Source organism: Nerophis ophidion, linkage group LG27 (assembly GCF_033978795.1).
Source record: "Nerophis ophidion isolate RoL-2023_Sa linkage group LG27, RoL_Noph_v1.0, whole genome shotgun sequence".
Lineage (NCBI taxonomy): Eukaryota > Metazoa > Chordata > Actinopteri > Syngnathiformes > Syngnathidae > Nerophis > Nerophis ophidion.
The window spans coordinates 21,483,093-21,555,181 of NC_084637.1; the positions used below are offsets into that span (position 1 = coordinate 21,483,093).

The 72,089-nt window shown below is 35.3% G+C and overlaps 1 protein-coding gene and 1 non-coding gene across 2 annotated transcripts; one reads left to right on the top strand and one right to left on the bottom strand.

Annotated features, from left to right (window-relative positions):
- The first annotated feature begins 3,050 nt into the window (after positions 1-3,050).
- On the top strand, positions 3,051-38,936 carry gata5 (GATA binding protein 5). Its single transcript, XM_061889481.1, has 7 exons — positions 3,051-3,311; positions 3,411-4,044; positions 16,900-17,069; positions 23,042-23,170; positions 31,558-31,642; positions 31,745-31,836; positions 38,490-38,936. The coding sequence occupies exons 2-7, from the start codon at positions 3,459-3,461 to the stop codon at positions 38,604-38,606; spliced, it is 1,179 nt and encodes a 392-aa protein (XP_061745465.1). The 5' UTR covers positions 3,051-3,311; positions 3,411-3,458; the 3' UTR covers positions 38,607-38,936.
- An 11,957-nt stretch (positions 38,937-50,893) lies between these two features.
- trnas-gcu (transfer RNA serine (anticodon GCU)) lies at positions 50,894-50,979 on the bottom strand. The gene has a single exon. It is a non-coding gene; the product is annotated as a tRNA-Ser (tRNA).
- Between the last annotated feature and the right edge of the window lie 21,110 nt (positions 50,980-72,089).

A 72,089-nucleotide genomic window follows, 5' to 3' on the forward strand; every position in this document is an offset into this window, starting at 1 on the left:
TGTTTTTAGTTGTAATAAATCATTATTTTTTACCTGTACGCTGTGTCTGAGCCCGATCTGCATCCAGGAAGAGCAACACTCGCATCACGATGCCCGCCAAGCGTCACATAAACTTTCATATTAGGGTAGCGGCCGCAAAATAACGTTTTGCTGGCCGCGTGTCTGAGACCCCTGATTTACACCTATTTCAAATGGAAATGTTCGGATCCATTGGGGTTTGATGGAAAAACGCATCATAAAATAAAAGGTTTACAGTACATGGAAAATGTCCATTATAAACGGGAGTCAATGGGGGGCAAAAGAGTCCCGGGGAACTCCGATGTATACTCACGCAATATCTCACGCTAAAAATCACCTGGCTAAGAACGGACAATGCAGATTTTGAGATGGAGTACTGTGGGCATATTTCATCCGGCGAACCTTTGAAATAAACATTCTGCTGCATGATTTGTCACCTTCAAAGTCAATAAAAGGACCCCAAAAGGTCCCAGGTGTCCCGAAGAGGATGAATATAACAACATATAGATTCCAGGCCTAAGCATGCACATTACTTCATTTACAATGGTTATCTCTGGGAAATGATTTATTTATAATGATTCACATTTATTTAAATATGAAAAGTAAAAATATAAATATACATTTGCTATATATAAAATATGAATACTTTTATTGACTCTTTATGATGTCTGGTGTATTTATATGGTGTGTGGTAACATTTAGCATTTGTTGGGCCTTCAAAACTGCATTTTTTTTCTTTTCTCTTTTATTTGAATACAAAATCCGATTTAAAATGCTTGTTTTATTGTTCATACTTTAACACACACACACACACACACACGCACACACACACACACACACACACACACACATACACACACACACACAGGCCTCTTCAGACAGAAAAACGGCAGGCCCAAAGTTTATTGTCATTTTACGAGGGTTTAAAGTCATTATTTGTTTAGGCCAACTTAGAACTATCTCTCAACTATATATATATATATATATATATATATATATATATATATATATATATATATATATATATATATATATATATATATATAGGTGTGGGAAAAATCACAAGACTACTTCATTTCTACAGAACTGTTTCATGAGGGGTTCCCTCAATCATCAGGAGAAAAAAAAAAAAAGAAAAAAAAAAATCTCCTGATGATTGAGGGAACCCCTCATGAAACAGTTCTGTAGAGATGAAGTAGTCTTGTGATTTTTCCCACACCTACATATTGCGCTCTACCACGGTATCGAGCACTATTCTCTGGATAATCCAGTCGACATATATATATATATATATATATATATATATATATATATATATATATATATATATATATATATATACACACATCTATATATGACATTAAATTATAACTGTGTGTGGATTAAGTCCAGTTATTTATAAAAATCAATATCATTGTGTTTCCTTTGTGTCATTCTACTTTCTTAAAGGTACAAACGCGCCATTAAAATATGCTTTAATTATTAATCTTGAAAACAAAAAAAAGTATTCCATATATAAGTAACGGAAATGTTACTTAGTTAAAGTTTATACAGCAAATTAGTAGTAATGAATAAACAAATAGTGTGTTAAATTTTTATATACAATAATAATTTATAATAATGATCATGTTTAGTCAAATATGTTGAATTAAATACTACTTATCTTATCAAAGTATAATGAATAAATTAAATGATAATAATAGTTACTCATTTAAACAGTTATAATCCCAGTTATTTTGATTATAAGTTTATGTAGGCTTGTTTTTTGTTTTTTTAAATAGCACACTTTTAAATCTGCATTTAAAAATGTTAAATGGCATTATAATAAAATTACGATTAAAATCAAAAATCAAAGAGATATCCGGCTTTTATTCACATTTGCTCATGTTATAAACCTGCGTCATATATACACCACCACTGTCAAAACGAATAATTTGGTTGAAATGGTTGAAATGCATTAGAGAATAAGAACGTTTTTCTTTTTTTATTTTATTGACATCCAGCATCAGACATTTCCATCCACTAAATCATATTCACATACATCACATAGCCGTTGTCTGCCATAAATGACAAAAGTATTTTTTGTTTATATACCCATCATACCACCCAACCCCCCCAAAAGAAGAAGAAGAAACAGAGAAAACAAAAACAAGGTAGTATCTACACATACATCAATTGAATAAGCAAAAAATAAATAACACATTGATAATAATAATAATAGACAGAAATAAAATATATACAGCTACTTATGTGTATATTTTTGGTACCAACATTTCTACAAATGTGTCTTATTTGTTTTTCTTACTGTGTAATCGTATAAAAAAATATATGGGCTTATTTTTTATTTGTATATATTTACAATATTTAAAAAATATTGTAAAAATGTTCTTATATATACATATAAGAACGTTTTTTCAAATATTGTAAATATATAAAAATAAAAAAATAGGCCTATAATTTTTTTATTATTATTTTTGTATTATTCTTTTATATATTTACAATATTTGAAAAAATATTTTTTTCAAATATTGTAAATGTATAAAAATAAAACAATTTGCCCATATATCTTTTTTTTTGTTTACAGAAAAAGTATACATATAAGAACGTTTTTTCAAATATTGTAAATATAAAAAAATATAAAAATAAGCCCATATTTTTTATTTATTTATTTATTTATTTTACAATTACACTGTAAGAAAAACACATAAGACAAATTTGTAGAATTGTTGGTACCAAAAACTGGCGATTAATCGTACTGTGACTGTGTCTTTGTTTAAATGGACACACTGGACCGTTTCATTCGACTTTGCTGCGTTATAATCGAATAAATAAATAAAAATACTCTATATCGATAATGATGCAGAAGCATTTCTCTTGCAGGTGCAAGAGAAATGCCGCAGCCACGCGGGCCCTCCTCCTCCTCCTCCTCCTCCTCCTCCTCCTCCTCCTCCTCCTCCTCCCCCTTCTCCTCCTCCTCCTCATCCTCCTCCTAGGTCACGTGGTCCTCCCCGGTATACAAAGTTTCCCGTGGATGGACGAGGGTCCGCACACGCACGCTCCTATCAGCGATTATCGGCGAAGCTCCCACGTTATCTCCGATATCCGCGCTAGGAAGGTGAGGCGGGAGGGTGCGCGCGCACATAGCACGGCTTTAAACCTGGACTATTTTTTTTTTTTTTTTTTTTTAAAGGACTGAAAAACTTGTATTTTCTCCGTTTTTGGAGGTTTTGGAGGTTCTGAGCTTCTTGTCGGGTGACTTTTAAGAGCTGGTGTTTGCGCATCTGCCTTATCTGGTGAGATCAATAACTCCTTCCTTGCCGCGCGTGTTTTATTCGTGTGCGTGATGGCAAAGACAACTTTTTTTTAAACATGCATGTTGTGTCTTCTTCCAGGATGCAGGAGCGCCCTAAAAACGTGTTTTTATCCACTCCGACTGAAAGATGTACCAAAGCCTCACCTTGTCCTCCAGCCAGTCCACTTACACGCACGACACGGGGAATTACATGCCCCCCTCGGCCAGTTCCCCGGTCTACGTGCCCACGGCGAGAGTCCCCGCCATGCTGCCCTACCTGCAGACCTGCGAGGCGCCTCACCAGCCTCACGGCCTCGGTGCGCACCACCATCACCACCACCTCCACCATCTCCACCACGGCTGGGCGCAGGGCGCTGGCAGCACCGACGCCGCGTCATTTGCCGGCCCCGCCAGCCCTCACCCTCCGCACGGCTTCTCCTACTCTCACAGCCCGCCTTCCCCGCAACAGCAGCAGCCGCCGCCGACTCTGAGCGCCAGCGCGGGCCGAGACGCGGCCTACCAGGGCCCGCTCGTGCTCGGAAACGGCGCCCGGGCTGCGGAGCAGCTCGGCGGCGCTCTGGTTCGCTCGATGACCGGTGGGTCTTACGCCGGACCGTACGCCTACATGAGCCCGGAGATGGCGACCTCCTCCTGGACTCCGGGACCCTTCGAGAGCGGGGTGATGAGCCTGCAAGGCCGCCAAGGAGGCATGACTGCGCGGCTTTCAAGTCTGGGTAGGCACCCGACTTTCCGCACCGATAATGAATATTCATTGGTCAATATGATTTAGAAATATTATAACAATAATTATAAACACGATTTAATGTAAGTGAAATGGCTTTATTTTTCATTTATTAATCAAAAATACAAAAGTGATAGCATGTTATTGACATATGTCTCAGTATGTTCAATATATATATATATATATATATATACATATATATATATATATATATATATATATATATATATATATATATATATATATATATATATATATATATATATATATATATATGTATATATATATATATATATTCATATATATATATATATATATATATATATATATATATATATATATATATATATATATATATATATATATATACACACATATATATATACACCGCCTTCCCCCCGATTGTAGCCCCAGCTACAATATATATATATATATATATATATATATATATATATATATATATATATATATAAATCACAGTACAATAACTGCACTTTTTTGAAAAAAAAATATGACAGTAGCACCCATTACATTTTGTAATATTTGTTATTTTTAACATTTTTTGCCCTTCTCCTGTTACCAAAATATTACGTACGGCTCTCACTATATGAAGAAATACATTCAATTTAAATCTGTATATAATGTAATATTAAATATGTAAATTATTAAATAATACATTTAAAAAAAAACTAATATTTTGGTGAAGGCCTAAAAAGTCTCTTGCAAAATTGCATTATTATGTAAACATTTTTTTTCCGATTTGATATCACAGTTGGTTCATTTTTTTGTAGTTTTTTCACATAAATTAGTATTCTATTGACGACACTGCTGAAAAAAACCTGGAGATGTGACTTTAAATGTGGTCAAACTGTTCGTTTTTTTTTTTTTACTGATTTATCATTTTTGATAGTGACTTTTTAAATTTAAACCTGAAATGAATATTATTCCTCACACTTCTGCTGATTTATATGCAACCCGACAAGTCAAAAGCCATGATTGAATCAAAGTCTTTCAAAACAATTCAGACCAAGACAATACACATTCTTGCAGAAAAGTAAAAAAAACAAAAAAAAGGACAAACAATCAATTAAAATGTTAATCTAATCCCGGGAGCAACAGAGGAGTTTGGATTGAAGGCCTCAATACACACAAGAGCGCCATTGTCCCGCAGCCCGACCATCAGGGACACTTATCACCTGCACTGTGATCCAGCACTCACCTCAAACGTCTCCTGAATGAAATACTGGACTCGTGTTGTCATTCTTGTTTGTGTTCATTTCACGCTTACCAAATACGGCACTAAAATACAAAATACTTCTAGTTACTTATAGCCTGTTGGATAAAATACTAAGTAAGGTTTGCATGAATAGATACAAACACCAAAACAAACACTTTCAGGGGAAAAAAACACATATATTACAATTCCATGGCTACCCGTTTAGTCACCTTTAAACGGGCAAAGTTAATCCATCCATCTATTTTCTACCGCTCATCAAGTGCAATTAAGTACTTGTGACAAGGCTAATCCAAATGTAATAAAATGATAGCTTGTCCGAATTAAGTCATTGGAGATGCAAAATTGTTGCAATTACACTGCTACCTCTTTAGTCAAATTTAATTTAAAAACCGTATGGCAAAAAATAATATATATATATCTATATATAAATATATATATATATATATATATATATATATATATATATATATATATATATATATAGATATATATATATATATATTTTAATTGGTAGAAAATGTGACTAATCCCAATGTTTCTATATATATATATATATATATATATATATATATATATATATATATATAGAAACATTGGGATTAGTCACATTTTCTACCAATTAAAATATATATATATATCTATCTATATATATATATATATATATATATATATATATATTAAAGAAATGAAAACTTCCAAACAAAAAGTTTAAAAGGGATTGAACGCATGAGTTGCAATTTGACAGCTACCCGTTTAGTCGCCTGGTCAGTTTAAGCTCACTTTTGGGCAAAGTTTATCATCAAATGCATTTAAGTACGCATGACAAAGCTAAACAAATTACAAACCCCGTTTCCATATGAGTTTGGAAATTGTGTTAGATGTAAATATAAACGGAATACAATGATTTGCAAATCATTTTTAACCCATATTCAGTTGAATATGCTATAAAGACAACATATTTGATGTTCAAACTGATACATTTTTTTTTTTGCAAATAATCATTAACTTTAGAATTTGATGCCAGCAACACGTGACAAAGAAGTTGGGAAAGGTGGCAATAAATACTGATAAAGTTGAGGAATGCTCATCAAACACTTATATGGAACATCCCACAGGTGTGCAGTCTAATTGGGAACAGTTGGGTGCCATGATTGGGTATAAAAACAGCTTCCATGAAATGCTCAGTAATTCACAAACAAGGATGGGGCGAGGGTCACCACTTTGTAAGCACATTGTCGAACAGTTTTAGAACAATATTTCTCAACAAGCTATTGCAAGGAATTTAGGGATTTTACCATCTACGTCCGTAAAATCTTAAAAAATGTCAGAGAATCTGGAGAAATCACTGCACGTAAGCGATGATATTACGGACGTTTGATCCCTCAGGCGGTACTGCATCAAAAACCGACATCAGTGTGTAAAGGATATCACCACGTAGGCTCAGGAACACTTCATAAAACCACTGTCAGTAACTACAGTTGGTCGCTACATCTGTAAGTGCAAGTTAAAACTCTATTATGCAAAGCCAAACCCATTTATCAACAATATCCTGAAACGCTGCCGGCTTGGCTGGGCCCGAGCTCACCAAAGATGGACTGATGCAAAGTGGAAAGGTGTTTTGTGGTCTAAAGAGTCCACATTTCAAATTATATTTGGAAACAGAGGATGTGGTGTCCTCCGGAACAAAGAAGAAAATAACCATTCGGATTGTTATAGGCGCAAAGTTCAAAAGCCAGGATCTGTGATGGTATGGGGGTGCATTAGTGCCCAAGGCATGGGTAACTTACACATCTGTGAAGGCACCATTAATGTTGAACGGTCCATACAGGTTTTGGAGCAACATATGTTGTCATCCAAGCAACGTTATCATGGACGCCCCTGCTTATTTCAGCAAGACAACTGTTACAACACTGTGGCTTCGTAAAAAACGAGTGTGGGTACTTTCCCGGCCCGCCCGCAGTCCAGACCTGTCTCCCATCGAAAATGCATGGCACATTATGAAGCGTAAAATACGACATTGGAGACCCCGGACTGTTGAACGATTGAAGCTCTACATAAAACAAGAATGGGAAAGAATTCTATTTGCAAAGCTTCAACATTTAGTTTCCTCAGTTCCCAAACATTTATTGAGTGTTTTTAAAAGAAAAGGTGATGTAACACAGTGGTGAACATGTCCTTTCCCAACTACTTTGGCATGTGTTGCATCCATTAAATTCTAAGTTAATTATTATTTGCAAAAAAAAATAGAAATAAAGTTTATGAGTTTGAACATCAAATATCTTGTCTTAGTAGTGCACTCAATTGAATATGGGTCGAAAAGGATTTGCAAATCATTGTATTCCGTTTATATTTACATCTAACACAATTTCCCAATTCATAAGGAAACGGGGTTGGTATGAGAAAATAATAATTTGTCTAAATTAAGTCATAAGAGATGCACAATTGTTGCAATTCCATTGCTACCCTTTTAGTCACATGTTTATCTAAAGCTCATATGACAAAAAATAAATACAAAATAAAACAAATATGTACACTAGACAACAATGCCTCTGATAAAAAAAAATAGTAACATGATTAATTGAGGTAAGTATAAATTGATTAAAAGAAACAACAATTTCCAAAACAAAAATGTTTAAAAGGGAGTGAATGCATGAATTGCGTTTCGACAGCTACCCATTTAGTCGTCTGGTCAACTTAAGCTCACTATCAGGCAAAGTTTGTCATCAGATGCATTTAAGTACTTGTGAGAAGGTTAATAAAATAAAAAAGATAACTTGTCCAAATTAAGTCATCGGAGACGCAAAATTGTTGCAATTCCACTGCTACCCCTTTAGTCATATATAAAGTTCATATGACAAAAAAAACAAATACAACTAATTATGTACACTAGAAAACAATGCATCTGATAAAAATAGTAACATGATAAATTGAATTAAGTATAAATTGATTAAAAAAAAAATACATAAACGTTTAAAAGAGATTGAATTCGACAGCTACCCGTTTACTTGCCTGGTCAGTTTAAGCTCACTATTGGGAAACTTTTATCATCAAATGCTTTCAAGTACTCGTGATAAGGATAAAACAATTATAATGAAACGATAACTTGTCTAAATTAAGTCATAAGAGATGCAAAATTGTTGCAATTCCACTGCTACCCCTTTAGTCATATGTTCATTTAAAGCTCATATGGCAAAAAAATAAAAACAAAGCGAAAAATCTACACTTCACAACAATGCCTCTGATAGAAATAGTAACATGATTAATTGAGGTAAGTGTAAATTGATGAAAATAAACAAAAACTTCCAAACAAAAAGTTTAAAAGAGATTGAACACCTGAATTGGAATTCGACAGCTACCCATTTAGTCGCCTGGTCAGTTTAAACTCACTATTGGCAAAGTTTATCATCAAATGTATTTATTTAAGTACATGTGACAAGGCTTAAAACATTTTTCATAAAATATCTTAAGGACATTAGGTCCTTGGAACTGCAAAATTGGTGCAATTCCACTGCTACCCCTTTAGTCGTCTCTTCGTTTAAAACTCATGTGGCAATAAACCAAATATATACACTAAACTAAAATGCCTCTGACAAATATGGTTAAGTGATTAATCTAGGTAAGTCATAAAATAAAAAACACCAAAACAAAAAGTTTAAGAGATTGAATGCATGAATTGGAATTTGACAGCTACCCGTTTACTCCTGTTGTCAGTTTAAGCTCACTATTGGGCAAAATTTATCATTAAATGCATTTATTTATGGTTGACAAGGCTAAAATATTTCTAATAAAATTGTAACTTGACTAAATTAAGTCATTGAAACTGCAAAATTGTTGCAATTCCACTTCTACCCCTTTAGTCGTCTGTTCATTTAAAACTCATGTGGCAATAAACAAAATATGTACACTAGACTAAAATGACACTGATAAAAAACAATAATGTGACTGAATGAGATACGATAAATGAGATACACTAAAACAAACAATTTGTAAGGGAAAAAGTGTTTTAATTGGAATTGGAATTCGACAGCTACCCGTTTAGTCGCCTTGTCAGTTTAAGCTCACTATTGCGTAAAAGTTATCATCCAATGGAAAAACCCCACTAAAACAAACAGTTTAGAAGGCAAGAAAGGACAGAAAGCATAAATTGGAATTTTACAGCTGCCCTTTTAGTCCCCTATTCAGTTAAAGCTCACTATTCAGCAAAGTGTACCATCAAATGCATTCAGGTTCTCGTACTAAGGCTAAGCTCCTTCTAATAACAAGAAAACTTGATGCATTAAATGATACATCAATTACAATTCTACCGCTGCCCCTTCAGTCGTCTTTCAGTTAAAGCTGATAGTGCCAAAAAACAATTGTCTGATATATTGAAGAACTTGTGCCGACACAGAATTTTTTTTTAGGGGAATAGAGACTTTGCCAAACGAGTTAAGAACGGACTGATGAAAGCAGTTTAGAAAAGATAAACACATACACTTCAATTCGACAGCTACCCGTTTAATCGCCTATTCAGGTGAAGCTATGTGAAGTGTATCATTAAATTCCTTTAAGTACAGGTACAAAAGCTAAAATACTCCAAACAAAATGGTAATTTCCATAAATTAGGTCATTTAATCTAATAACATACTCAAATTATTGCTACCCCTTTGGTCGTCTGTGTAGTCAAATCTCATATGACAAAAACAATATCTGAAATAGACTGTTAAAATAGTAACGTGACTAAATTGGGTCACACAAATGGAAAAAAACACCCGCCAAAAAAAGGTAAGAAGGGATAGAACGCATACATTGCAATTCAACAGCTACCTGTTTAGTCGCCTTGTCAGTTTAAACTCACTATTATGTGAATGTTATCATCAAATGCATTTAAATACTCATGCTAAGGCTAAAATATTTCTATAAAATAATAACTTGACTAAATTAGGTTACTGGAACTTCCATATTGTTGCAATTCTACTGCTACCCCTTTCGTCCACGCATATGTTCGAATTTTATAGCTGCCCGTTTAGTCGCCTATTTAGTTTACGATTCAGAAAAGTTTAGCATCAAATGCATTTAAAGACATTTGCCAAGTCTGAAGTCTTTCTAATAAAATCATAACTTCACTGTAATTGAACCTAATAAAATACATCAAATGCAATCCTACTGCTACCCTTCAGTCAAAACTCATATGGCAAAAAATGTTTTTTGTGAACTAGAATGATAAAAATAATAACGTGACTAAATGAGGTCAGTATAAATTGATAAAAACACCCGCCAAAAAAAAGTTTGGAAGTTTAGAAGGGATAGAACACATACAATGCAATTCGACAGCTACCTGTTTAGTCACCTTGTCAGTGTAAACTCACTATTGTGTGAACGTTATCATCAAATGCATTTAAGTACTCATGCCAAAGCTACAGTCCTTCTAATAAAAACATAATTTCATTGTTATGGAACCTGATACAATACAACAATTGCAGTCCTACGCTACCCTTTTAGTCATCTTTTCAGTTAAAGTTCAAAAAAAGAATAAATATGATATAATGAAGTAGTTGGATTAACACTGAAATGCTTTTGATGAAATAAGGGGTTTACCAAATGATTTAACAACAGATTGATAAAAACAGTTTAAAGGGAATAAAACACATACTTTGCAATTTGACAGCTCCCCGTTTAGTCGCCTGTTCAGTAAAGCTCACTACTCGGCTACTTTACCTACCTTCCGACTAGATAAGAATGACATCCATCCCACTGTCTGATCCACAACAAAGGAATTGATTTAAACTTACCTTGTGACTAGAAGAGTCTGGCAAATACCCAACTATCAGATTCACTACAAAATAATTGTATTTTACCCAACATACGACAAGATAGGTATGACATCCATCCAACTGTCTGGTGCATAGTAAAGACATTTGTTCAAACTTACCTGTTGACAAGATAGGTATGAGATCTAGCTAACTATCTGATCCATACTATAGAAATTGCATTGTATCTACCCTCCCACAAGATAGGTATGACATATATCCAACTATCTGATCTATAATAAATACACTGTGACAAAAAAGGTATGACATTTGTTCAACTATGTGATTTAGAATAAACACATTGTGATTAGTTGGGTGTGACATATATCCAACTCTCTACTTGAAAAATAAATTGTATTTTACCTACCCTCCGACTAGATAGGTAAGACATCCATCCAACTGTCTGGTGTGTAGTAAATACGTTGTTTTAAACCTATACCTTATGACTAGATAGGTATGAGGTCAAGCTAAATATCTGATCTATACTATAGAAATTGCATTGTATCTACCCTCCAACTAGATAGGTATGACATTTATCCAAATATCTGATCTATAATAAATACACTGTGAAAAAAAAGGTAGGACATTTGTTTAACTATGTGATTTAGAATAAATACATTTTGATTGGTTAGTTGGGACATCTATCCAACTCTCTGATAGGTGTAAAATAAATTGTATTCTACCTACCTTCCGACTAGATAGGTATGACACCCATCCAACCACCTGATACATAATAAATATGTTGTGACAAGAAATCAAAACATATCCAACTATCTGATTCAGATGAAATCCATTGTGACTAGATAGGTGTGAAATCTAGCTAATTCTATGATACTTGTTTTTTTTATTGTATTGTGGCCAAACAGGTATTTTTTTTTGTTTCATCTGACCACAGAACTTTCCTCCAGAAGGTCTTATATTTGTCCATGTGATGTCAGATAGAACAAAAATGTAGCTGTTTGGCCACAATATAGAAAATGCATTTTACCTACCCTCCGACGAGATTGGTATGACGTCTATCCAACTATTTAATGAATAATAAATACATTGTGACTAGATAGGTATGACGTCTATCCAACTATCTGATCTATAATAAATACATTGTGACTATATAGGTATGACATGTATCCAACTATCTGATCTATAATAAATACATTGTGACTAGAAAGGTATGACATCTATCCAACTGTCTGATCAATAATTAATCAATTGTGACTAAATAGGTATGACACCTATCCAACAATATGATCTATAATAAATACATTGTGACTAGATAGGTGTGACATCTATCCAACTGTCTGATCTATAATTAATCAATTGTGACTAAATAGGTATGACACCTATCCAACAATATGATTTATAATAAATACATTGTGACTAGATAGGTGTGACATCTATCCAACAATATGATTTATAATAAATACATTGTGACTAGATAGGTGTGACATCTATCCAACAATCTGATCTATAGTAAATACATTGTGACTAGATAGGTGTGACATCTATTCAACTATCTGATCTATAATAAATACATTGTGACTAGATAGGTGTGACATCAATCCAACAATCTGATTTATAATAAATAAATTGTGACTAGATAGGTGTGACATCTATCCAACTGTCTGATCTATAATTAATCAATTGTGACTAAATAGGTATGACACCTATCCAACAATATGATTTATAATAAATACATTGTGACTAGATAGGTGTGACATCTATCCAACTGTCTGATCTATAATTAATCAATTGTGACTAGATAGGTGTGACATCTATTCAACTATCTGATCTATAATAAATACATTGTGACTAGATAGGTGTGACATCAATCCAACAATCTGATTTATAATAAATAAATTGTGACTAGATAGGTGTGACATCTATCCAACTGTCTGATCTATTATTAATCAATTGTGACTAAATAGGTATGACACCTATCCAACAATCTGATCTATAATAAATACATTGTGACTAGATAGGAGTGACATCTATCGAACTATCTGATCTATAGTAAATACATTGTTACTAAATAGGTGTGACATCAATCCAACAATCTGATCTATAATAAATCAATTGTGACTAGGTAGGTGTGACATCTATCCAACTGTCTGATCTATAATAAATACATTGTGACTAGATAGGTGTGACATCTATCCAACAATCTGATCTATAGTAAATACATTGTGACTAGATAGGTGTGACATCTATCAAACTATTTGATCTATAATAAATACATTGTGACTAGATAGGTGTGACATCAATCCAACAATCTGATCTATAATAAATACTTTGTGACTAGATAGGTGTGACATCTATCCAACAGTCTGATCTATAATTAATCAATTGTGACTAAATAGGTATGACACCTATCCAACAATAGGATCTATAATAAATACATTGTGACTAGATAGGTTTGACATCTATCGAACTGTCTGATCTATAATTAATCAATTGTGACTAAATAGGTATGACACCTATCCAACAATCTGATCTATAATAAATACATTGTGACTAGATAGGTGTGACATCCATCCCACTATCTGATCTATAATAAATACATTGTGACTAAAGAGGTATGTCACCTATCCAACTATCTGATTTATAATAAATACATTGTGACTAAAGAGGTAGGACATCTATCCAGCTATCTGTTCTGTGATTAATTGTGACTAGATAGGTATGACATCTATCCAACTAGCTGATCTATAATAAATACACCGTGACTAGATAGGTATGACATCTATCCAACTATCTGATCTATGATTAATTGTGACTAGATAGGTATGACATATCTGATCCATAATGAGGACATATTATAAAGCCTATACCTTCTTACTAAATAGGTGTACGACTTCTTTCTACCTATCTGACCTATAATCAAATGTGACTAGATAGGTATGACATCTGATCAATAATGATGACGTATTATTAACCCGATACCTTCCGGCTAAGCAGGTGTATGACTTGTATCCAACTATGGAATTCATAGTAAAAAAAAACTGTTAATGTTTTAAATATTTGACCCACCTTCCAACTAGATGGGTATGCACGTGCACATAAATACACACTATTAAAAGGATGCACGTGCACCTCCGCTATGGGAATGTTGGCACAATTTAGTGCCAGGAGTCCGCGGCATGTCACATGTGAGACGGATTGAAGAAGACCTCTGGATCTTTCTCGGGTGATAACAGCCTGACCCCTGCACCCCCCCGACTAGTCGGCCTTCTCGCTGCAGGTTTTGATCTTTAGCCATCACATGACTCAGGAAAGGACGGGTTGTTGCTTTCAATTCAAGCCCAGCTTTTGGTGACGGACTGGACCCTAACCTGACCTTTGTTGGTCCTTCACCGACCCGACAACTTCTCCTTTCGCAAACCCGAGGCCTCCGCTGCCCAACACAGCAGGGAGAGGAGAGGGAGAGGCGGCAGGCGCACACTGTAGGACATGATCCCCTAAAACAACACAACAAATGAAGATTGTGAGCTGCATTGATTTCCAGTGTTGGGTTAGTTACTAAAAAACAGTAATTAGTTACAGTTACTAGTTACTTTATTTCAAACTTAACTGAGTTACTAACTCAGTTACTTACTGAGTTACTGTGAAAAGTACCTATGTAGTTACTTTTTTTTTTTTTTAAAGGCCATTTCACTGGAGAATAATAATCTGTCGATCAATTTGACATTTATTTGCATCACTGAACTCTGCTAAGCAATGTGGTCTACATGCAACACACAAAGACAAAAGATATGTTTCAAAGGGCCAATATATTTTGGGCCAGAACAAATTGACAAAACTATTTTAAATAGCTGCAAAACAACATATATAAGTAACAAACAGCATAATAACAAATTGTCACAACATAACTGTAAACCTGGCTTCACCCAAGCAAGGCACACATGACATGATTATATTTTTTTCTCTCAAGGAATTATGAAATAAAATCATGTCTTCAGTGAAGCCCAGAACACTCTACGCCAGGGGTCACCAACCTTTTTGAAACCAAGAGCTATTTCTTGGGTACTGATCAATGCGAAGGGCTACCAGTTTCATACACACTTAAATAAACTGCCAGAAATAGCCAATTTGCTCAATTTACCTTTAAAAAAAAAAAAAAAAAAAAAAAAAAAAATATATATATATATGAAATGGGTATTTCTGTCTGTCATTCACCCCCCAGATAGTATGCGTCTGCCTTGAATTACTGCCGGGTCAAACTAGCTTCCCAAAATAATTAGCTCATGCTTAGTATTACCGCCTGGTCAAACTGGTGACGTCACGAGTGACACTTCCCCTGTCATCATTTTCAAAATGGAGCAGGCTGATTTTAGTACCGTTAATTTGAAATCCCATAAAGGGAAGAACATTAAGAGCTATTCAGTAGGATTTAAGGTTCAAGCTTATATCACACTTAAATTTTTACTGCACACCTTCGGTAAGTGCCGGAGTGAGAAGAGGTTTTAAAATAATTAGCGCCCCGCCGGCAAATCAAGGAAATACGGTATCCTCAGTTTCTAGCCGATACTATATAAAAAATAATGTAAAATAATGCAACAACGCATCATGTAGTAACGGTGACTGAGTTACTGAATATGAAAAATAACGCGTTACTATTATTTGTTACCGCCGAAAATAAGAGTGTTACAGCAACGCGTTACTTTGTAACACATTAGTGCCAACACTGTTGATTTCACAAAAATACTCTTCAGTTAAACTAGTCATCCATTTTCTATACCGCTTATCATCTGTTGGTTCACATGTGAGCTGGAGCCTATTCCAGCTGACTTCAAGTGAGAGGTGGGGTTAACTTTATTTTAGTTATTTTACTTTGTTTTTTTATTTTTGTTTTATATTATGTTGCTGTATTTTATTTTTATTATATTTTATCTTATTTTCTTTTCTTGTGTTTTATTTTATTTCATTTAATTATAATATATTTTATTTTATTTTATCTTATTTTATTATTATTATTATTATTATACATTTTTATTTTATTTAAAAATTATAATAATTAGATTTTAATTTTCCAGATGGAGTTGTCGGACAATAAAATAATCAAATTGAATTAGCATTTGTCAGAAAACGTTTTATTTATTTTATTGGATTTTATTCATCCACATGCATTGGTATGAAGAAACAATGATTTTATTTAATAATCCCACAGTATCAGATATAAATAATGTATTTAGATTTTTTTTAAATGTCCACACATATCCTTTTTTAGAAGAACATTTTTATAAAATCTTAGATTAATTGAATTAATCTGTGTCAGAAATGTTTCATTTTAAATAAATCTATTTATATGAATGTTATCCATGCAAATGCAACAATAATTCAATTGAAAGTAATTCATACTTTATTTTTTTTATTTTTTATTTGTATTTGTTGATTTATTTGTTTAATTTGGTTACATTTTATTTTGTTTTGTTATATACCATTTCATGTAATCTTGTTTTCCCACACTTGCATCAGTATCGGAAAAAAAACTAAACAGTTATATTTAAAGATGTATACAGTATATATATATATATATATATATATATATATATATATATATATTTCTACGTCAGAAGATCATTTAAATGCATTTTAACTTTACTGAATTAATCCACCTCCAAAAAAATAAATACATTAAAAAAATAAATATATATATATATATATATATATATATATATATATATATATATATATATATATATATATATATATATATACCATTTTTAAAAGTATCCTGTGGTCGAATCGTAAATAAAAAATTGTATCAATTCAATTTATTAGTATAATTTATTTGTATTTTAAAGTGTTCCATCTCTGCATTCAGACCTGGTGGAGGACATGGCCGCCGAGGGCAGGGAATGCGTCAACTGCGGCTCCATTTCCACGCCGCTATGGCGCCGTGACGGTACTGGACACTACCTGTGCAACGCCTGCGGTCTCTACCACAAGATGAACGGCATCAACAGGCCGCTCATCAAACCACAGAAAAGGCTGGTAATAAAATATTTTTTTCTTTCAAAATAAAAGTCAGTTTACGCAGGTATGTTTGTGCAGTATGACAATTTCCACAATTCAACATAAGGGATTTAAATACTTACCAAGTATCACTATTATTATTAGTAGTAGTAGTAGTACTAGTAGTGTTAGTAATAATACCGTTGCTATTAATAATAATATTATTATTATTGTCATTGTTGTATTATTATCATTAATTATTATCATTATCATTAGTAATAATAGTAATAATTGATTAATTGATTCCAATTTGCAGATTTATTATAATCAAAATTAATACTTTTACAGATGTATAAGTATTGAAAATGAATATACTGAGACAATTTAGGGTTAATAATTTTTTTTTCTTTCAATATTGTTTTAAGAAAAAAATATGCCAGGCCTAAACACTTTGATGGGGGCAATATGTACCTTGGTTTGACCAAAAACAAAATTTAAAAAATAATATTTTATATATATGTTTTTAGTTTAATTAATGTTAAATTTATTAAAATATAGATATATATATCTATATTTTGAAATTTTTCATTCGATTGAGTTTAATTTGTTCCATTTAACATTTTGTGGGTGGCAATACGTATATTGGTTTGAGTAAAAATAAAAAAATATATATCAATACATTTTAATTTTTTTAATATATATTTTTCATTTAATTAATTTTGTGTGTGTTTTTAAAAGTTTTTATTTGACATTTTTTGCTCCAATTTATTCGATTTGTTTCATTTAATTTGTAATTTTTTTTAATTATTATTACAAAATTTATAGAATACAGTTTTGCAAAATGTGTTATTGCATTATTTTTGTGTGTGTCAATATTATTAATGAAAAGAATATGCCTGACCTAAACACTTTGTTGAGGGCATTATGTACCTTAGTTTGACATTTAAAAAAAAATTAATAAATTTTAATATTTTAAATTAATAGTGTTTATTTTATACATTTATTTTAAAAACATGTTTTTATTTTGACATTTTTCATTCAAATGTGTTCTATTCCTTCCATTCAATTGGACATAATTTAAAAAGTCCATCCATCCATCCATCTTCTACCGCTTATTCCCTTCGGGGTCACGAGGGGAGCTGGAGCCTATCTCAGCTGCAATCAGGCGGAAGGCGGCGTACACCCTGGACAAGTCGCCAGCTCATCACAGGGCCAACACAGATAGACAGACAACATTCACATTCACACAGTAGGGCCAATTTAGTGTTGCCAATCAACCTATCCCCAGGTGCATGTCTTTGGAAGTGGGAAGAAGCCGGAGTACCCGGAGGGAACCCACACAGTCACGGGGGAGAACATGCAAACTCCACACAGAAAGATCCTCAGCGCAGGATCGAACCCCAGACCTTCGTATTGGGAGGCAGACACACTAACCCTCTACCACCGTAAATATTATTACAAAATTGACTTAATACATTTTTCAAAAGTACGTTGTTACATCATTTGTGGTTAGTTATAATTTATGAAAATACATTTGTTGGTGGCAATATGTACCTTGGTTCGACAAAATATTTTTTTATCTAACTTCTCATTTATTTAAAAAAATATATATATTTTATCCATATTTCATTCAAATTCATTCTATTCGTTCCATTTAATTTAATTGAATTTTGTCAAGGCGTGGACTTTGGTGTGGTTTGTTTTCCCGTGGTGCAACGACTGGACACGACGTGAAGGTAATGACATATTTTAATCTTAACTCAAAAAAAGGAACAAACGAAAGGCGTTCACAGAGGAGGTACAAAAACTTGGCTATGAAAACTAAAACTTGCACTAAGGCAAAACTATGGACAACAAAAACGAAAACACTAACTGAGACTGAGAAAGTGCATGGATCATCGGCATGGATAACATGGGTGTGTAGGAGGTGAGTAGAAGGTGATGTCGCCAGGCTGACTACCTGGCAACTACAGGCTTAAATAATGCTGTGGTGATTAACAGGTGCATGAATTTAAATCAACCAGGTGCGTGACATGACAGGTGAAAACTAATTGTTGTCATGGAAGCTAAAACAAACCAGGGTACGCAAAAACAGGAACTAATGGAGTCAAAAACAAAACAGGACATAACTAAACAGAAAATGATCACAAAGACATGACAGAGGCCCCCCCTTAAGGACAGATCCCAGATGTCCAAAAATCAGCAAAAAATGAAACAGGATCAAGAGTCATGGGACGGTGGAAGAGGGAAATGACGGTGGATCGCCAGCCCAAGTGTCCCCAAATCCACCGAGGCAGAGTCATGTGGCAGCGACGCGTAGAATGCCGCTGTATCTGACGAGGTGGGCGACCCGGGAAGGGCCACATCCGTGGCCGAAGAGGAGGTCGGCGTATTTGGCCTGGCAGATGGCCAGGTAGCGCGCCAAGGAGGTGGGTGCGTCGTTGTCGTGGCAGGCGGCGAAGCTTGTCGTGGTGCGGCAGGCGGCGAAGCTTTGCTTGGAGCTGCTACTGGCGGCGCTTGGCGGCGTGGAGCTGCTACTGGCGGCGCTTGGCTGCGTGGAGCTGCTACTGGCAGCGCTTGGCAGCGTGGAACTGGTGCAGGCACTGGAGCACAGCGTAGTGCTGGCACTAGCCTTGGACTTGGTGCTGGTGCTAGCCTTGGACTTGGTACTAGCCTTGGACTTGGTGCTGGGGCTAGCCTTGGACTTGGTGCTGGTGACCTAGCTAGGGGTTGCAGCTTGGTGGGCAAAAAGACTGATGGTGGTGGCCGGGCCGGAGGTTGTGGCTTGGCAGGCCGAAAGACTAGTGGTTGTGGCAGGGCCGGAGGTTGCTACTTGGCGAAAGACTGGTGGTGGTGACCGGGACGGAGGTTTCGGCTTGGCAGGCCGAAAGACTGGTGGTGGTGGCTGCGCCGGAGGTTGTGGCTTGGCGTGGCAAAAGACTGGTGGTGGTGGTTGAGCTGGAGGTTGCGGCTTAGCAGGCAAAAGACTGGTGGTGGTGGCCGGGCCGGAGGTTGAGGCTGGGCGTGGCAAAAGATTTGTGGTGGTGGTTGGGCCGGAGGTTGTGGCTTGGCAGGCCGAAAGACTGGTGGTGGTGGCCGGGCCGCAGGTTGAGGCTTGGCGTGCCAAAAGACCGGTGGTGGTAGTGGTGGCCGGGCCGCAGGTTGCGGTGCTTGGCATGATGCCGCTGAGCCACCCCACCTGTACAGTTCCTGGTCTTGGCGTATTCCACTGACGATGGCGTGACGTTATCCTGGGGGAGCCGGGCAGCTTGCAGCCTTTTTTCGCCCCGAGGGGGAGGATTTTGCGGGAACGATGCGTCCTGTCCGCTCCGATAAGCCTTCCCAAACGTCCTTCGTCCTTGGCGGCGTTTCCGGGACAGGGACGATGCGCCAAAGTCCCAAGGCCACACGGAACTGATCGGCACCAGTTTGCCGGTCGGACCCTACATGACATCTCTGCGCTCCATGGGGAATAGTGAAGCGTCTCAGCTTCCATGGCGCGCAGGACCTCCCATATTCCTTCGTCCAATTTTTCGGGAAAACTTCTTTGCTGGCGACATCTGTCATGGCGTGGACTTTGGTGTAGTTTGTTTTGCCGTGGTGCAAAGCGACTGGACCGGACACGATGTGAAGGTAATGACATATTTTAGTCTTAACTCAAAAAAAAGAAACAAACAAAAGGCGCTCACGGAAGAGGTACAAAAACTTGGCTATGAAAACTAAAACTTGCACTAAGGCAAAACTATGGACAACAAAAACGAAAACACTTACTGTGACTGAGAAAGAGCATGGATCATCGGCATGGATAACATGGGTGTGTATGAGGGGAGTAGAAGGTGATGTCGCCAGGCTGACTGCCTGGCAACCACAGGTTTAAATAATGCTGTGGTGATTAACAGGTGCATGAGTCCAAATGAACCAGGTGCGTGACCAGACAAGTGAAAACTAATTGGTATCATGGAAACCAAAACAAACCAGGGTGCGCCAAAACAGGAACTAATGGAGTCAAAAACAAAACAGAACATAACTAAACAGAACATGATCACAAAGACAAGACACATGTAATTTAATACTTTTTAAGTATTATTTTTTTAAATATTCAAAAAATACAGTTTGGCAAAATACGTTATTACATTTAATTAATCCCTAATTTATTTTTATTTTATTTTATTTTTTTATTTTAAATTTTTCATTAAAATTCATTCCATTGAGTTTGGCATATTTCTAAAGTAATTTTACAAAATTCAATGAATACATTTTTGCAAAATATGTTATCACATAATTTTTGTGTGTGTAATATTATTTATGGAAATAATGATGTGGGCAATAGCGTGGTTTGACTAAAAAACACAAAAATAACAAAAATCAATACATTTTAATATTTAAAATACATGTTTTTAATTGAAAAAAATTATATTTACTTTTTTAAGTGTTTAGTTTGATATTTTTCATTAAAATGCATTCTTTTTTTTCCATTTAATTTGGCATACTTTTTAATTATTATTTTTTTTAAATTGGCAAAATACGTTATTGCATTATTACATTTAAATAATTTCTAATCTATTTTTAAAAGTTTTCTTTATTTGACATTATTCATTCAAATTAATTATATAGAATTTGGCATATTTTTTAAAAGTATTTTTACAAAATTAAATGACTAAAAAAACACAAAAACAACAACAAAAAAATATATTTAATATTTAAAATGCATTTTTTAAATTTAATTAATTTTCATTTATTTTTTTAAGGTTTTTTGGACATTTTTCATTCAAATTCATTTTATTTGTTCCATTTAATTCGGCATTTTTATAATTATTATTATTTTTTTTAAATCCACGTTGTTACATTATTACATTTCATTAATTCCTCATTTATTTTATTAAGTTTTTTCCTTTAGAAATTTTTCTTTCAAAATCATTCCATTGAATTTGCCATAATTGTTTTAAGTATTATTACAAAATTCAATTAATATATTTTTGCAAAATACGTTATCACATCATATTTGTGAAAATAATGATGGGGACAATACGTACCTTGGTTAGAAAAAAATAAAAATAAATTAATAACATTAAAAAAACAACAACAATATGTTTTAATTTTTTTTTAACATTTTTTATTTAATACATTTTTCATTAATTTTTTAGAGTTTTTTTATTTCGATATGGTTCATTCAAATTCATTCTATTCGTTCCATTTAATTTGGCATTTTTTAAAATTAATATTCAATTTTTTTTAAAGAATATCGTTTTGACAAAGACGTTATTACATTATTACATTTAATTAATACCTCATTTATTTTTAAACATTTTTTTTATTTTGACATTTTTCTTTAAAAAAAAATATTTAATTTTTTGTGCATTTCAATATAATTGATGAGAAAAACATGATGATATAAGATGAAATAAGATGAAAATAATATGCCTGGCCGAAACAAAACACTTACATAGGGGCCACAAATCCAAAAATGTTAAAAACTTTTTTGATTTGATGAATTTTTCTTGTATTTTTAAAAGTTTATTATTCAAATGTATTTTATCCATTCCATTTAAATTGGCATATTTTACCATCCCAAAATTAAATAACATCCTTTCATACCGCCTGCTTTGATGCTATCTTTACTTTTAAAAAAAAAATAAAAAAATCAATTAAGGATGCAAACTGGCTCCAATCCGCTTTTTTGCCGTTCAAAACCAAAATTGCTGCTTGCGTAGATCAGCTGGGATTGACCTGCAGGGACTTTGCCCTCAGATTGTGTGCAACAAAACTGCAAAACAATCATGATTTATGCTGCTGTGTCAAAGCCTGTCCAACTACTGACTCATTAGCTATTTTCACATGGCATCTGCAATAATTCATCCTTGCCAGTCTTGTGCTGACATCCTGTGATTCTTTTCCCCCTCCTGGAGTCTAAGGAGATCTCTGCCTTTAGGGGCCGAGCCATACAGAAACAAAACAACCCCAAAAAAAAAACAGTCCGACAGTTTTTTGTTTCTTTGGTTTGGTTTTTACAGCAAACCACGTCCCGCCGGGCCGGCCTGTGCTGCACCAACTGCCACACCAGCACCACCACGCTGTGGAGGCGCAACGCTGAGGGAGAACCCGTGTGCAACGCCTGTGGCCTCTACATGAAGCTGCACGGGGTACGTAACAAGAGTTCAACCCTGATATGTCTCAAAAGTGGCAACAAGGTACCAAAAAAGCAGCACTTTATTGACCCGCTTAAGCAATTCCGGTAATAATCCAAGTCCAGAATCAGTAGTTGCGCTCTTTTGCCTTTTAATTTGGTTTGGGACTTTTTCTGTGGAGTTTTTTTTTTACCACTTTTAGGTTCTCCTATTATCCAGTTCTCTGAGTGTTTCATCCATTCATTCATTTCCATGATCAAAAAACAGTTGGACGCTTGGTACTGAGTCAGTTTGGTCAAATTCCAAGTCATTCAACAACCATGAATTTCTAAGATCAGATCAAAACATTTTTGAATAATCCTCAAGGAAACTGGAACAACTTGGTAGTCGATCAAAAAACCCTCGGAAATCGAAAACACAGGACAAACCGAAAATTATAAGTTATTCAACAACATTTAAAAGAGAATCCTCAAAGAAACTGCGACAAAACAGAACAAAAAGTTCAAGTCCATTTTCATACTTAGTCGGTTTGCTTTGCTGAACCACTAACAGGTTCTCCTATTATCTAGTTCTCGGAGTTTTGCATCCATCCAATCATTTAAAACAGTTGGACGATTGGTACTTAGTGGCTTTGGTCAAATGCCAACTCTTTCAACAACCATTAGTTCCTAAGACCACATCATAACATTTTATAAAAATCCTCAAAGAATGGGACAGAAATGGAATAACGTGGTAATCAATTTACCCAGTTACCAAGATTTCCCATTCATTCACTAATCCTCACAATCAAAGACCAGTTAAACCCTGGTACTTAGTCAGTTTGCTTTGCTGAAGAACTCGGAAATCCACCAGAAAACCCTCGGATTATGAAAACACAGGCCAACCTGAAAATTCCAAGTCATCCGGCAGCATTTGAAAGAGAATCCTCAAAGAAGCTGCGACAAAATGGAAAAATGAGTCCAAGTCCATTTTCATACTCAGTCGGTTTGGTTTGCTGAACCTCTAATATGTTCTCCTATTATCTAGTTCTCCGAGTGTTCCATCCATTCATTAATTTCCATAATCAAAAACCAGTTGGATGTTCGGTACTCAGTGGGTTTGGTCAAATTCCAAGTCTTTCAACAACTTTGAATTTCTAAGACCACATCAAAAATTGTAATAAAAATCTTTAAAGAATGGGGTAGGAAAGGAACAACGCGTTTATCAACTTACCCAGATTTCCCATCCATTCATACATCCTCACAGTCAAAGACCAGTTAGACCCTGGTACTTGGTCAATTTGCTTTGCTGAACAACTCGGGACTCGAACAGAAAACCCTCGTATTTTGAAAACACAGGACAAACCCAAAACGCCGAGTCATTCAACAACATTTGAAAGAGAATCCTCAAAGAAACTGCGACAATACGGAACAAAGAGTCAAAGTCCATTTTCATACTCAACCGGTTTGGTTTGCTGAACCAATAATAGGTTCTCTTATTATCCAGTTCTCCGAGTGTTCCATTCATTCATTTATTTCCAGGATAAAAAACCAGTTGGATGTTTCGTACTCAGTGGGTTTGGTCAAATGCCAACTCTTTCAACAACTGTGAATTTCTAAGACCACATAAAAAAATTGAATACAAATATTTAAAGAATGGGGTAGGAAAGGAACAACGCGTTTATCAACTTACCCAGATTTCCCATCCATTCATTCATCCTCACCGTCAAAGACCAGTTAGACCCTGGTACTTAGTCAGTTTGCTTTGCTGAAGAACTCGGAAGTCCACCAGAAAACCCTCGGATTATGAAAACACAGGCCAACCTGAAAATTCCAAGTCATCCGGCAGCATTTGAAAGAGAATCCTCAAAGAAGCTGCGACAAAATGGAAAAATGAGTCCAAGTCCATTTTCATACTCAGTCGGTTTGGTTTGCTGAACCTCTAATATGTTCTCCTATTATCTAGTTCTCCGAGTGTTCCATCCATTCATTCATTTCCATAATCAAAAACCAGTTGGATGTTCGGTACTCAGTGGGTTTGGTTAAATTCCAAGTCTTTCAGCAACTGTGAATTTCTAAGACCACATCAAAAAATTTAATACAAATATTTAAAGAATGGGGTAGGAAAGGAACAACGCGTTTATCAACTTACCAAGATTTCCGATTCATTCCTTCATCCTCACAGTCAAAGACCAGTTAGACCCTGGTACTTGGTCTGTTTGCTTTGCTGAACAACTCGGAACTGGAACAGAAAACCTTCGGATTTCGAAAACACAGGACAAACCAAAAACTCCAAGTCATTCAACAACATTTGAAAGAGAATCCTCAAAGAAACTGCGACAAGACGGAACAAAGAGTCCAAGTCCATTTTCATACTCAACCGGTTTGGTTTGCTGAACCACTAATAGGTTCTCTTATTATCCAGTTCTCCGAGTGTTCCGTCCATTCATTTATTTCCAGGATAAAAAACCAGTTGGATGTTTCGTACTCAGTGGGTTTGGTCAAATGCCAACTCTTTCAACAACTGTGAATTTCTAAGACCACATCAAAAAATTGAATAAGAATCCTTAAAGAATGGGGCAGGAATGGAACAGCGCGGTTATCAATTTACCCAGATTTCCTATCCATTCATTCATCCTCACAGGCAAAGACCAGTTAGACCCTGGTATTTGGTCAGTTTACTTTGCTGAACAACTCGGAACTCGACCAGAAACCCTCGGATTTCGAAAACACAAACCGAAAATTCTAAATCATCTGACATTTGAAAGAGAATCCTCAAAGAAACTGTGACAAGACGGAACAATGAGTCCAATGTTTTCGTTTGCAGCATGGTTTTTGGGGGGTAAAAATTTGCATTATTTGTGTGTTTGCTCCAACTACAAAGTTTTTTTTTTCTTTTTGGACAAAAACGGCATAAAACATCCACAAAAAAAAAAGAATTAAAAATTCGAAAACAAATTATAATCAACAGATAGATCTGAAGTTGATTTAGGGACTCAAGTGTTAAAAGAAAGAAAGAAGAAAAAAAAATAAAAATAAATATATATATATATATATATATATATATATATATATATATATATATATATATATATATATATATATATATATATAGTACAGTATGACTTATTTTAAACACTTTTATTAGTGGGGACCTTTTGGATCCCCAAGAATTTTTGTATTTAAAAAAAAAAAATATATTTTTTTTTTAAACTGTCATTGCTTAAAAAAATATAAAAACGAAATAAAAATCTAATTACTTCATATAAAATTTTCACTTTCAAATATTTTTGGGGGAAATGTTGCATTGTTTGTGTGTTTTCTTTGACAAAAACAGCATAAACAACAACAAAAAAACAGATTTTTTTTAAAATGTATAATCGACTTGCAGTTGATTTAGAGACTTAAGTGTTAAAATAAATAAATAAATACAATACAGTATGACTAATTTTAAACACTTTAATGACCTTTTGTATTCCCAATCATTTTAATAATTTTGTTTATTAATATTATTTTTTTACTGTTATTGTATTAAAAAAAATTAAATCAAATATTCCACTTTTAAAAATGTTTTGAGGAAATATTGCATATTTTGTGCTTAAGTGTTAAAATAAAAATAAGGAAATAAATAAATACATTTAAAAAAAGGTACACTATGACTTATCTTAAACACTTTTAGGAGTGGGCACCTTTTGGATCCCCAAGAATTTTAGTATTTAAAAAAAAGTAATATTTGTTTTTTTAAACTGTCATTGCTTAGAAAAAAAGAAGAAAATAAAAGAAATACAAATCCATTGACTCCATATGAATTATTCCACTTTTAAATACTTTGGGGGGAATTATTACATTTTTGCGTTTGCTCCAAAAAAACAAAGTTTTCTTTGACAAAAACGGCATAAAGCAACAACAAAAAAAACTTTCAAAAAAAACCCAACAACAACAAAAAATGTATGGTTGCTGTTACACCTAAAGCTGATTTCGAGACTTAAATATTAAAAGTAAAATAAATAAATAAAATACAGTATGACTTATTTTAAACACGTTTATGAGTGGGGACCTTTTGGATCCCTACTAATTTTAAAAACATTTTTCAATTATTATTATTATTTTACTGTTATTGTTTAAAAACAATTAAATGAAATGTTCCACTTTTAAAATGTTGTGTTTAAGTGTTAAAATAAAAATTATGAAATAAAATAAATACATTTAAAAAAAGGTACAGGATGACTTATTTTAAACACTTTTAGGAGCGGGCACTTTTTGGATCCCTAAGAATTTTTGTATTTAAAAAAAAAATTATTCTTTTTTCAAACTGTCATTTCTCAGAAAAAAATGAAATAAAAATCCAATAACTTCACGTCAATTACTCCACTTTTAAATACTTTGGGGCAAAGATTCCATTTTTGTGTTTGCTCCAAAAAACTAAGTTTTCTTTGACAAAAACGGCATGAAACAACAAAAGAAACAACAACAAAAACTTTAAAAAAAAAAAACAACAACAACAAAAAACGTATAGTCGCTGAAGCCTAAAGCTGATTTAGAGACTTAAAAGTTAAAAGTAAAATAAATAAATAAAATAAAGTATGACTTATTTTAAGCACGTTTATGAGTGGGGACCTCTTGGATCCCTAATAATTTTAGTAATTTTTGTTTATTATTGTTGTTATTATTATTTTACTTTTATTTAAAAAAAAAATAAAATGATATGTTCCACTTTTAAAAATGTTTTGGTTGAAATATTGCATACTTTGTGTTTAAGTATTTAAATGAAAATCATGAAAGAAAGAAAGAAATTTAAAAAAAGGTACAGAATGACTTATTTCAAACACTTTTAGGAGTGGGCACCTTTTGGATCCCCAAGAATTTTTGTATTTAAAAAAAATAATTATTCTTTTTTTAAACTGTCATTGCTCAGAAAAAAATTAAATAAAAATCCAATGACTTCACATCAATTACTCCACTTTTAAATACTTTGGGGGAAATATTGCATTTTTGTGTTTGCTCCAAAAAACTAAGTTTTCTTTGACAAAAACGGCATAAAACAACAACAAAAAAAATTAAAAAAACAATAACAAAAAAACTTATGATCGCTGATACACCTAAGGATGATTTAGAGACTTAAATGTTAAAAGTAAAATAAATAAATAAAATACAGTATGACTTATTTTAAACACGTTTACGAGTGGGGACCTTTTTGATCGCCAATAATTGTAGTATTTTTTTTTTTTTTCATTATTTATTAATTTTTCTTTTTTTTAACTGTAATGAGAGGAAAATCCTATGACTTCACATCAAATATTCCACTTTTAAAATTTTGGGGGGGAAATATTACATTGTGTGTTTGCTCCAAAAAACTAAAGTTTTCTTTGACAAAATGGCATAAAATAACAAAAAACAAAAAAATTAAATAAAACATATAATCGCTGATAGACCTAAAGTTGATTTAGAGACTTAAGTGTTAAAATTAAAATAAATAAATAAAATACAGTATGACTTATTTTAAACACGTTTATGAGAGGGGACCTTTTGAATCCCCAATAATTGTAGTAATTTTTTGTAATTATTATTATTATTTTAATGTTATTATTATTATAAAAAAAATGTAACCAAATATTGTACTTTAAAAAATGTTTTGGGGAAATGTTCCATATTTTGTGTTTAAAGGCCTACTGAAATGAGATTTTCTTATTTAAACGGGGATAGCAGGTCCATTCTATGTGTCATACTTGATCATTTCGAGACAATGCCAAATTTTTGCTGAAAGGATTTAGTAGAGAACATTGACGATAAAGTTCGTAACTTTTGGTCGCAAATAAAAAAGTCTCGCCTGCACCAGAAGTCGCAGACGAGGAGGATGTCACCCGTGTGAAGGCTCCTCACATCCTCACATTGTTTATAATGGGAGCCTCCAACAAAAAGAGCTATTCGGACCGAGAAAACGACAATTTCCCCATTAATTTGAGCGAGGACGAAAAATTTGTGGCTGAGTATATTGATAGCGAAGGACTAGAAAAAAAAAAAACAAAGTAAAAAAAAAAAAGGTGATTGCATTGTGAGTAATTCAGATGTTTTTAGACACATTTACTAGGATAATTCTGGAAGATTCCTTATCTGCTTATTGTTTTAATAGTGTTTTAGTGAGATTATAAAGATTGTAAAGACATACTTTGAGTCGGATGGCTGCGGCGAACGGCAGTGTCTCAGAGAGAAGCCGAGGAGCCAAGCTCACAGCTGCCTTTTTTGACATGACAGCTGCTGCAGGACGACGAATAATCATTTGATGTCTCCGGTAAGATATATATCACAATTTCCCCATCCAAAAAAATGCTGGTTGACGTAGAGAAACATGCTGCTTGACCGCTCCGCTTCACAACAAACAAAGAAACATCGGCTGTGTCTCGGTGCTAAAGACAGCTGCAATCCACGGCTTTCCATCAACAGAATTATTCTTTATAGTCTCCATTATTAAATGAACAAATTGCAAAAGATTCAGCAACACAGATGTCCAAAATACTGTGTAATTATGCGATTAAAGCAGACAACTTTTAGCCGCTAGTGGTGCAGCGCTAATATTTCCTGACAGTCCGTGACGTCACACGTACACGTCATCATTCCGCGACGTTTTCAACAAGAAACTCACGGGAAATCTAAAATTGCAATTTAGTAAACTAAAAACGCCGTATTGGCATGTGTTGCAATGTTAATATTTCATCATTGATATATAAACTATCAGACTGTGTGGTCGGTAGTAGTGGGTTTCAGTAGGCCTTTAAGTGTAAAAATAGAAATAAGTAAATAAATAAATAGATTTACAAAAAGGTACACTATGACTTATATTAAACACTTTTAAGAGTGGGGATCTTTTGGATCCCCAATAATTGTAGTAGTTTTGTTTTGTTTTGTTATTATTATTTTATTTTTGCTTAAAAATATAAAAATGAGAGGAAAATCCAATGACTTCACATCCAATATTGCACATTTAAAACATTTTGTGGGTGGGGGGGATATTACATTGTTTGTGTGTTTGCTCCAAAAAACTAAGTTTTCCTTGACAAAAACGGCATAAAACAAAAAGACTTTAAAAAAAACTTATACTGGACAGATAGATCTGAAAGGCCTTCTGAGACCCACCACTACCGACCACACAGTCTGATAGTTTATATAGCAATGATGAAATATTAACATTGCAACACATGCCAATAAGGCCTTTTTAGTTTACTAAATTGCAATTTTAAATTTCGCGCAAAGTTTCCTCTTGAAAACGTTGCGGTATGATGACGTGTATGATGACGCGTGCGCGTGACGTCACGGATTGTAAGGGACATGTTGTTCCAGCCCCGATCCCAGCTATAAGTAGTCTGCTTTAATCGCATAATTACACAGTATTCTGGGCATCTGTGTTGCTGAATCTTTTGCAATTTGTTCAAATACTAATGGAGACTACAAAGAAGAAAGCTGTTGGTGGAAAGCGGTGGATTGCGGCCGGCTGTAGCAACACAAACACAGCCGGTGTTTCATTGTTTACATTCCCTAAAGATGACGGTGAAGCTTTAATATGGAACAGAGCGGTCAAGCAAACATGGTTCCTTACCACATGTCAAACGGCAGGTTTCGGTGAGAAAATTGTGGTAATAAGTCAGCTCTTACCGTAGACATGAGCGGATAGCTTACGTCGTTCCTCGTGCGCGTGTCAAAGAGGCAGCTGTGGACTCTCTTGCCTCCTACGACCGGCTTTCCCCGAAGGTGGGATGCTTCCACCGTGTAGGAGGGGGAAAAAAAGTTCAGCCTGGTCCCAACGACTGCCTTAGCTTCCCCTCGTCGAGAAACGTGGCTTCCCTCAGAGACACTGGCGGTCAACACACCCGTGGCCACACCCCTCTGACTTTCAGGTACCATACAATCTCACTAAAACACTAGTAACACAATAAGCAAGTTTTCCAGAATTATCCTAGTAAATGTGAATCGTTAACACTGCCCACGCCTCTTTTTTTTTCTTTTTTTTTCTAGTCCTTAACTCTAACTTTCCTCATCCACGAACATTTCATCCTCGCTCAAATAAATGGGGAAATCGTCGCTTTCTCGGTTCGGTTCGCTCTCGCTGCTGGTGGCCATGATTGTAAACAATGTGAGGATGTGAGGAACTCCACAACTCGTGACGTCACGCGCACATCGTCTGCTACTTCCGGTACAGGCAAGGCTTTTTTATTAGCGACCAAAAGTTGCGAACTTTGTCGTGGATGTTCTCTACTAAATCCTTTCAGCAAAAATATGGCAATATCGCGAAATGATCAAGTATGACACATAGAATGGACCTGCTATCCCTGTTTAAATAAGAAAATCTAATTTCAGTAGGCCTTGAAGTTTCCACCTAACGGTGGCAAACATTCCACAGAGGTGTGTTCCTGACATGTTGCACCTGTGCAGGTGGCCCGGCCTCTGGCCATGAAGAAAGAGAGTATACAGACCAGGAAGCGCAAGCCCAAGATGGCCAAGAACAAGTCGGCCACAGGTGAGGTGAAAGGAGCGCACCTCCAACTAAACATCCACAAAATGTGTCTATTGGTAGAACATTTCAATTTCAATTTTTGTTGTTGTTGTTATTGATGTTTAGGGGCGTCGACCACCTCTGGCTGCAGCTCGCCCTCGTCAGAACACACCTCCACCGTCAAGCGGGAACCCAGTCTGACCCTGTCGCCCTACCAGGTAAAGAGTCTGTGGACACACCAACCTGGAAGTAGTCCAAAAAACTGACCTCATACTACAGGGGGTGTCCAGAGTGGGGCCCGGGGGGTGTGGGGGGGGGGGGGGTAATTTTTTTTACCTTAAAACTGTCATTGCTCGAAAAATAATAATGAATCAAAATCCAGGTTGTTGACATATATTTACTTTTGAATATTTTGGGGTTATTTTGTTGCATATTTTGTGTGTTTGCCATAAAAACAAAAATTGTATTTAATTCGATAAAAAGGTCAAAAAAACAACAACAAAAACAAAACGTATAATTGACAGATAGAGCTGAAGATTTTTTTTTTATAATTATTTTCTTTAAAACTGTCATTGCTTAAAAGATTAATAATGATATACAAATCTAATTATTTCACATCAAATATTCCACTTTTTAAATATGTTTTGGGGAAATGTTGCACTGCTTGTGTTTGCTCCAACAAAAAAAACAACAATGACAATAACGGCAAATTCCATCCATCCATCCATTTTCTACCGCTTATTCCCTTCGGGGTCACGGGGGGCGCTGTTGCCTATCTCAGCTACAATCGGGCGGAAGGTGGGGTACACCAGTTATTTTATGTTTTTTTTTTTTTATATTTTATATATTTTTTTTATATTTTTATAAATAAATATATATTTCAGCAGCATAAAACAAAAATAAAACTTCAAAAGTAGAAAAAAACTATAATGACAGATAGATCTCAAGTTGATTAAGAAACTTGTTTAAAGTAAAAAATAAATAACTAAATAAAGTACAGTATGACTTATTTTGAACACTTTTATGAGTGGGGATATTTGATCTTCAAGAATTTTAGTTTTGTTTTTAATAATTATTGTTTTTTAACTGGTCATTGCTTAAAAATATTAAAAATGAAATGAAAATCCAATGACTTCACATCAAATATTCCACTTTTAAATATTTTTGGGGGGAAATATTGCATTGTTTATGAGTTTGCTGCAAAAAAAAAAAAAGATAAAATTGGCATAAAACAAAAAGAATAAAACTTTAAAAATGGAAAAAAAAACTTTAATCGGGCTTCATGGTGGCAGAGGGGTTAGTGCGTCTGCCTCACAATACGAAGGTCCTGCAGTCCTGGATTCAAATCCAGGCTGGGGATCTTTCTGTGTGGAGTTTGCATGTTCTCCCCGTGAATGCGTGGGTTCCCTCCGGGTACTCCGGCTTCCTCCCACTTCCAAAGACATGCACCTGGGGATAGGTTGATTGGCAACACTAAATTGGCCCTAGTGTGTGAATGTGAGTCTGAATGTCGTCTGTCTATCTGTGTTGGCCCTGTGATGAAGTGGCGACTTGTCCAGGGTGTACCCCGCCTTCCGCCCCCCGCGACCCCAAAAGGGAATAAGCGGTAGAAAATGGATGGGATGGACATAAAGACCTGAAGTTTATTTAAAGACTTAAATGTTAAAAGTAAAATTAATAAATAAAGTACAGTATGACTTATTTTAAACACCTTTACCAGTGGGGACCTTTTGTATCGCCAATAATTTTAGTATTTTAAAAAAAATATATATATATTGTTTTTTCAAACAGTCATTGCTTAAAAATATAAAAATGAAATGAAAATCCATTTACTTCACGTCATATATTTCACTTTGAATATTTTGGGGTGAAAATATTGCATATTTTGTGCTTTTTGCCTTAAAAAGTCCATCCATCCATCCATTTTCTGCCGCTTATTCCCGTTCGGGATCGCGGGGGGCGCTGGCGCCTATCTCAGCTACAATCGGGCGGAAGGCGGGGTACACCCTGGACAAGTCGCCACCTCATCGCAGGGCCAACACAGATAGACAGACAACATTCAGACTCACATTCACACACTAGGGCCAATTTAGTGTTGCCAATCAACCTATCCCCAGGTGCATGTCTTTGGAAGTGGGAGGAAGCCGGAGTACCCGGAGGGAACCCACGTATAATTAAAATAAAAATGACTTTATATCGGCAGACATGAAGTTGATGTCAAGCAGTGATTCTCAAACGGTGCTCCATGGAGCTGTACACCAAATAATCCCTTCATTGAATATTCAAACACATTGTTACTGTTCAAACTGTGTGTCGTATCACAGTGGCCGAAAATATGAAATATACTTGTTAAATAAAACCTCTATCTTATTTTTAATGAATAGAATAGAATAGAATAGAATAGAATAGAATAGAAAGAACTTTATTGATCCCTGGGGGAAATTCAGCACCACAGTTTGCTCACAATAGACAATAATAATAATAAATAATATATAACATATACTATATATATATAATATATGAATGGTATAAATATATTCTATTTATATTCTACATTTAAGTGCAGTCAAGGAAATATTCATTATACAGTCTGATGGCTGTTGGTGTGAAGGACCTCCTGTGTCGTTCCGTGTTACATTTAGGGAGTCTGAGCCTTCCACTGAACGTGCTCATTCTCTCCGCAAGGTCCGAGTGTAGTGGGTGGGAGGTGTTGTCCATAATGGCTAGGAGTTTTGCTAGACTTCTCTTCTCTGACACCACCGGCAGAGAGTCCAGCTCCACTCCCACCACGTTACTGGCCTTCTTTACCAACTTGTTCAGTCTGTTTGTGTCCCTCACTCTTAGCCCGCTGCCCTGGCAAGCCACGACGTACAAGAATACTTAGACCTACTACACTACCGTATTTTGCTCATTGCTGCAGTCCTTGGAGCAGTGGTTCTTAACCTTGTCGGAGGTACCGAACCCCATTAGTTTTATATGCACATTCATTGAACCCTTCTTAGTGAAAAATAAAATGTTTTTTTTTTTAATTCAAGACAAAGTTATGTTTTTGGTAAAACTTTAGAATGGAGAACATATTGAAAGCAACAAAGACTTAATTTAGAGCAGGGGTTACCAATGTGGTGCCCGCGGGCACCAGGTAGCCCGTAAGGACCAGATGAGTGGCCCGCTGGCCTGTTCTAAAAATAGCTCAAATAGCAGCACTTACCAGTAAGCTGCCTCTGTTTTTTAAAATTTTGTTTATTTACTAGCAAGCTGATCTCGCTTTGCTCGATATTTTTAATTCTAAGAGAGACAAAACTCAAATAGAGTTTGAAAATCCAAGAAAATATTTTAAAACCTTGATCTTCACTTGTTTGAATAAATTCTTTTTTTTTTTTTACTTTGCTTCTTGTAACTTTCAGAAAGACAATTTTAGAGAAAAAATACAACCTTAAAAATGATTTTAGGAATTTTAAACACATATACCTTTTTACCTTTTAAATTCCTTCCTCTTTTTTCCTGACAATTTAAATCAATGTTCCAGTAAAAACAAAAAACAAATATTGTAAAGAATAATAATACATTTCAATTAAATTCTTCATTTTAGCTTCTGTTTTTTTCGACGAAGAATATTTGAAATATTTCTTCAAACTTATTGTGATTAAAATTCCCCAAAAATATTCTGGCAAATCTAGAAAATCTTTAGAATCAAGTTTAAATCTTATTTCAAAGTATTTCGAATTTCTTTTAAAATTTTTGTTCTGGAAAATCTAGAAGAAATAATGATTTGTCTTTGTTAGAAATATAGCTTGGTCCAATTTGTTATCTATTCTATCAAAGTGCAGATTGGATTTTAACCTATTTAAAACATGTCATCAAAATTCCAAAAAACAAAAAACCTTCCGTAAAAGGAAAAAAAAAATGTACGACGGAATGACAGACAGGGCTTCACGGTGGCAGAGGGGTTAGTGCGTCTGCCTCACAATACGAAGGTCCTGCAGTCCTGGGTTCAAATCCAGGCTCGGGATCTTTCTGTGTGGAGTTTGCATGTTCTCCCCGTGAATGCGTGGGTTCCCTCCGGGTACTCCGGCTTCCTCCCACCCCCAAAGACATGCACCTGGGGATAGGTTGATTGGCAACACTAAATTGGCCCTAGTGTGTGAATGTGAGTGTGAATGTTGTCTGTCTATCTGTGTTGGCCCTGCGATGAGGTGGCGACTTGTCCAGGGTGTACCCCGCCTTCCGCCCGATTGTAGCTGAGATAGGCGCCAGCGCCCCCCGCGACCCCGAAAGGGAATAAGCGGTAGAAAATGGATGGATGGATGGATGACAGACAGAAATACCCATTTTTATATATATATATAGATTTATTTATTAAAGGTAAATTGAGCAAATTGGCTATTTCTGGCGATTTATTTAAGTGTGTATCAAACTGGTAGCCCTTCGCATTAATCAGTACCCAAGAAGTAGCTCTTGGTTTCAAAAAGGTTGGTGACCCCTGATTTAGAGGTTTTTGGACACTAGGGGAACATATTCTAAGTAACAAAGACTTAACTTAGAAGTTTTTGGCCACCAGGGGAACATATTCTAAGTAACAACGACTTCATTTGGAGTTATTTGGTTAGGGATAGGATTAAAATGAGGCCATGCCGAATAAGGCATTAATAAGTACTTAATAATGAATAATTAAGAGCAAATATGTTACTAATTTGCATGTTAATAAGCAACTAATTAATGGTTCAAAGAACAAAAGACAGTAAACTTATACTAGACTGCATAAACTCACAACAAATGACACACCTGCAAATCCGTGTGACTTCTGCTGTTGCCTTATCCGTAATATGCCGATAGGGAGAAGTTTTTATTGAGACGATGAGTAGGGTTTGTTTTGACCTCTGCCGAACCCATGGGGCCCACTCACCGAACCCCTAGGGTTCGATCGAACCCAGGTTAAAGGGGAACATTATCACCAGACCTATGTAAGCGTCAATATATACCTTGATGGTGCAGAAAAAAGACCATATATTTTTTAAACCGATTTCCGAACTCTAACTGGGTGAATTTTGGCGAATTAAATGCCTTTCTGTTCACCGCTCTTTTTGCGATGACGTCAGAACGTGACGTCTCCGAGGTAATACAGCCGCCATTTTCATTTTCAACACATTACAAACACCAGGTCTCAGCTCTGTTATTTTCCGTTTTTTCGACTTTTTTTTGGAACTTTGGAGACATCATGCCTCGTCGGTGTGTTGTCGGAGGGTGTAACAACACTAACAGGGAGGGATTCAAGTTGCACCACTGGCCCGAAGATGCAAAAGTGTCTGCTGCCAGACCCCCATTGAATGTACCAAAGTGTCTCCACATTTTACCGGCGATGACAGACATGGCACAGAGATGTATGGATAACCTGCAGATGCATTTGCAACGATAAATTCAACAAAATCACAAAGGTGAGTTTTGTTGATGTTGACTTATGTGCTAATCAGACAGGGGCGGTTTAGCTCGGTTGGTAGAGCGGCTGTGCTAGTAACTTGAGGGTTGCAGGTTCGATTCCCGCTTCCGCCATCCTAGTCACTGCCGTTGTGTCCTTGGGCAAGACACTTTACCCACCTGCTCCCAGTGCCACCCACACTGGTTTGAATGTAACTTAGATATTGGGTTTCACTATGTAAAGCGCTTTGAGTCACTAATCGACGCTAACATGCTATTTACCGGCGGTGCTAAAGCAGACATGGCACAGAGATGTATGGATAACCTGTAGATGCATTTGCAACTATAAAGTCAACGAATTCACAAAGGTGAGTTTCTGTTGATGTTGACTGCCAGCTAATCGATGCTAACATGCTACGCTAATCGATGCTAACATGCTATTTACCGGCAGTGCTAAAGCAGACATGGCACAGAGATGTATGGATAACCTGCAGATGCATTTGCAACTATATTACGTTTCCTTCCACCCACATTTAATGCGAAAAAAAAACTTACCAATCGAAGGATTTAAGTTGTTCCAGTGTCACGAGATGCGAAAGTCCTGATCGTTTGGTCGGCATATTTTACCGGCGATGCTAACGCAGCTATTCGGCCATGCTATGGCTATGAATAGCGTCAATAGCTATTTGCTCAATAGCTTCAGTTTCTTCTTCAATACTTTCATACTCCAACCATCCGTTTCAATACATGCGTAATCTGTTGAATCGCTTAAACCGCTGAAATCCGAGTCTGAATCCGAACTAATGTCGCTATGTCTTGCTGTGGTATTAGCCGTTGTTTGTTTACATTGGCAGCACTGTATGACGTCACAGGGAAATGGATAGTCGCACCGCAAATAGTGAAAATCAAGCACTTTAAAGCTTTTTTTAGGGATATTCGGAGACCGGTAAAATTTTGAAAAACATTTCTAAAAATACAACAAGCCACCGGGAACAGATTTTTATTGTTTTTAACCCTTTTGAAATTGTGATAATGTTCCCCTTTGAGAACCACTGCCTTGGAGTGTTTTCTGAGGTGCAAGTTTTCGAACCACTGGCCTAAAGATGTAATATTCATGTATGACTTATAAAATTACATTTTTATGACTGAGACCCTTCTGGGGACAAACTTGAAGAGTTAAAAAAAAACAACAAAATATTGTTTTGTGGAATGAAAAATATCAAATGGCTTTCATTTACGAACTGAAAAAGTTTGGACAACTCTTTCTCACTACTAATTAGCATTGGCATTATCAGAAGTGGCTGTAGGCAACCCCCGGTGTGGTATTTTATTGACTCAACAAGACGGTAGGTAGTACCAAGAGTGGTCGCTATTTACGATTCCCGCCCCCGGCACTCTTGCAACATAGGTTCTAACGACCCTAACCCTTTTGTTTCTCGCTGACCTTTGCCCTCCGCAGACGTGCAGCCAGTTGAACGCCACGCCGCCACACGTGGGAATCAAATACGAGGACTACGTCTTCGCGCCGGCCACCATGGCCGCACAGAACTCCTGGTGCGCTCTTTCCCAGGCGTGACTGAGGGGCCCCGCCTTGACATATGAGGGGCCCTCAGGGGACCACGCCGAGGATTCATTGGTTTGTTTTGCCCTCTCATCGGCGACACGTGGATGATTAACTTTTATGGACGCATTATTGATGTTGCCATAAGGGCCCTCAGCTTGTGCAGCGGCCATGTTGGCGAGGGACCTCCACGCCAAGGTCATGTGAGCAAGTTTTCTGGGCAAGAAGGATTGTGAAAGTGCAATGGCTCGTTTTTTTTTTTTGTTTTTTTAATGTATAGTGAAATAATTGTGGTTAATTTTACTGGCTGTCAATGTTTGTTTTTAAGGAAGAAAAGGACATTGTTCTTGGACTATTTATTATTCAAATGACAGAATGCAATAAAGATCTCATTTCATGTCCAAAAAGTGTTTGTTTGAGATCATGTAAAAAGTTTTTTTTGTATATCAAACTAGCTTTAGGACATATTTTACATATTATAAAAAACACAATATTAAATGTGTGTTTGCTTAAATTAATTTTCTACCAAAAAAACAGTGCACAATATTAATAAACTGTAATTTAAGGCATTATATTTACAATAGTTAAAATAAAACTGTCATATTAAAAAAAAAAAAGCTATTAATTTATTAAAGTGTTTTTTAATTGTTGATTATATATTCTGTTTTTATGAATTAGTTTAAATTGCGTTAATTGATTTTTATCATATTATAATATAATAACGGTATACTTTTATAACTAATGATGATTATCCATCCATCCATCCATTTCCTACCACTTGTCCCTTTTGGCGTCGCAGGGGAGTCGCTGGAACTTATCTCAGCTGCATTCCGGTGGTAGGTTGTGTACACCCTGGACAAGTCGCCACCTCATCGCAGGGCCTAATGATGATTATATTATTATGTATTATTTATACTATAAATCTACGTATTCACATGAAATGAAAAGTTCTAAAAGAATACAATTCAAAATATGTATGATTATTTCCTAAATATAAAAAAATATATACATTTTTTTAATAAGCATTTTTAATTAAAAAAAATTGCGAATTCATGCTGGCATTTTTGTAGAAAAATTAATTATTGAGGTACTTTGTGAATTTTTTTAAATTTTCTATTAAAACAATTTTTAAAGTGATTTATAAATGTCGATTAAATAAATAAATAAATTGTTAATATGGTCACTCACTTTGTTGCTTGGATTATATGTTATTATAATATATGTCAATTGGGATAACTAATGATGATTATATTATGATGTATTATTTATAATATAAATCTACAAAAAAAATGTATTAGATTTACTCATATTCAAAATATATATGATCATTTCCTAAAAGTAAAACAAAATAATAAAATATATATTTTTTAATAACTTTTTTTTAACAGAAATAATAGCTATACTTTGTGCTGGCATTTTTGTAAAAAAACAAATTAGTGAAGTACTTTGTGAAAAATGTTATAAATATATATATATATGTATATATATATATATATATATATATATATGTATATACTGTATAGGTATATATACTGTATATGTATATATATATATATATTTTTTTTTTTTTCATAGTACTGTCAGTAATGTCAATCAATATGTCATCAATAAATATGACATCATATTTATTGAACAAACATGGATCCATATTTGAGTTGATTAGTTAATTTTGTGTGCGTGCGTTTTTGTGTGTGTGCGTGCGTGCGTTTTTGTGTGTGTGTGTGTGTGTGTATGTGTGTGTGTGTCCAAAGGTTGTGTTCCAACTATTTTATGGCACCAAGTGGTGTCTGCTAGCAGGATGGAGTCAACAACAAAGTGATCTTAGTGCCGACTCGGCAACACGCAGGCGACGCCATGGCGACAACAGCCACTCACTTTATGGCAGCACCTCCTCACTTTATGGCAGCACCTCCTCAGGTAAAGAGCAGCAAGGTGGGCGTGAACAGAAGAGCTCCCCCTGCAGTTGACAAATAAATAAGGGGCACTCATGTTGAATAGATGATCTTTGACCTTTGGACTTAGAGCCAAATTAAAAAGTGCCTCCGTCATTTAAAGAGAATCTTTGACTTGCCTTTTTGGTGCAGGTCCTTTAAGGTGATTAAAAAGTGTTCATGTCATGAAGAGGATCTTTGACTTGCCTTTTAGATGCAGGTCCTTAAAGGTGATAAAAGTGCTTCTGTCATAAAGAAGATCTTTGACTTGACTTGTTGTTGCAGGTCCTTAAAGGCAACTGAGTGATCATGTCGTATAAAGGATCTTTGACTTGCCTTTTTACTGCTGGTCCTTAGAGGCAACAGAGCGCTCATGTCGTATAAATGATCGTTGACTTGACTTGTTGTTGCAGGTTCTTAAAGGCAACCGAGTGATCATGTTGTATAAAGGATCTTTGACTTGCTTTTTTATTGCTGGTCCTTAGAGGCAACAGAGCGCTCATGTCGTATAAATGATCTTTGACTTGACTTGCTGTTGCAGGTCCTTAAATGTGATTAAAAAGTGTATATGTCATAAAGAGGATCTTTGACTTGCCTTTTAGATGCAGGTCCTTAAAGGTGATAAAAGTGCTTCTGTCATAAAGAATATCTTTGACTTGACTTGTTGTTGCAGGTCCTTAAAGGCAACAGAGTGATCATGTTGTATAAAGGATCTTTGACTTGCCTTTTTACTGCTGGTCCTTAGAGGCAACAGAGCGCTCATGTCGTATAAATGATCGTTGACTTGACTTGTTGTTGCAGGTTCTTAAAGGCAACCGAGTGATCATGTCGTATAAAGGATCTTTGACTTGCTTTTTTATTGCTGGTCCTTAGAGGCAACAGAGCACTCTTGTCGTATAAATGATCTTTGACTTGACTTGTTGTTGCAGGTCCTTAAATGTGATTAAAAAGGGCCTCCATCATTTAAAGAGGATCTTTGACTTGCTTTTTTAGTGTAGGTCCTTTAAGGTGATTAAAAAGTGCTTCTGTCATAAAAAGGATCTTTGACTTGCCTTTTAGATGCAGGTCCTTAAAGGTGATAAAAGTGCTTTTGTCATAAAGAGGATCTTTGAATTGACTTATTGTTGTAGGTCCTTAAAGGCAACAGGGCGCTCATGTCGTATAAAGGATCTTTGACTTGCCTTTTTGCTGCCTGTTCTTAAAGGCAACAGAGCGCTCATGTCGTAATAAGGATCTTTGTTTTGCCTTTTTGTTGCAGGTCCTTAACATACTTGCTAACCCTCCCGGATATTCCGGGAGACTCACGAAATTCAGCGCCTCTCCCGACATATTTTCTCCCGAAATTCAGGCGGAGCTGGAGGCCACGCCCCCTCCAGCTCCATGCAGACCTGAGTGAGGACAGCCTGTTTTCACGTCCGCTTTCCCACAATATAAACAGCTTGTCTGCCCAATGACGTTATAACTGTAGAATGATCGAGGCCGAGTTCTTGATTTCTTATGTGGGTTTATTGTTAAGCAGTTTGTGTAACGTCCTCCCAGCGCGGTAACAACACACAAAAACAGCAGTCAAGTTTCCGTCTACCGTAAAGCAGTTCGTCTGCCGTAAACAGCAATGTTGTGACACTCTTAAACAGGACAATACTGCCATCTACTGTACATGCATATGGTTAGAAAAATAGTGACAGAGAATAGACCAAGGATGGACAATTCAACCCTTAATTCAACAATGAGTAGATGAGTTTTATGATGCGTTCAGTTTATCAAAGCAACAATCAAACAATCGTAAAATTCCCGTCGTATCAATTCCTAGATATGGTCGTAACTATACTAAATGCACTGGGCATAATAAACACAACATTATTAATATTGCTACTACGGGTAATTTGATCAAAAATTCCCTAAAACAGCCCACTACCTATAATATAGGTTTTTTAAACATAAGATCATTGTCTCCCAAAACGTTGTTAGTTAATGATATTATCAGAGACAACAATCTTAACGTCATCGGTCTCAGCGAAACCTGGCTTAAACCAAACGACTTTTTCGCGCTAAATGAGGCATGTCCTCCTAACTTTACACATGCGCATATTGCCCGTCCTCTTAAAAGGGGTGGGGGGGTCGCACTAATATACAACGAAAACTTTAACCTTAGTCCTAACATAAATAATAAATATAAATCGTTTGAGGTGCTTACTATGAGGTCTGTCACACCGCTGCCTCTACACCTGGCTGTTATCTACCGCCCCCCAGGGCCCTGTTCGGACTTTATCAATGAATTCTCAGAGTTTGTTGCTGATCTAGTGACACACGCCGATAATATAATCATAATGGGGGACTTTAATATCCGTATGAATACCCCATCGGACCCACCGTGCGTAGCGTTCCAGACTATAATTGATAGCTGTGGTCTCACACAAATAATAAATGAACCCACACATCGCAACGGTAATACGATAGACCTAGTGCTTGTCAGGGGTATCACCGTTTCCAAAGTTACGATACTCCCGTATACTAAAGTATTGTCCGATCATTACCTTATAAAATTCGAGGTTCAGACGCATGTTCATCAAACTAATAATAATAATAACTGCTATAGCAGCCGCAACATTAATACGGCCACAACGACAACTCTTGCTGACCTACTGCCCTCGGTAATGGCACCATTCCCAAATGATGTGGGCTCTATTGATAACCTCACTAACAACTTTAACGACGCCCTGCGCGAAACCATTGACAACATAGCACCGCTAAAGTTAAAAAAGGCTCCAAAAAAGCGCACCCTGTGGTTTACAGAAGAAACTAGAGCTCAGAAATTATTATGCAGAAAGCTGGAACGCAAATGGCGCACGACTAAACTTGAGGTGCACCATCAAGCATGGAGTGATGGTTTAATAACTTATAAACGCATGCTTACCTTAGCTAAAGCTAAATATTACTCAAATCTCATCCACCGTAATAAAAACGATCCTAAATTTTTGTTTAGTACGGTAGCATCGCTAACCCAACAAGGGACTCCTTCCAGTAGCTCCACCCACTCAGCTGATGACTTTATGCAATTCTTTAGTAAGAAAATTGAAGTCATTAGAAAGGAGATTAAAGACAATGCGTCCCAGCTACAACGGGGTTCTATTAACACTGACACGATTGTATATACGGCGGATACTGCAATCCAAAATAGTTTCTCTCGTTTTGAGGAAATAACATTAGAGGAATTGTTACAACGTGTAAATGGAATAAAACAAACAACATGTTTACTTGACCCTCTTCCTGGGAAACTGATCAAGGAGCTCTTTGTATTATTAGGTCCATCAGTGCTAAATATTATAAACTTATCACTTTCCTCGGGCACTGTTCCCCTAGCATTCAAAAAAGCGGTTATTCATCCTCTTCTTAAAAGACCTAACCTCGATCCTGACCTCATGGTAAACTACCGACCGGTGTCTCACCTTCCTCGAAAAAATTGTTGCGGAGCAGTTAAATGAAGACTTAGCGTCTAACAATCTATGTGAAACCTTTCAATCCGGTTTCAGGGCAAATCACTCCACGGAGACAGCCCTCGCAAAAATGACTAATGATCTATTGCTAACGATGGATTCTGATTCGTCATCTATGTTGCTGCTCCTCGATCTTAGCGCCGCTTTCGATACCGTCGATCATAATATTTTATTAGAACGTATCAAAACATGAATTGGTATGTCAGACTTAGCCCTGTCTTGGTTTAACTCTTATCTTACTGATAGGATGCCGTGTGTCTCCCATAAAAATGTGACCTCGGACTACGTTAAGGTAACGTGTGGAGTTCCCCAGGGTTCGGTCCTTGGCCCTGCACTCTTCAGCATCTACATGCTGCCGCTAGGTGACATCATACGCAAATACGGTGTTAGCTTTCACTGTTATGCTGATGACACCCAACTCTACATGCCCCTAAAGCTGACCAACACGCCGGATTGTAGTCAGCTGGAGGCGTGTCTTAATGAAATTAAACAATGGATGTCCGCTAATTTTTTGCAACTCAACGCCAAAAAAACGGAAATGCTGATTATCGGTCCTGCTAGACACCGAACTCTATTTAATAATACAACTCTAACATTTGACAACCAAACAATTAAACAAGGCGACACGGTAAAGAATCTGGGTATTATCTTCGACCCAACCCTCTCCTTTGAGGCACACATTAAAAGCGTTACTAAAACGGCCTTCTTTCATCTCCGTAATATCGCTAAAATTCGCTCCATTCTGTCCACTAAAGACGCCGAGATCATTATCCATGCGTTTGTTACGTCTCGTCTCGATTACTGTAACGTATTATTTTCGGGTCTCCCCATGTCTAGCATTAAAAGATTACAGTTGGTACAAAATGCGGCTGCTAGACTTTTGACAAGAACAAGAAAGTTTGATCACATTACGCCTGTACTGGCTCACCTGCACTGGCTTCCTGTGCACTTAAGATGTGACTTTAAGGTTGTACTACTTACGTATAAAATACTACACGGTCTAGCTCCATCCTATTTTGCCGATTGTATTGTGCCATATGTCCCGGCAAGAAATCTGCGTTCAAAGGACTCCGGCTTATTAGTGATTCCCAAAGCCCAAAAAAAGTCTGCGGGCTGTAGGGCTTTTTCATTTCGGGCTCCAGTACTCTGGAATGCCCTCCCGGTAACAGTTCGAGATGCCACCTCAGTAGAAGCATTTAAGTCTCACCTTAAAACTAATTTGTATACTCTAGCCTTTAAATAGACTCCCTTTTTAGACCAGTTGATCTGCCATTTCTTTTCTTTTTCTTCTATGTCCCACCCTCCTTTGTGGAGGGGGTCCGGTCCGATCCGGTGGCCATGTACTGCTTGCCTGTGTATCGGCTGGGGACATCTCTGCGCTGCTGATCCGCCTCCGCTTGGGATGGTTTCCTGCTGGCTCCGCTGTGAACGGGACTCTTGCTGCTGTGTTGGATCCGCTTTGGACTGGACTCTCGCGACTGTGTTGGATCCATTATGGATCAAACTTTCACAGTATCATGTTAGACCCGCTCGACATCCATTGCTTTCCTCCTCTCCAAGGTTCTCATAGTCATTATTGTCACCGATGTCCCACTGGGTGTGAGTTTTCCTTGCCCTTATGTGGGCCTACCGAGGATGTCGTAGTGGTTTGTGCAGCCCTTTGAGACACTAGTGATTTAGGGCTATATAAGTAAACATTGATTGATTGATTGATGTGTGTGTATATGTGTAAATAAATGAACACTGAATTTCTTATATATATATATATATATATATATATATATATATATATATATATATATATATATATATATATATATAATAAAATAAATATAAATAGCTAGAATTCAATGAAAGTCAAGTATTGACTAAATATTATATATATATATCTATATATATATATATATATATATAGATATATATATATACCTAAAGAGGATCTTTGACTTGCTATTTTGTTGCAGGTCCTTAAATGTGATTAAAAAGTGCTTCTATCGTAGAGTGGGTCTTTGACTTGACCTATTGTTGTAAGTCCTTAAAGGCAACAGCGCTCATGTCACATAAAAGATTTGTGACAATTTGTCGAGGGTGTACAACGCCTTCCGCCCGATTGTAGCTGATATATGCTCCCATAGAGGATCTTTGACTTCAATTGTTGTTTCAGGAGGTTAAAGGTGATTGAAACATGCTTCTGTCATAAAGAAGACCTTTGACTTGACTTATTGTTGCAGGTCCTTAAAGGCGACACAGCGCTCATGTCGTATAAGGATCTTTGACTTGCCTTTTTGCTGCGGATCCTTAAAGGTGAATAAAAAGTGCTTCTGTCGCATAGAGGATCTTTGACTTGACTTGTTGTTGCGGGCAGGTCCTTAAAGGCAACAGAGCGCTCATGTCTTATAAAGAATCTTTGACTTGCCTTTTTGTTGTGGGTCTTTAGAGGTGAATAAAAAGTGCTTCTGTCGCATAGAGGATCTTTGACTTGACTTGTTTTGCAGGTCCTGAAAGGTGATTAAAAAGTGCTTTGTTCCATACAGGATCTTTGACTTGACTTGTTGTTGCAGGTCCTTAAAGGTGATTAAAAAAACACTTCTGTCATAAAGAGGATCTTTGACCTGACTTGTTGTTGCAGATCCTTAAAGCCAACAGAGTGCTCATCTCATAAAAAGGTTTTTTGATTTGACTTTTTGTTGCACGTTCTTGAAGAGGACGGATCACTCATGTCATATAAAGGATCTTTGACTTGACTTGTTGTTGCAGAACCTTAAAGACGACAGAACGCTCATGTCGTACAAAGGATATTTGATTTGCCTTCTTGTTGCAGGTCCTTAAAGTGATAAAAAGTGCTCCCGTCATATAGAGGATCCTTGACATATTTTTGGGCAGGTCCTTAAAGGCTACAGAGCGCTCAGGTCATTTAAAGAATCTTTGACTTTTCTTTTTGTTACAGAATCTTGAATACACCAGACCTTTCATGTCATATAAAGGATCTTTGACTTGTATTTTTGTTGCCGGACCTTAAAGGTAACAGATTGTCATGTGTATAAAGTTTCTTTGACTTGCCTTTTGTTGTAGGACCTTAAAGGTGACAGAGCGCTCATGTTGTATAAAGGATCCTTGGGTGTGAGTTTTCCTTGCCCTTTTGTGGGTTCTTCCGAGGATGTTGTAGTCGTAATGATTTGTGCAGTCCTTTGAGACATTTGTGATTTGGGGCTATATAAATAAACATTGATTGATTGATTGACTTGCCTTTTTTTTGTGGGTCCATAAAAGTGATTAAAAAACCGCTTCTGTCATAAAGAGGATCTTTGACTTGACTTGTTGTTGCAGGTCCTTAAAGGTGATTAAAAAATGCTTCTGTCATAAAGAGGATCTTTGACTTCACTTGTTGTTGCAGGTCCTTAAAAGCGACAGAGCGCTCATGTCGTATGAAGGATCTTCGACTTGCCTTTTTGTTGCAAGTCCTTAAAGCCAACAGAGCACTCACATCATAAAAAGGATCTTTGATTTGACTTTTTGTTGCATGTCCTTAAAGAGGCTAGGGCACTCAGTCTTATAAATGATCTTTGACTTGACATTTATTGCAGGTCCTTAAAGGCAACAGAGCGCTTATGTCGTATAAAGGATCTTTGATTTGACTTTTTGTTGCAGGCCCTCGAAGGCGACAAAGCACTCATGTTGTGTGAAGGATCTTTGACTTGCCTTCTTTGTGCAGGTCCTTAAAGGTGATAAAAAGTGCTCCCGTCGTATAGAGGATCCTTGACATAATTTTTGGCAGGTCCTTAAAGGCTACCTTTCATGTCATATAAATGATCTTTGACTTGTATTTTTGTTGCAGGTCCTTATAAAGCAAAACAGTGCTTCTGTCGTATAAAGGATCTTTGACTTGACATTTGTTGCAGGCCCTTCAAGGCGACAGAGCACTTTTGTCATAAAGAAGATATTTGTTGTCTTTTTGTCATAAGTCCTTAAAAGCAGCATAGCCCTCCTGTCACACAGAGGATCTTTGACTACCCTTTTTCCTTAAAGTATTTAAACATAAATTGTTGCTCCTGTCATTTAGAAGATCTTTGACAGGTGTTTTTGCAGTATGTCCTTAAAAACACATGGAGTCTTGAGTCTGTCCGACATCAAACATCTGTGACTAGCGCTTTGGAGGTAGGAGGTCTTTGAATAGCAGACTATTTTTAGGGATCTGCTGCAAAAACGCTGACATTTCAGGATCTTTGACCAGCAGTTTTGCAGTAGGTCGTTAAACACAGCACAGAGCGCCTGTCATACAGAAGATATTTTTCTTTAGAAACAGCCGCGAGTGGATCTTTGGCTATTGTTTTCCAAAATGGCAGAACACTCGTGTCAGGCAGAGGATCTTTGACCTGCATAAACATATTCCCACCCAAAGATCATGCGTATGTCAAAAGGTAAAAATCAATCAGTTTACCGCAGCCCAAGACCGCGACTTTAATGCCACCGCATTTGACTGTGAACAAGACCCAGTCATCCTACTACTCGCATGTGTTGCCATCACTTATTAGACGATCTCCATACAAGCTGTACACTGACTGCTCTAAAGTCTTCCAGCTTCTCATTAGCATTGGCAAACATGTTAGCCATAAATCACAATGTGATATTATTAATAAGCACTCATGCTGAGGAACACAGACTGTTGAACTAAAATTAGATTGCAAAGCAGCAGAATGACAGATTAGTTGGCGACACCCGAGAACGACGACTTCCTGGTCCGTAACTTGAATTGTTTCCTCCAGGAAGGAAAGAAAAAAGTCAACACAGTGAGACAAAAACATGGTCAGTAAATCATATTCAGCTACAATTACACAATATTTAAGTACACATTTATTAAAATGACATTTTTAAATCATTAAATTTTTTTAACATTAAAATAAAATTAGTCTGATTAATTGTTCGGATTAATGATTTTATTAAGGTTAAAAAAATATAATTGTTAACAAATAATATTAATAGACATGATTAAATCTAGTACAGGTAAATAATTCAGAAAATATTTATTAGAAAAAATGTAACGATTTTATATTAGTATTTCTTTTTGAATATAATAAAAAATATATAGTTTTAAAACATTCCTAAATACATGTGACAACTCAAAATTGTAAAAAAAAAAAAAAAATTAATCCGAAATTTAAAAAAAAGTATGTAAAATAGAAAATTATGATGGATAAAAAAATACAATAAATAGAAATCAAATAAAATACTGACTTTAAATCCACTTCAACAAAAATTAACAGAAAAATATTTTTTCACACACACAAATGCACACGCACACACACACACACACGCACACACACACACACACACACACACACACACACACACACACACACACACACACACACACACACACACACACACACACACACACACAATTCATTGTATTTGTTGGCCAGCGCCCCAAATGGACGTCCATATCCCATGATTTCATGTCTCCTATTCCTGCTAAAAAAAAAACCCTCTCGATGTGTGTGTGTGTGTGTGTGTGTGTGTGTGTGTGTGTGTGTGTTTGTGTGTGTGTGTGTGCGTGTGTGTGCGTGGGATTGCCTCTCCATCCGTCATTGGGCCGGGTGGAGAGGAGACTCCTCGGAGCCCAGAAAGCAGGTCAAGTCCAGGCTGAGTCAATCTTCCTGCTCCTCAGTGAAGGATGAAGGAGGAGGAGGAGGAGGAGGAGGTGATGAGAGGAGAGATCTATGAAGAGGGAAGACGCCATCAAAGCTGTAAAACAGAGGGAAATTACTGACAAAACTACACAAAGTCAAAATAAAAGTTTAACAAACTCAAGGAAATGATTGACAAAGGCACTCCAGTTTCTAAAAGGAACTCTAGTTTCTAAAAAAAAAAAAAAAAAACGGTGTGAGTTAAACAAAAAGTGGAAGATATGTGCCAAAAGTATTACATTTAGGAAATTAGTTGTTCTACTTGCGAAAATGTGTGTGTTTGTGAAACGTTTTCATTCATGTGTGTATATATATATATACACACACGCACACACTATTTATTGAAGTATATATACATATATTTCCAGTGTGTGCGTGCGTGCATATATATATATATATATATATATATGTATGTATATATATATATATATATATATATATATATATATATATATATATATATGTATGTATATATATATATATATATATATATATATATATATATAAAACATATATACAAACATAAACATAAAAATCTTCGAATAGAAACAAATGACAAAAACAGAAAATAACAATTTTTTCCAAATAAATAATTTTTAACCTGGAACACTTTAGATGAGGTAATTACAGCATTTATAGGTCAATAATTCATAACAACACTAATTATTTGTATTTTATTAATTTTGAAACAATGACAGTTTTTTTTCCCACAAACACACACTATTTCTCCTACGTTCATATATATATATATATATATATGTATATATATATATATATATATATATATATATATATATATCCATCCATCCATCCATTTTCTACCGCTTATTCCCTTTTGGGGTCGCGGGGGGCACTGGCGCCTATATCAGCTACAATCGGGCGGAAGGCAGGGTACACCCTGGACAAGTTGCCACCTCATCGCAGGGCCAACACAGATAGACAGACAACATTCACACTCACATTCACACACTAGGGCCAATTTAGTGTTGCCAATCAACCTATCCCCAGGTGCATGTCTTTGGAAATGGGAGGAAGCCGGAGTACCCGGAGGGAACCCACGCATTCACGGGGAGAACATGCAAACTCCACACAGAAAGATCCCGAGCCTGGATTTTAACCCAGGACTGCAGGAACTTCGTATTGTGAGGCAGACGCACTAACCCCTCTCCCACCGTGAAGCCAAAGTGAACAACAGCTCATTGAGGATGGGATTCGAACACACGCTTGTAGAACACAATGGATTAGCAGTCCATCGCCTTAACCACTCGGCCACCTCATCTTGAAACCCAAAATCTAAGTTATATTCAAACCAGTGTGGGTGGCACTGGGAGCAGGTGGGTAAAGTATCTTGCCCAAGGACACCACAGCGGTAACTAGGATGGCGGGAGTGGGGATCGAACCTGGAACCCTCAAGTTGCTTGCACGGCCACTCTAACAACCGAGCTATTCTGCCTGTGTGTGTATACATATACATATATATATATATATATATAGTGGGGCAAAAAAGTATTTAGTCAGCCACCGATTGTGAAAGTTCTTCCACTTAAAATAATGACAGAAGTCTGTAATATTCATCATAGGTACACTTCAACTGTGAGAGACAGAATGTGAAAAAAACTATCCAGGAATTCACATTGTAGGAATTTTAAAGAATTTATTTGTTAATTATGGTGGAAAATATATTTTTTTCACTTCAAACAAGGAAGATCTCTGGCTCTCACAGAAGCTCTTCTGTCCTCCACTCGTTACCTGTATTAATGGTACTTGTTTGAACTCGTTATCTGTATAAAAGACACCTGTCCACAGCCTCAAAAAGTCAGACTCCAAACTCTACTATGGCCAAGACCAAAGAGCTGTCGAAAGACACCAGGAATAGAATTGTAGACCTGCACCAGACTGGGAAGACTGAATCTACAATAGACAAGCAGCTTGGTGTGAAAAAATTAACTTTGGGAGCAATTATCAGAAAATGGAAGACATACAAGACCATTGATAATCTCCCTCGATCTGCGGCTCCACGCAAGATCTCATCCCGTGGGGTCAAAATGATCATGAGAACGGTGAGCAAAAATCCCAGAACCACACGGGGGGACCTGGTGAAGTACCTGCAAAGAGCTGGGACCAAAGTAACAAAGGTTACAACCAGTAACACACTATGCCAACAGGGAATCAAATCCTGCAGTGCCAGTCGTGTCCCCCTGCTTAAGCCAGTGCATGTCCAGGCCCGTCTGAAGTTTGCCAGAGAGCACATGGATCATAAAGCAGAGGATTGGGAGAATGTCATGAGGTCGGATGAAACCAAAATAAAACTTTTTGGTATAAACTCAACTTGTCGTGTTTGGAGGAAGAAGAATACTGAGTTGCATCCCAAGAACACCACACCTTCTGTGAAGCATGGGGGTGGAAACATCATGCTTTGGGGCTGTTTTTCTGCTAAGGGGACAGGACGATTGAGCCGTTTTAAGGAAAGAATGAATGGGGCCATGTATCGTGAGATTTTGAGCAAAAACCTCCTTCCATCTGTGAGAGCTTTGAAGTTTAAACGTGGCTGGGTCTTCCAGTATGACAATGATCCCAAACACACCGCCCGAGCAACGAAGGATTGGCTCCGTAAGAAGCATTTGAAAGTCCTGGAGTGGCCTAGCCAGTCTCCAGACCTCAACCCCATAGAAAATCTGTGGAGGGAGTTGAAAGTCTGTGTTGCTCAGCGACAGCCCCAAAACATCACTGCTCTCGAGAAGATCTGCATAGAGTAATGGGCCAAAATACCAGTTACTGTGTGTGCAAACCTGGTAAAGACCTATAGCAGGGAAGTCAAACGTACGGTCCGTGGGCCGGTTAAGGTGGGCGGGGTTGGGTGGTGTATGATGGAATCCCTCTTCCGGAAGAGTCAGGGATTCATGGGATTCTGGGTGTTTGTTATGTTGCGTTTATAATGTGTTACAGTGCGGATGTTCTCCCGAAATGTGTTTGTAATTCTTGTTTGGTGTAGGTTCACAGTGTGGCGCATATTAGTAAGAGTGTTAAAGTTTTTTATATCACAACCGTCAGTGTAACCTGTATGGCTGTTGAACAAGTATGCCTTGCAGTCGCTCATGTGTGTCCGCAGAAGCCTCATACAACATGTGAATGGGCTGGTAAGCTGTTTGTTACAGTTGTAGAGGGCGCTAGACGCATTGTCATCATAGCACGCCCTTATTATTGTTGTTTGGGTGAAAACCAGCAGACAGTTGAGAGAAAGGTTACTCAAACTTGGTGGTCTCCTGGAAAAATTGAGATGGTTGGCAAATGTGATGTTGTCAAGCGGCATTCAAATAAAACTCCCAGTAATACTAAAATTTCATATTAAGGTGCGGGCCGTGTGTCTGAGACCCCTGGTTAATACATAGCACAAAGCAAAACAAAACTATGTACGCTGTGTTATTTCATTTTAAATTTCAAAAGAGTCTTGTGGCTCCCATAGTTTTCTTTATTTTGTGAAATGGGTCAAAATGGCTCTTTGAGTGCTAAAGGTTGCCGACTTCTGCTGTACAGTAGATGATGGTACATATGTACAAAATAAACCACATTATGTTAGTAAATCAATTGAGGAAAATGATAAAACTACATACATGGCATACTGTAGTTTGATTTTGATATTTTTTTATCTTGATAGATTGAAAATGAACACCATTGAGTTGACTGATGAACATTATCACATCATTCATTTAGAAAATATAAATAATGACAAATAAAGATAGAATACTATTAACCGCAACATGAAAGTGTAAAAAAAACAACAACATTAAGATTTGTACATTTTCAGAATGTGATTATTCTATTTTTAAACACAGAAAACAATCTGAAGGTGTCTTTATTTTTAAGTTATCATGCAGGGATTTTACCACTTGGGAGTAGATTTTTCTCCATGTGGCCCCCGATCTAAAATGAGTTTGACACCCCTGACCTATAGTAATCATTTGACCTCTGTTATAGCCAACAAAGGTTATATTACAAAGTATTGAGTTGAATTTTTGTAATTGACCAAATACTTATTTTCCACCATAATTTAAAAATAAATTCTTTAAAATTCCTACAATGTGAATTCCTGAATTTTTTTTTTCACATTCTGTCTCTCACAGTTGAAGTGTACCTATGATGAAAATTACAGACCCATGTCATCATTTTAAGTGGGAGAACTTGCACAATCGGTGGCTGACTAAATACTTTTTTGCCCCACTGTATATATATATATATATATATATATATATATAGAGAGAGAGAGAGAGAGAAAGAGAGACAGAGAGAAAGAGAGAGAGAGAGAGAGAGAGAGAGAGAGAGAGAGAAAGAGAGAGAGAGAGAGAGAGAAATGTGTTGCAAAGTGGTCTTTAAATGGAACTATTTCGTCCAAGATTTAAACAATTTAATTCAAAAGGTTCTCACAACGTTATTACCACCTTTGGTTTTGAGGCGTGCAAGTGTTGTTGAAAACGTGCGTGTGCTTCATGAAGACTGGTGAGGCGTGTCCCGACTCGGTTGTAAAATAAAGAAAAGTGCAGAGTTGTGTATTCCTTCCTTCATTCTTTGAAGATCCTTCATTGTGCGTCTCTGAGACCGACGTTTGATCTTCTGAGCACTAAATAATCCTCATAATGGCCGCCGTAAAGCTGCAGCTCTCTGCAGAATGTCAGCTGACCCTCCTGTGATGATGATGACATGTTAGCATGTCAATGGCAATTCTCATGTTAAGTTAGCATAAAGCTAATATTTTACTCTTATTATCCAAATTTGTTTGTTCACAGCATTTAGTAAACGGAAATCAAAACTCACGGCACAATCGCTCAAATTAATTAAATTAAATTGTGTTGTATAATTAATGCGAATGCTCCTCACCAGTTATACATGCTAACTGCCACATTTCACAAATAAAATTCCATAAAAGACTAACATAATCTTTAAATTTTGATATAATCCCCAAAGTAAAAAGGAGCTCGCCAGAGGTGGGTAGAGTAGCCAGAAATTGTACTCAAGTAAGAGTACTGTTACTTTAGAGATTTATTACTCAAGTAAAAGTAAGGAGTAGTCACCCAAATATTTACTTGAGTAAAAGTAAAAAGTATATTGTGAAAAAACTACTCAAGTACTGAGTAACTGGTGAGTAACTTGATTGTTTAATGATCACGGCAACAAATAATGCACAAAAACATAAAAATAGCAATGAGCAAGTTCAGAGCCAGGAATATCTCTTAAATAATAGTACATTAAAATAAGGCACATTGAGCCCCAATAAATTAACAGCACCATAGGCTCAGTAGGCATTGATTGATTGATTGATTGATTAAAACTTGTATTAGTAGATTGTACAGTACAGTACATATTCCGTACAATTGACCACTAAATGGTAACACCCCAATAAGTTTTTCAACGTTTATCAATTACTTAATAAATGACCAAATCGAGGTGATCTACCTCATATATACATATACATACACACACATATCATTTATACACACACATATCATATATACACACACATATCATATACATATATATGTATATATATATATATATATATATATATATATACATATGCATATACATACATACATTTATATGTACAGTATATAATTTATAGTTATTTTGCCGTTTTTGTTGACATGTTAAAGGTGTTTTAATGAATATACATGCATGTTTAACACATACATTCCTATCTTTCATGAAGACAGGAATATAAGTTGGTGTATTACCTGATTCTGATGACTTGCATTGATTGGAATCAGACGTCCACATTTTCAAATGGAGGAGAAAAAAAGTTCCTCATTTCCGTCTAATACCACATGAAAGTCGTTGTTTTTTTTGGCATCTTATTTGTCCAGCTTCCATATTTGTTTTTATACACTTTACAAGAAATACATTGGCGGCAAACTCCGTAGCTTCCTAGATTGTTTGCGCTGGCTTTCGGAGACTCTTATTTTTTTAGCGCAGGCGTGATGGAGCAGCACTTTTATTGTGAAGACAGGAACTGTGCGATCAGTCTTTAGCCTTATGACGGGAAGTAAGGTTGAAATAAAAAGTGTCTTTTTTCCTTTACACTTTTTATTGATCGATTGAAACTTTTATTAGTAGATTGCACAGTTCAGTACAGATTCCGTACAATTGACCACTAAATAGTAACACCCCATTAGGTTTTTCAACTTTTTTAAGTCGGGTCATGTGACCGCCTGGCTCTGTTTGATTGGTCCAACGTCACCAGTGACTGCATGTGATTGGTGAAACGCAGGCATCCTCATCCTACTTTGAAGGTCTGTGACAAACCATAACAAACATTAACAGATCGATAAAAAAAAAAGTAGCGAGTAGCGAGCTGAATGTAGATAAATGGAGCAAAGTAAAAGTAGCGTTTCTTCTCTATAAATATACTCAAGTAAAAGTAAAAGTATGTTGCATAAAAACTACTCGTAAAAGTACAATTTACCCCAAAAGTTACTCAAGTAAATGTAACGGTGTAAATGTAGCGCGTTACTACCCACCTCTGGAGCTCGCTGAAATCAGGACGTATCATATAGCTGATGCGATTGCTCCTCGCCATTTAATTAAGTCATATAATTAATACGATCGCCCTTCAATTTTTATACAAAACTATCATTTTGAATGAAATAACTCGATAGAAAGACTCCAACATAACCGACAAGGTAAAAACAAGCCCACGGAAATCAGGCCGAATCATACAGTTGATGCGATAGCTCCTCGCCATCTATGTAAGTCGTGTAAATAAAGCGATTGCTCCTCAATTTTTATGCATAGCTATCACTTTGAATGTAAGAAATCAATAGAAAGACCCCAACATAATCCACAAAGTGAAAAAGAGCTTGCTGAAACCAGAAAAAATTATACAGCTGATGGGATCCCTCCTCACCATTTAAGTAAGCCATATAATTAATGCGATCGCTCCTTATTGTTAATGCATAACTATCAACTTTAATTAAATAAATCAATGGGAAAACCCCAACATAATGCAAAGTAAAAATGACCTTGCTGAAATCAGGACAAATCATATAGTTGATGCGTTCGCTCACCCTTTATTTAAGTCATATAATTAAGACGATCGCTCTAAAATTTGCATGCATCCTTTTCACATTGAATGAAAAAACTCGATAGGAAGACTACAACTTAATCCACAAAGTGAAAATTAACTCGCTGAAATCAGAACGTATCATATCGCTGATGGGATCATCGCCATTGAAGTAAGTCAAATAATTAACGTTATCGCTCCTCTATTTCTGTGCATAACTATCACTTTGAATGAAATAAATAATTGGGAAGACTCCAACATAATCCACAGAGTAAAAACGTGCTGGCTGAAATCAAGACAAATCATATAGCTGTTGCTCCTTAATTTTTATGCAAAAATATCACCTTGAATAAAAGAACTCCATAGGAAGACTACAACATAATCCACTAAGTGAAAACAAGTTTGCTGAAATCAGGACTTATCATATTGCTTATGTGATCGCTCCTCGCCCTTTATGTAAGTCAAATAATTAACATTTTTGCTCCTCAATTTTTATGCATAACTATCAACTTTGAATTAAAGAAATCAATGAGAAGCCTCCAACAAAATCCACAAAGTGAAAAGGAGCTCGCTGAAATCGGGACAAATCATATTGTTGATGCGATCGCTCCTCACCATATAAGTAAGTCATATAATTAATGCGATCACTTCTCATGTTTTATACATAACTTTCACCTTGAATGAAATAACTCGATAGGAAGACTCCAACATAAACCACAAAGTGAAAATGAGTGTTCTGAAATCAGGACCTATCAAATAGCTGATGTGATCGCTCCTCACCATTTAAGTTAGTCAAATAATTTACGTTAACGCTCCTCAATTTCTATGCATAACTATCACTTTGAATGGAATAAATAATTGGGAAGGCTCCAACATAATCCACAAAGTAAAAAGGAGCTTGTTGAAATCAGGATGAACCATATAGCTGTTGCGATCGCTCCTCACCATTTATGTAAGTCATATTTGTAACGCAATTGCTTTTTAATTTTTATGCATCACTATCACCTTGAATGAAATAACTTGATAAGAAGACTACAACATAATCCACAAAGTGAAAACGAGCTCGCTGAAATCAGGACTTATCATATGGCTGATGTGATCGTTCCTCGCCCTTTAAGTAAGTCAAATAATTAACCATATCTCGCCTTATTTTTTATGCATAAATAGCAACTTTGAATGGAAGAAATCGTTCGGAAGACTCCAACATAATCCACAAAGTGAAAATGAACTTGCTGAAATCAGGACAAATCATATTCTTGATGCGATCACTCCTCACCATATAAGTAATTCATATAATTTACGCGATGACTTCTCATTTTTTATGCATAACTATCACCTTGAATGAAGGAACTTGATAGGAAGACTCCAACGTAAACCACAAAGTGAAACAGGTTTGCTGAAATCAGGACTTATCATATAGCTGATGTGATCGCTCCTCGCCATTTAAGTTAGTCAAATAACGCTCCTCAATTTATATGCATAACTATTTGAGAAGACTCCAACATAATCCACAAAGTGAAAATGAGCTTGTTGAAATCAGGACAAATCCTCACCATTTAAGTAATCCATGTAATTAACGCGATTGCTCCTCCTTTTTTTATACATAACTATCACCTTCAATGAAATAAATAATTGGGAAGACTACGACATAATCCACAGAGTGAAATGATGCAATTGCTCCTCACTATTTAAGTAATTCATATAATTAACGTGATCGCTCCTGATTTTTTGTACATAACTATTACCTTGAATGAAAGAAATCAATAGGAAGACTTCAACATAATCCACAAAGTGAAAAGGAACTCGCTGAAATCAGGATGCATCATATAGCTGTTGCAAACACTCCTCACCATTTAAATTAGTAATATTTGCAACGTGATCGCTCCTCATTTGTTACGCATAACTATCACCTTAAATAAAATAACTCAATGGGAAGACCCAACATAATCCACAAAGTAGAAAGGAGCTCGCTGAAATCAGGACAAATCATATACTGTAGTTAATGCGATCGCTCCTTGCCATTTCATGTGGGTCATATGATTAACAAAATTGTTTTAAAAATTTGTATGCATAATTATCACCTTGAAAGAAAGAACTCAATCGGCACAAAGTAAAAAGGAGCTTGCTGAAATCAGGATGAATCATATAATTGATGAGATCACTCCTCACCATTTATTTAAGTCATACTTGTAACGCAATTGCTCCTTAATTTGCATGCATAACCATCACATTGAATGATAGAACTTGATAGGAAGACTACATCATAATCGCTGAAATCAGGACGTATCATATCACATCACACATGATGTGATCGCTCCTCGCCATTTAAGTAGGTCAAATAATTAACGTTATCGCTCCTCAATTCTTACGCATAACTGTCACCTTGAATGAAAGAAATTGAAAGTTATGAATCAATAGGAAGACTACAACATAATCCACAAAGTAAAAAGGAGCTCGCTGAAATCAGGATGAATCATATAATTCAGGGGCGCTCAAACTTTTTCTGCAGGCGAGCTAACTCGAGGGGATCTACCTCATTTATATATATAATTTATATTTATTTATTTATGAAAGAGACATTTTTGTAAACAAGTTAAATGTGTTTAATGATAATACAAGCATGTGTAACACATATAGATGATGTCTTTCTTTCACAAAGACAAGAATATAAGTTGGTGTATTACCTGATTCTGATGACTTGCATTGATTGGAATCAGATAGTAATGATGATAACGCCGGTTTTTGGCATCTAATTCATCCAGCTTCCATACACTTTACAAGAAAAACATTGGCGGTAAATTCCGTAGCTTGCTTAATTGACATTCACGGCACCCGAGGGTCTTGTGAGATGACGCTGGCTGCTGCCAGTTCATTATTATGAAAAAATGACAGAGGAAGGCGAGAAACACTTTTTATTTCAACAGACTTTTGCGCCGTCCCTTCCGTCAAAACTCTAAAGGCCGACTGCACATTTCCTATCTTCACAATAAAAGCCCTGCTTCATGCTGCCTGCGCTAACAAAATAAGAGTCTCGGAAAGCTGGCGTGCACAAGTGATGTGCACGCCAGCCATCTGAGGGATCGCTTGTGCACGCCAGTTTTCCGCGGCTCTGTATTTAGTTAGCGCAGGCAGCATGAAGCAGGGCTTTTATTGTGAAGATAGGAAATGTGCAGTCGGCCTTTAGAGTTTTGACGGAAGGTACGGCGCGAGAGTCTGTTGAAATAAAAAGTGTTTCTCGCCTTCCTCTCGGTCATATTTTCATAATAATGATCTTGCAGCAGCCAGCGTCATCTCACAAGACCCTCCGGTACCGTGAATGTCATTTAAGTGACGTCTTGGTGAAGATTGATGATCACTCATTTTTAGGTCTATTTTTTTTAAAAGCCTAGCTGGAGATCGACTGACACACCCCCGCGGTCGACTGGTAGCTCGCGATCGACGTAATGGGCACCCTTGAAATAATTGATGCGATCACTCCTCACCATTTATGTAAGTCTTACTTGTAACGCAATTGCTCCTTAATTTGTATGCATAACTATCACGTTGAATGATAGAACTCGAGAGGAAGACTACAACATAATCGCTGAAATCAGAGTTTAGTTGTGTGTAAGTAGGTCAAATAATTAACATTATCGCTCCTTAATTCTTACGCATAACTATCACCTTGAATGAAAGAAATTGACAGTTGTGATCGCTCCTCGCCATTTAAGATATTCATATAATTAACGCGATCGATCCTCATTTTTTATGCTTAGCTATCACCTTGAATTAAATAAATAATTGGGAAGACGACAACATGATCCACAAAGGGAAAAGGAGTTTGCTGAAACCAGGATGAATCATATGGCTGATGCGATCGCTCCTCGCCAGTTACACATGATGACGGTCACCTTTCTTGAAGGCAATTGATAGAATGCAACATAATCCAATAATAAACCAAACATGTGCTCCTCACTCTGGTCTCTCCCCTCCCCCACCCTTTCCCTTCCTTCCTTTCACCTTCAGTTCCTTCCGGCCTTTGGTTGTGGTCCTCATCCATCTCAGGTTCCCCGGCGTCATCTGTTTCTGGATCTGCACTCTGGGTAAAACTGCCTGTTTGTTTCTCCAAATGTAATGAGAGATCTGGCCGACCAGGTCTTCTCTGATACGGCAAAGCGTGGGAACTTGTTGTCTCGCCCTGGTTGACACCTGTACTTGCGTCTTCGTTTCACGGGGCTCACAAGAACGCGTCATCAGCGGCCATTTTGAAGCAACATCTCAAGGGGGTTGAGGATATTTTGATGTAAGGAGCTCAGTAAAGTTCTGGGATCTGTCAGGAGGTGCTGTTAGCATATTTGAAGGTGCTCGCATCCCTGAAGGCCAGAGAGAAGACTCATGCCATGAAGTTGATCTTTACAAGGAATTCTTGAGGTTTGGTTTCCATTTACTGTCCTGTCAAAAGAGAATTGTTGGGTTTTGAAGTCATGTTTTTCCCATTTTAATAATACATCAGATAGCTAACAGTTAGCAATGTGTCACTTAGCTGAGTTTACTTCAGGGGGGTCCAAAACTTTTGACTTCATGGATCATTGAGGACTATAGAGGATCTTTGAATACCATTGAGAACCATAGAGGACCATCAATGAACATTAAGAATCATTGAGGATCATTGAGGACCATTAACGACCATTAAAGTCGATTAAAGACCATTGAGGACAATTAAAGACCCATTGAAAACCATTGAGGACCATTGAAAACCATATTTTGTAAATACACAGTAAACAAGAAATCTGTTGATTTTGGAATATAGTCAGCGAAAATTTCATGCTAAAAAATGTTTTTTTTAATGCCATTACTGTAATTGTAAAATTGCATTTTAACGGAACAGTTCTGGCAACCAAGATTACATTTTTTTTATTGTAAAAGCTACAGATTTGTTTCGTCTAAATTGTAATATAGAGTATACATATTGTAGAAGCAACACAACCAATGTTGTAATAGGAGCAGACTGCTTTGTCAAAAGTAATGATGATGATGATTCAACACACACACACACACACACACACACACACGCACACACACACTCACACATGCAGTGTATATATATATATATATATATATATATATATACATACTGTAAAAAAGAAAACTGTAATTTTTGCAGTAAAACCCAAAAAAGTGCCGTTTAATTAAAAAAAAATGCATTACTGTAAATTTACATATTTTGTATGTACACTGAAAAATAAATCTGTAAATTTTGCAGTAAAGTTCGCAAAAACTATACCATAAAAAAGGTTTTTAGTAGCATTACTGTGAATTGTAAAATTGCATTTCTCCAGAAAAATTCTGGCAACCAAACTGTCACATTTTTACCATAAAATGTACAATTATTTTTCACACACACACACACACACACACACACACACACACACACACACACACACACACACGCAGTGTATATATATATATATATATATATATATATATATATATATATATACTGTAAAAAATAAAACTGTAATTTTTGCAGTAAAACTCGGAAAACTGGTACCGTTAAATAATTAAAAAAAAATTGCATTACTGTAAATTTACATATTTTATATGTACACTGAAAAATGAATCTGTAAATTTTGCAGTAAAGTTCGCAAAAACTATACCATAAAAAAGGGTTTTAATAGCATTACTGTGAATTGTAAAATTGCATTTTTCCGGAAAAATTTGGGCAACCAAGCTGGCACATTTTTTACAATAAAACGTACCAAAAATTTTTTTTTAACATTGCAATATACAGTAAATCTATTGCAGAAGCAACACAACTAATATTGTAATAGGAGCAAACTGCTTGGTCAGCATTAATAGTGCAGATTCAGACTTGAATAGTGATTCAGGGTGTAAGAGAAAATGACCAATTTTGACCACAAGAGCATCGATGAACAAACATAAAACATATTTTGTATGTACATTGTAAAAAAAAAATCTGTAAAATGTGCAGTAAAATTAGCAAAATTATAGTGTAATTAAAAAAAAAATTACATTACTGCGAATTTTATCATTTTTTTACACAAAATGTATTTTTTTGTTATTTTAGACATCTATGTCTATCTGTCCTTCCAATAAATATTAAGTTTGAAAAAAAAAATACTATGCAGCGCATGCAGAGCCAATATGTCAATCTATTCTTATTGTTTCAACAAACAATGGTTTGGAGTGCATGAGAAAAAGGAGTCAACAACTTAGTTTTCTTTGATCATTTGATTAACAAGTCTATTGCACAAGTGATAGCGGTTGATCCTGGAAAAGTACATCGGGAGGGTTGCCTACAGCCACAAAAGCACAGGTAAGGAGAATTTAGGATGTAGTTTAGTTGTAAGAATTTGAGGTTAAAACTAAGAGTAATCTTGTTGTTTACGCTGGCCCCCATGGACTGTTGCTCTCCTCCCCTGAGCAACATGGCTCCCCACTGTCAGTCGGGGGAGCCAGGCTGGCTGAGGAGGAGGCCCATCCCTCGCAGATAAGTGCACTGGTGACGTAAATCACCACCGCGGGACGCTGAGCAGGAGCACTGATAACGCTCAGCAGGGAGCGAGGGACAGGACAGCAGGAGGAGGCTCTCTAGGGTTATCATCATTGTTGGCTCCACAGAGAGCTTAAATAAAACACTTCCTATTCATTCATTAATTGTCGCTTTTATTCATGATATACAAATTCATCTGATGTAACGCATCAAAAAGTTATATCAGAAGAATAAAGTGAAATAATACAATTAAATAGTAATATGGATTAAAATGACCGTTTAACAACCGTAACTTCGTAATATTGCAGTAACTTATTAAAAAAAAAAATGGTTCTTTATTTTTCAGCCGACATATGCCAGTCTCGAAAATAAGGTTGTTGTGTTTTTTTTTTACAATGAATCTTGAGATAATTATTCCTAAAAATAAAAATAAAAGACATATTAGGAGAATAACGTTGTAAATGTGTAATAAATGATCAGAATTTACCTATGTAGATAATAGTGGAACATGTTACGATCTTACAATAAACAAAGTAATCATTAAAATGGTTACGATACTAGGAGAATAAAGTGATAACATTACTGTTAAAAATAAGAACTGCCTCATAAATACTTAATAATAGGAAGAAATTAATATTTTGCAGTTAAAAAAAAAAGAAATCAATGCAAAGAAAAATCACAATATTGGGCAAATAAGGTTGTTATTTTGCGACAAATATTAGAAAAAGGGATTAATAACAGTTTAATAAATACATAATACAGTAAAATACGTTAAGGTTTCACAAAACTTGTAATAAATTCATGATAAAATAGGTCACAACATTAAGAAAATAAAATTATAATTTTACCAGGAATTATATGAAATTAAATTCAGGATAATGAATACATAATAATAATAATAATAATAGTAATAATCAGTAAGATTTTACGATGACAAACAAGAACCTACATTTAAAAGAAAAAATATTCAATTAATTATATTGTATGAAAAATAACGTAATCATTTTGTAATAAATGTTAGAAAAAATTATTAATTACAGTTTCATACACACATAATACGAAACTTGTATCCATCGATCCATCCATTTTCTACCGCTTATTCCCTTTTGGGGTCGCGCTGGCGCCTATCTCAGCTACAATCGGGCGGAAGGCGGCGTACACCCTGGACAAGTCGCCACCTCATCGCAGGGCCACATCCGCACAGTGTTTATAATGTGAACCTCCAGCATCAAGAGCTATTCGGACCGAGAAAGCGACAATTTACCCATTAATTTGTAATAAATTCATAATTAAAAAGGTCACAATATCAAGAGAATACAATTATAATTCATCAATGATACGAAATAAAATTCAACATAAAAATACATAGTAATAATAATAATAGTTCAGATTTTACAATGCCAATTAAGAACCTACATTTAAAACAAAAAATCTTAAATTAATTATACTATATAAAAAAATAACGTAATCATTTTGCAATAAATGTTAGAAGAAAAAAATAATTACTTTTTAATAAATATATAACACAATAGATTATGATTTCACTTTTTTTTTTTTTTTATTCATTATGGAAAAGGTCACAATATCAAAGAATAAAATGAGAATTTTTCCATGAATGATACAAAGTTAAATTCAGGACATTTTAATAATTATGGTTATACATTGACGGAAAGACACCTAAATTTAAAACCAATCACAATATTAGGAGAATAATGTCATCATTTTGCAATAAATGTTAAATAAATTAACCACAGTAAAATAAATACATAACAGAGTGGAATAAGTTAAAATTTTACAAAAAACAAAAGAATTGATTATTTTAAAAAGATCACAAGATTAAGAGAATAAAATAATAATTTTACCATGAATGAAACAGAATTAAATTCAGGATAATAAATACATAATAATAATAATAAAAACCTGGGGATACGTTGATTGGCAACACTAAATTGGCCCGAGTGTGTGAATGTGAGTGTGAATGTTGTCTATCTGTGTTGGCCCTGCGATGAGGTGGCGACTTGTCCAGGGTGTACGCCGCCTTCCGTACGAATGCAGCTCAGATAGGCTCAAGCACCCACCGCAACCCCAGAAGGGACAAGCGGTAGGAAATGGATGGATGGATAATAATAATAATAATAATAATAGTAATAATAATAATAATAATAATAATAATAATAATATAGTTAGGGTTTTACATTGACAAATAAGAACCGACATGTAAAATAAAAATCACAATATTAGGCAAAAAAACAATAAATGTTAGAAAAAAAGATTAATTAAAGTTTAATAAATAAAAATTACAGTACAGTAAGTTATGATTTCACGAAACTGTAATTAGTTAAGTATTAAAAAAGGTCACAGTATAAAGAGAATACAATCATAATTCTACTATGAATGATACAAAATTAAATTCAGGATAAGAAAATAATAATAATAATAATTAATAATAGTTATGGTTTTACAATGACAAAGAGGAACCTAAATTTAAAAAAAAAATTACGATGTAAGGAGAATAATTTCATCATTTTGCAGCAAATGTTAAAAAAAATTTACTACAGTTTAACAAGTTACAATTTTACCAACAAAAAACCCAATACATTTATTATTAAAAAGGTCACAAGAATACAATAGTAAAATTATAATTTTACCATAAATGATAAAAAATTTAATTCAGGATAATAAATACATAATAATACTACTAATAATAATGATAATGATAATAATAATAATAATAATAATAATAATAATATTTACGGTTTTACAATGACTGATAAGAACCTACATCTAAAAGAAAAATCACAATATTGGGCAAATAACATCATAATTTTTGCAATAAATGTCAGCAAAAAATAAAATATGTATTTATTACAGTTTAATAAATACATGATACGGTAGAATAAGTTATGATTTCACAAAAACTGTAATAACTTCATTACTAAAAAGGTCACAATTTTAAGAGAATAAAATGATAACTTCATCAAGAATGATACAAAATTCAGGACAATAAATAATGATAATAGTTATGGTTTTACAATGACAAGAATTAACCTAAATTTAAAAACAACCACGATATTAAGAGAATAATGTCATCCTTTTGCTATAAATGTTAAAGACATTGACTGCAGTATAATAATTACATAATACAGTGTAATAAGTTACAATTTTGCAAAAAACATAATACATTGATTATTAGAAACGTCACAGGTTTAGGATGATAAAATTATGATTATTATTACCCTGAATAATACGAAATTAAATACAATATAATAATTAATATTAATTGTTACAATTTTACGTAACACATTACAACTATATTAGCAGAATAACGTTGTAATTTCACAACAAATTAACTTTTGAACAATAAATACATTGTTAAGTTATGATTTTACAAAAACAATAGGAAATTAATCAATTATTAAAAGGGTTAAAATATGAAGAGAATTAAGTGATATTTACCAAGAATGATAGGAAATTTAATACAGGATAATAAATAAAAAACAATGGAATAAAATTACGATTTTACAAACAAAAAATAAGAAGTACATTTATTTAAAAAAAAAAGAAGATATTATTTTAAATAACGTCATAATTTTGCAATAAATAATCATACATTAACGTCAGTGTAACAACTCCATAAATGTAGAATAAGTTAAGATTTTACAAAAACAAAAATAAATTAACTATTAAAAAGGCACAATAATAAGATAATAAAGTGATAGCTAGATAGATAATTGAAAAGAAATCTAATAATTGATAAGAAATCCAATACACCCTAATTACTACATAATAAAATGAAATTACAATTTTAAGAGAATAACATAATTTTGCAATTAAAGATGAGAAATTAACAAAAGTATAGTAGATGAAGCAACAATTTTATCAAAAACAATAAGAAATCAATTATTAAAAAGGTCACAATATTAGAAAGACATTTAAAACAAAATAATAAATACATAATAGGATGAAATTACAATTTTACAATGGAAAAATAAGAAGCTAAATACTGCACCCCGCAATTTAATTTTTTTTTTTAATTCCACTTTTAGGAGAATAACCTCATAATTTTGCGATTAAAGATTAGAAATTAACGACAGTATAGTGGTCACGGTTTAAAAAAAACAATAATAAATTATTTATTAAAAAGATCACAATATAAAGAGTAATAAAAAGAATTATATAAAAAAAATAATAAATACATAACAACAGAATAAAGTTATTATTTTACGATAAAATAATAAGATTAAGAGTGTGACATTATTAGAACAAACATTTATATTAAATAATAAATGATAAAATAGAGGACTCAACACTAAATTGTAGTGTGTGAATGTGAGTATGAATGTTTCCTGTCTATCTGTGTTGGCCCTGCGACTTGTCCAGGGTGTACACCGCCTTCCACCCGAATGCAGCTGAGATAGGCTCCAGCACCCCCACGACCCCAAAAAGAACAAGTGGTAGAAAAATGGATGGGTGGATGAATAGAGGAATGTCCTCATATTATGAAAATAAAGTTGCAATAAAGGATAAAATATTTAATTAGAAGAAAGTCACATTATAATGATATTATTGGAGTAATCATAATTACCCGATTAGTGTCTACAATTTGAAGGGAGATGTACTAAGTCATAATTTTGAAATAAACATTTAGGAATGTTTTTTTTTTAATATAAGTTAAAACATTTCAAAATAAAGTTGTGATCTTGCAATAATCAATCATTAATTGGAAAGGCAGTCATCATATTAGATAAATAGTGTTACGAATAAAACATGATTCGCCAGAATAAAGCTTTATTTTTTTAATGAAGTCATTAGAAATGAGAAATAGTAAAATTATAATATTAGGACAATTGTGCTTTATTGTAAATATCATACATTGAGACAAATAGTTGACAGTTATTAATTGTAAGGTTATTAACAAGACAAACGTAGTAATATTTCTTCATATTTTCACCTTTCCTTAAACACATACAGCTATATATTGTGTGTGTGTGTGTGCGTGCGTGCGTGTGTGTGTGTGTGTGTGTGTGTGTGTGTGTGTGTGTGTGTGTGTGTGTGTGTGTGTGTGTGTGTGTGCGTGCTGGGATTCTTCATTGTCCTGGGCCTGTAAGACAAAGGGTTAAGTCAATGTTTGGGGAAGATAAGAGCTCTCACTCTGACAGGCAGCAGACCCCATGGCGCGCGCACACACGCACGCACACGCACACGCACACACACACACAGGTATTTTCCTCACATTCTGCCCATCCTTCATCCCAAATGGACATAAATCTGTCATCAGGTGGACACCAATTTCTAGCCATGGACCACACAACATATCTACCTCTGCATGCGCTGCAAAATGTTGCTATATGGATGTTATATTTTATTTGTCCATATTTTTGGGTTAATAAATGGTTTCATAGCACACATAGCTGTCCATAATAACACCAAGTACTTACGTACCTCTGCATGCGCTTTAAAATGTTGCTATTCTGATGTTGTCATAGTTTTTTTGTCCATTTACCTGGGGTGATGAATGGTTTCATAGCATACTTAACTGTCCAAAATACCACCAAGTACTTATGTACCTCCGCATGCGCTTTTATGTGTTGCTATTTGGATGTTGTTATAGTTTTTTTGCCAATTTAATGGGTTTATAAATGATTTCATAGCATACTGAGCTGTCCAAAATAACACTAAGTACTTATGTACCTCCGCATGCGCTTTAAAATGTTGCTATTCGGATGATTTTATAGTTTTTTTTGTCCATTTTTCTGGGTTGATAAATGGTTTGATAGCATACGTAACTGTCCAAAATAACACCAAGTACTTATGTACCTCCACATGCACTTTTATGTCAATCAATCAATGTTTACTTATATAGCCCTAAATCACTAGTGTCTCAAAGGGCATGTGTTGCTATTCGGATGTTGTTATAGTTTTTTTGTCCATTTTTATGGGTTTATAAATGGTTTCATATCATACAGAGCTGTCCAAAATACCACTAAGTACTTATATACCTCCGCATGCGCTTTTATGTGTTGCTATTCGGATGTTGATATAGTTTTTTGGGGTTTATAAATGGTTTCAAAGCATACTGAGCTGTCCAAAATAACACTAAGTACTTATGTACCTCCGCATGCTCTTTAAAATGTTGCTATTCGGACAATGTAATATTTTTTTGTCCATTTTTCTGGGTTGATAATTGGTTTCATAGCATACTTAAATGTCCAAAATACTACCAAGTACTTATATACCTCCGCATGCGTTTTTATGTGTTGCTATTCAGATGTTGTTATAGTTTTTTTGTCCATTTTTATGGGTTGATAAATGGTTTCATAGCATACTGAGCTGTCCAAAATAACAATAAGTACTTATGTACCTCCGCATGCGCTTTGAAATGTTGCTATTCGGACAATGTTATAGTTTTTTTGTCCACTTTTCAAGGTTGATAAATGGTTTCATAGCATACTTAACTGTCCAAAATAACACCAAGTAGTTATGTACCTCTGCATGCGCTTTAAAATGTTGCTGTTTGGATGTTGTTATAGTTTTTTTTTGCCCATTTTTCTGGGTTGATAAATGGTTTCATAACATACTTAGCTGTCCAAAATAACACCAAGTACTTATCTACCCTTGCATGCGCTTTAAAATGTTGCTAATTGGATGTTGTTATAGTGTTTTTCTCCAATGTTGGAAAATAACAAATTGTTTGATAGCATACTTAGCTGTCCAAAGTAACACATGATACATGGCTACGTCTGCATGTGCTGTAAAATGTTGCTACTCAGATTTTGTTCAAGTTTTTTTGTCCAATGTTGGAAGTTGACAAATGATTTAATAGCATATCTAGGTCTCCAAAATAACACACATATAGAGTAGACTAAAAATCCACCTCTGCATGCCCTTTAAAATGTTGATACTCAGCTGTTGGTAAAGTTTTTCCATTTTTGTCCAATGTTGGAAGTTGACAAATGATTTAATAGCATAGCTTGGTCTCCAATAAAACACACATATACTTTAGACTACAAATCTACCTCTGCGTGCGCTTTAAAGTCTTGATACTCAGCTGTTGGTAAAGTTGTTTTGTCCAATTTCCAAGGCAGATAAATGGTTTCATAGTGTACTTAGCATTGCAAAAAAACACACTAGTACTTATCTACCTCTGCATGCGCTTTAAAATGTCGCTACTCAGCTGTTGGTAAAGTTTTTCCACTTGTGTGTAATGTTGGAAGTTAGCAAGAGGTTTCATAGCATGCTTAGCTGTCCAAAGTAACACACTGTTACATTACTACATTTGCATGCGCTTTAAAATATTGCAGGAACACATTTAAAAATTCACAATGGAAGATAAAAAAATTTTTAACTTTTTAATATTTTAAATTGTTCAATACACTTTAGGATATTATCTACATTAACAGTTTGATCATTAGTACTATTACAACATTGGTTATGTTTCTGTTGTGTTGCACAAATTCAAAAATGGATTAAAAAGATAGGAAATTGGTTAAAAGAAGCAACAGTACATTGTTAATGTTACAACAGATCTTAAGAAAGTATTTACAGGAGTGGTTTGTTCCCTAGTGGTATTACAACATTGGTTTTGTTTCTGTGTGATGAACAAATTTACAAATTGTATATAAACAATATGAAATTGATTAAAAGAAGCGATAATAAGGGCATGATTTCACAATACATCTTGGGGTATTTTTCACAGGAGCAGTTTGTTCCTATTACAACATTGGTTCTGTTGCTGCTGTGGTAAACACATTCAGACATTGTCCATACAATATTTTTAAAGATTGGTTAAAAGAAGGCACACTTAAGTCATAATTTAACTATCAATTGTAAAAAGCGATTTATATTTTTACTTATTTACCTCTGCATGCACTTTAAAATATGGCTACTCTTATTTATTTTTTTGTCCATTTTTGCAAGGTAATAAATAATTTAAACACATTTATCCATCTAAAACAACAGAAATATAATCTACGTATCTATCTCTACTTGTGCTTTAAAATGTCGCTACTCAGCTGTTGATAACGTTTTTCCATTTTTGCCCAATGTTGGAAGTTATCAAATGGTTTGATAGCATACTTAGCCGTCCAAAGTAAAACACCCTTACATGTCTACCTCTGCATGCGCTTTAAAATATTGCAGGAACACGTTTAAAAATTCACTACGGAAGATAAAAAAAAATTGTCACAATTAAACATTTTCAATTTTTCAACACACGTTAGGGTATTATTTACACTTGAAGTTTGATCATTAGTGCTATTACAACATTGGTCCTGTTTCTGTTGTGTTGTACACATTCACAAATTGACTACAAAAGATATGAAATTGGTTAAAAGAAGCAATAATATGTTCTTAATTTTGCTAATAAATCTTGGGATATTATTTACAGGAGCAGTTTGTTCCTTAGTGCTATTACAACATTGGTTCTGTTTCTGTTTTGTTGCACAAAATCACAAATTGACTATAAACGATAGGATATCGCTTAAAAGAAGCGACAGTACATTGTTAATGTTACAATAAATCATAGGATATCATTTACAGCAGCAGTTTGTTTCACAAGTGGTATTACAAAATTGGTACTGTTTCTGCTGTGTTGAACAAATTCACAAATTGTATACAAATAATATGAAATGGAATAAAAAGAAGCGATAATGAAGGCATAATTTTATAACAAATCTTAGGATATTATTTACAGGAGTAGTTTGATCCTATTACAACATTGGTTCTGTTGCTTTTGTGGTAAACACATTCAGATATTGTCTATTAAAAAGTTTTTTTTTTTAATTGGCTAAAGTAAGCCACACTTCAGTCCTAATTTTATTATAAATTGTAAATAATGGTTTACATT

What these genes read in the sequence shown, in the direction of transcription:
- gata5 (XM_061889481.1), top strand. Translation starts at nt 3,459, where the DNA reads ATGTACCAAAGCCTCACCTTGTCCTCCAGCCAGTCCACTTACACGCAC. An exon ending in TGCGCGGCTTTCAAGTCTGG is followed by an intron (nt 4,045 to 16,899) that starts GTAGGCACCCGA and finishes CTCTGCATTCAG; the next exon opens with ACCTGGTGGAGGACATGGCC. An exon ending in TGACCCTGTCGCCCTACCAG is followed by an intron (nt 31,837 to 38,489) that starts GTAAAGAGTCTG and finishes TGCCCTCCGCAG; the next exon opens with ACGTGCAGCCAGTTGAACGC.